This window comes from Camponotus vicinus, unplaced genomic scaffold, assembly GCF_025532165.1.
Source record: "Camponotus vicinus isolate PSW18456_S1 unplaced genomic scaffold, iyCamVici1.0 SCAF_1, whole genome shotgun sequence".
Lineage (NCBI taxonomy): Eukaryota > Metazoa > Arthropoda > Insecta > Hymenoptera > Formicidae > Camponotus > Camponotus vicinus.
In genome coordinates, this window is record NW_028141945.1 from 16,356,872 (window position 1) to 16,424,488 (window position 67,617).

General features: G+C 37.9%; 2 protein-coding genes across 2 annotated transcripts; one reads left to right on the forward strand and one right to left on the reverse strand.

Moving 5' to 3' along the window:
* Positions 1-43,809: 43,809 nt before the first annotated feature.
* On the forward strand, positions 43,810-49,322 carry LOC145977630 (uncharacterized). Its single transcript, XM_083109711.1, has 2 exons — positions 43,810-45,590; positions 45,671-49,322. The coding sequence occupies exons 1-2, from the start codon at positions 44,467-44,469 to the stop codon at positions 48,231-48,233; spliced, it is 3,687 nt and encodes a 1,228-aa protein (XP_082965837.1). The 5' UTR covers positions 43,810-44,466; the 3' UTR covers positions 48,234-49,322.
* Positions 49,323-51,127: 1,805 nt separating this feature from the next.
* On the reverse strand, positions 51,128-56,640 carry LOC145977631 (uncharacterized). Its single transcript, XM_083109712.1, has 2 exons — positions 54,860-56,640; positions 51,128-54,779 (listed from the first exon to the last, which is right to left on the reverse strand). Exons 1-2 carry the CDS (start codon positions 55,981-55,983, stop codon positions 52,217-52,219), a joined length of 3,687 nt encoding a protein of 1,228 aa, XP_082965838.1. The 5' UTR covers positions 55,984-56,640; the 3' UTR covers positions 51,128-52,216.
* Between the last annotated feature and the right edge of the window lie 10,977 nt (positions 56,641-67,617).

The following is a 67,617-nucleotide window of genomic DNA, read 5'->3' on the forward strand; positions in this document are numbered from 1 at the left end:
TGTAAAATATAAAAACTATTAATTATATCTTTACATTTTTAATCTTATTTATTTTTCAATTTTAGGAACAATTAATTTAATTAATTATAGATTGTATAAAAAAAATATATAAATATAATTTTTATTTCTTTTAACAATAGAAGTAATGATAGAAATTTTTGCATATATAAGTAGAATATATAAAAATAAATTTACATAAAAATAGAAGTATATTGATATAAAATTCTTACGGATTACAAAAGTGGGGTTAATCGCCACTTTTAATCACCGAATACTATTAAGAATTATCATGCAACTGACGTTCACTTTCGTAACGTAGAAATTATGCGCGAATTGAAAGTTGTTCCTGTATGATTAATGGACGATATATTATCGATCGTTGCTGGTCACGCACGAATTGGATCCGTGATGATATCGCGGAACGATCTTAAGCTTTCCGGCGAACGGAAGGATGAGCTCTCACGACGAAAAAAAAATGTAGGGGAAGGCGGTGGTTAAGCATTCCATTAACGGCGTATAATTTACATAAACCATAAACATCAGGATTGAACAATAAACGTAAATAATTACCTATATTCTTAAACTGTCATAATAAATTCCGCGCATCCTCGTTCTGCTCCTTGTTGATTTCGCTCTTCCATCGCGCCCATCGAATCCCATAGGGATTTCTTCTCGCTAACGTTACGCCCGTAACGTTATGCGTTCTTTCTCTTTTTTTTCTCTCTTTTCTCACGCTTCGTTAAATAATATTTTTACGACATTTGATCGTGCACTGATTACGGAACATCTTGCACCACTACTTTTTTACTCGAGTGTCTCTGCATGAATGATAATATTAGCACGCTGCAAAATCATCGGATTGTTATTAATTTGTTGCCGAAATATTGTACGTATATTTTATCATGCGATTTGATTGTTTTACTGCATCTTTTCAATTGGAATAATAAATTACATTTAAATCGGTGAGAAATTTAGAAAGTATCAAAATATATTAAACTTTACAAGTATCATTAGAAAAATAATTATTGTTTGCAAAAATTGCAAGAAATGATAATTTATGATTTTTATTTCTATTGCTCCTATTCTAAATTGAATTTTTTATTAGTAACTTTATTAGTAAGAATCAAATAATTTATTGATATTAGATGTTCTTAATTTCATATAATGCAGATACTATACATTTTTATACTGATTTTTATTTTGCATATAAAAAAATTAGTTTTTAACTAATATTAAAATAGATTAGATGGAATAGATAGTAGAATTAATAAAATAATTAAAGTAAAAAAAGAGATTATAAAAGAAAGAGATTCATATTTTTCAAAAGAAAAATTCTTCTTTATCTGATAATCTCCTTACATCTCGTCCACGATTTGTACGATATGTCTACTGTAGAAGATCTAGGAGGAATTTGAGAAAGAAGCTGGAAATGCTGCGCAACAAGATCTCGTGCGAGATTCATTTAGATCAAAAACTCAGAGTTGACCTGCGACTGACAAAACTTGAGATTTATTATGATGTCAACGACCTGTTAGAGAGCATGTATACAGCCGACAATACAAAAGCAACAGTGATATTCAGACGAAGAACATAATGATTTAATTAAATAATAATAAGTATTAAATAATATTAAGCACTTCTAATATTATAATAATATGCGAAAAATTATATATAACAAATAACTTTTTTCCACTGTAATTGTCTGAATATAAAATCACGGAAATTATGCAACTTTCTATCGAAGCAGTGGTCAGCACGTGCCTCGCTTCCAAATTGTTTTGGAAACTAATTCCTACGCGGAACAAGGAGCACCATCACCATGGTTGATACCGTCGTAACCAGAACCTTCTCGGAAATGAGATTAGTTCAGATGTTCGTTACATCCTACACCTCGTTACCGCGATGCTCGTAGAACTCGTCCGGGGATTACGTCCTGACATGGGGGAGATTTCCGATTATTTTTTCCATCGGAAAGAGTTGCATCGTAGAGTAGCAGCGGAATTTAGATTACGAATACATTATCGTAACTTTGCTCCAGTGAGATTCGTACTTGATTGCAACGGCAAATAATTTAAAAATTATTGCAAAATATCAGAGATGTGCGCGATCTATTATTATTGTCTCACATTTATTGTTTGTTATTATTTTTAATGTGTATTTTTATATTTATATTATATGATTACACACTTTTAATATTTATTGCATCATTCTTGCATATTCTACTTTTGGATGCACATCCAATAATTAGTTATTATTATTATAATTTAAATAAATGCAGTATCTAATACAAAAACTAATTTTTCTTTTAATTTAAAAAAAATAGTAATTGATGAGAGAGAAACTAGTAAAGATGCATCAATTTTATATTTTATCCTTTATAAAAAATGCAAATACTTAATTAAATCTTAAGTCTACTTTTAAAGTCTAATTTATTTTTCTAATTTGTAATAAAATTCAATTAAATTCAATTTATAATTTTATATGTTATAGAAAATTTAAAAAAATCTTCAGTAGAGAAAAACATGTAAAGAATTAAAATGTTACGTATATAAAATACAGAAAGATTACATATATATAATATAGAAATATGCGACACAAAATTATAAATAATTATTTATTTTGAATCCCGTCGTAAATTATATAAATCGTTTAAACTAGATTTCTCATTGAATATTTTTGCAGAAAATTGAATTTAAGACTCGAAAACATTATTCGCTATAATAAAATAAAACATAAATTAAAGCCCTGTGTATAAAAATATATTCAATGACATTTGAACAATATATCTTGACAAATATACGCGATAAATAAAGATATGAATTGCGACGAAATATCATCCTAGTTAGCGGATATTACGCCTATAAGGTGTAAATACAAAACGAATGCCATCTCTAGATACGATTCGCGATGTTCGCGTTTGCATTCTTTGCATTCTGTGCGCTTATAGAAGGTGAACGCCTTCCCGTTGTTGTAACGCGCCACGCGGGGTATCGCGTCGCTTAATTATTGTTACAATTAACAGTAGGGCGTACTTTTTTTGCTCGCGAATGGCGCACTATACGCATGATAAATCGGATGCGCGACACGCAGGCTCGTTATCGCTCTTCTCTCGACGCGGCATTTCGTTTCCTCGGAACTGGTTTGTAACCGGTACAGCGGACTGTAAACGACTTGGTCGCGTCCTATGGTCGATGTAAACCAACTGCTAAACTAGTTCCGGCTGCAGGAGCCGAAGGGTCCACGATGTAATCAAACTCTTGAATCGGGAATTCTGCATAAACCACGAGATCGGATCTCGGCTGAATACTGTTAGACCGCCAGGATAAAAGGGCGCGGGACGGAGGGAGACGGCAGGGCGTGCAGACGACAGACACGAACAATCCGATAATTACTAGTGTCCGAAAGTTTGCTGCTGTATAATTACGCGGCATGCCGCTGTGAAAAATCCCCGATGTAATGTCGCGTCTTACTCAGCTCGGCGTCACACGATGAGACCTCATGTGGCGCAAAGTTGGTATTGCAGGTTGCAAGATCTCTCTCCGCCGAACTATCTGCAAATGAGATGTTTTTCTGAAGTCTATATAGTTTCCGCGAACACGATTATATTTCTCATGGGATTTTATTGATGCGCAATTTGTATAAAAAATCAATTTATTAAAATGTAGGAGCCTGTAATTATAATCTATGAAGCTGTTTCCTGAAAATATTAACCCCTGTTAGCCCTGAGTGGGTTATTCTTATTAAATTTAAATTCTTAATGAGAATTATTGCTCGATTATTTCTTAACTACCGGACCTTTCATCAATAATTTTTTTACATTCGATGAAATATTTTGTCATGTTTGCTCTATACAAAATTAATTGTACGATATATAGTAAAAAAGAGAAATTTTCTTCTACCTTTGAGAATAGAATAAATGTATATTGTTCTATTTTATTCTACCAATATATTTTATATCGTACATTTTATCGATTCACCTAGATTCGGCGACTAAAATGTCTATCTCTCCCGTCGCTTAAATAAAGTTTTAACACGTTTATCGATGCTTCGCAGCGTCGCCGAACAGCAAATTCATGTTCATGTTGCATCTTTTTTCCAAAAATAGATTCAGGCCTGAAGACCGGCGATAAAGTTCGCAGCATCACTTGCGCGACTTATGTACGCTCGATCGTGCTCGGCCATTAACCGATTAATCAATTAAGCGGCCGATTAATTATCGGAGGGTCGGTGCGGAGGGACAGGACATAAGACACCGATAATTAAATCGTCGCAATCGTACGTTCGAAAAACGAGAGAAAGCAGCAGCGCCCACAAGTGATTTTGTCGTAACGACGTGGGATACTCAGGACCGGCTCCTGTGCCTGGCTAATTAAGTCTTAGTTGTATTCGCGTGCTTTTTTGCTCGTTGACGATCGTTCCGAGAGGTAGCCGGCTCTCTTAAGGCATCATCTTCAAAGTTGATTTGAATGGAACGATACCGGAGCGCAAGTTTGACGCAAGTTCAACGAGATATTATTAAAAAATCGAAACTCATTTCGCGTCCTTGTTATGTATCCTGTTTTTTAATTTTATATCATTTCTCTGATTCTTTTTTACTAACCTCAATATAATGATTCTATGATGTATATCTCTTTTAGAGCTTGCTCGAAGAAGACTCGATACTAATATTGGCAATATCGATGAAAAAAGTCCTATAACGATATATGAAGAGATGCAAGCGCAAAAGAAACTGCATTGCTAATAAATGCAATAATTGAGTCGTTCGTAAGCAAATTGACTTATTAGCAAAATGTTCTCTCTAATATTTTCTAATGAAATAAAGTAATAAATGCAATTTCTTGCGCTTATTTTTTCTCGTGCAATGTTTGCACGCAGTTAAACTCGAAATGAATAAAGTTATTCGCGGGCGATTGTTTTATTATTGCTTTCACGTGTTAAATTAGTTTCATATATTTTTTCTTTATTTCTTTTAAGTCTAATGATATTGGATATGGTTAACTTTTATTTTTTTATATCACTATATACATAAATGTCGCTTTGATACGCTAATATATTATAACAATATTTATTTATTGTTTAATTAAAATTGTTATCAGAATATAATCATAACAATCAAATGTATTATTGAAAAATAATTAATCAAATAATGATCAATATTAATTGTAAGAAATCGATATTTATATACAGAAAAATTGAGAATTAGATACAATATGTGGATTTTATTTCTGCAATTTGTTAGAAAAAGTTTATTATTGCAGTTTTATTTTCTATCCAATCACGACTTTTTTTCTATCAATAAATGATGATTGTTACTTATTTTTTTCTATACACGAGAAGAAAAGAGAACCACTGTCTTAGTCGAGTAAGACGATGAAGGGATCGGCCCTGTCGACGCAATCTGGCGTCTCGTGTGCGCCAGTGTCGGCTATCGCGATAAGTGATAGCGCGCGAAAGAGCGTCGAAAAATCCACGTGTGTATACACGGAATCTTGCATGGGCGGGCGTGGGAACCGCAAATAAGGGCCTTATCGTCCCAGCCTAAGAATGATAGCGATTTTTTGCTGCCGGCAGCTCCCGAAGGGAATCGCGCGAATCATCTAGTCGGACGATCTGCGGATCGTCGTGATGGAATTTCGTGTTCCCCCCGCTCTCCTCTCCTCCCTTCTCCTCTTCGATTGTAAAAACGATCGAATATAAAAAACCGCGGTGAGCTTTCGTAACCGGCGGCGAGAGATCGATCGTAAATGGACAACGCGACGTCGTTGTTACCGTTTCTTTTTTTCCGCCGATACCGTCGTTATTTGCTGATTTCGGTGCGCGATACTTCGAACAGAGAGGAGTTCATGCGTGAAGAGCGTTGTCCTGTTCCTTTCACCGCGTGTGTTTCCTATATCCCTCCCATGGGAAAGTACACAAATTCGAAAGTGTAATACAACTGGATGTTATTCGCGCGCGATACGTGCTTCCCATCAATACCACGTTTCCGTGGGATATACCCGCTATTTCATCTTCAGCTTCAAAATGGCCTCTTTTCAAATACAGAAATAAAATGTCACCAATAATAATTTTTTTTATATACTATAAAAAAACGATTAGGAGTTTAGAAAATTATTGATAATTAATTCTTATTATTGACAAATTTATCTTATAAATAAATTTTTTTTATACCTATGTCTTAATTATTCGATTACTGCGTCAATTTTAATTATCACATCTTTATCAAACTTTAATTTCTCCAAAATTAATCCTGAATCTTTTCAGATTCTTAATAGCAGCAATTATATTTAATTTCTGCGTATTCTAAATTCATTAATACTGAGCTCGTGTACGATAATCTAGCGTGCGCATCAAGAACTAGCATCGTTCGCTCGATGCATTCGGCGCATCCGGACTTGGCCACTCGGCGAAACGCTCTCTAATTTACAAAAAAGCGCGAAAACGGCTCCACCATCTGGCGTCTGCCATTCGGAGCTCGCGTCCCTGAGATCCGCAAGCGCTCTCGTTCGTCTCCTCGGGATCGTGGACCGAGAGAAGACGTACACTGGCTCGCTCGGGGCCGCGGGGTCTGTGATGAATTTCTCGCGAAATGCCTGACATTAAGCTACGACCAAGTTCAGCGCCCAGGGCGCGTGCCGTGTGGCACGTATATTTGTAATTCTAATGGAGAGAACGCGCTCGTGTGGCGGGCCCTGCTCTCGATTCTCTCCTCTTTCTTTTTCCTTCCCCTTTTTTTTCCTCAGCACGTAATAGTCGAGCAGGAATTCGGGGCCCAGGGCTGCGGTCCTCCTGGAAAAGATGGGCTCTGCGAGAGAGACGCGGTGCGGCTTCAAGATCGTCCATGACGTCCACACCCACCCTTTAGCCCGGGATCCGCTTTTAAAGCGAGGAGCCGAAGCTGCTCATCAGCCAGATCTATGTCGGCGAATCAATTCACGCCGCATCGCGCAAGGCAACATTATACAAATCATGTCACGCGTACCATAAATATTACGACGGATTACGCACATTAATAACAAATAATTTTAGTAGCATTCAGGCATGCACTATGATTAGGACGCGAAATACCAGAGCAACTACTGTTCTTCAAAATCCTTTCAAAAAGAATTACTTGTAAAATCTCAATTTTTATTTTCTTTAAACAATTTTGTGTAAAATAACTTGTCCTTTAATTTTGAATTATCGTTTTTCACAGTAACAAGAACATTACTCGTTAGATTTCTAAAGACGTCAGCTAAGTGCAAAGTTATCGTTTCACGTACCACGACGTTTCGCCAGCGTAAACGATGCTGCGGAATCGCCTACCACGTGTAATTGAGCATGTAATTAAAAAGGGCTTGATAATGGTGGCACGGCAAGAGTGGCACAAAGCGTTCGAACGCGCTATTAAGTCTTGTAATTGAATCGACCAATAGGCGGGAAACGGTTTCCACTCTCGCGCCTTCACACTTATCTATAATCTTATAACGGCGAAAGACAGTCTCAGTTTTCGGAGCGGCTTCAATTTCAACGCGAAAGATCGCTCTTTAAGCGGCTGATAAATAAAAGATTATTGTACCTTATTCAGCATGAGTGGCAGAGCCTCTCGGGGTCCCCTTGGATAAGTGGGACAGCTTTACGCAAGTTTTTATATCCTCGGCATTGTCACTTGGACCTCTTATACCATCTCGTGCGGAGCTCTACCTGCCAACCTCGCCGTTCCATGGATCTTCCTTTGGGCCTGCCATTGATATACGTCGATCGTAAAAGCACGCTGCCGTCTGATAATGCGCGAAGAGAACCACGCGGAGGTAGAGAAGGGCGAGAAAAGGGCGAGAGAGAAGAGAAGGAGAGAGTGAGAAAGAGAAAGACACAACGACCGGTGTAGGGTCGCGTCGATGATGGTTGCGGCGACGACATAAATAAGGGTCGTTGGTACGTGCCCAGGTATAACTGTTCCCCAAGTGAGTACACACCTCGCTTACCGTTGTCTTGTCTTCCTCCACGTCGTCCGGTGAGAACCGCCAGAGGCGTCTTCCTCGACGCGCCCGAAGATGATGGCGACGCGTTCATAAATGTGTGCGAGATGTGAGAGTTAAATTCTCTTTTGCGAGAGATGCATCTCGCTTCCGATTTTACAGGCGTGAAAAGGATTTCGTCGTGCGCTCTGACATTATAATCTATGCAAATCAGATTGTCCGGAAGGAGCAAACGTTGTATTGATTTAGCATGTCAGAGCGTGACTTCGAATGTTAACGTAAATCAGCTGATCAGTCAACTTATAAATTATAATTGTAAAATGTTTATAAAAATTATGATGATTTATCAGAGGAGGAGAGTCTATTCTAAGGTAAAAAATATAGTGAGATGGCAAATTTGAAAAACGCTATATAAAAGTGATCGAAAAAAATATTATATAACAAAATAAAAAATATTATATAAAAAAATATTATATGTATAAAAATATACGTTACACATATACGCAACAAATATACAATGTAATACATAAATAAGAAGCTAAAAATAACAAGACATTTATAAATACCTATAAACACGCGTGCGATTAACGCATAATTTCCCTCAGCGATCGCTAGAATTTATCGAGACACCTCGCACAATTTGTGGAGCGCGACAATTTACTGAATTCCCGGTGACAGAAGCATTCGGTAGGCTCGGCGTGGAATTAAAAGATTATTAATTGGATGTGTGCGTACCGAGAGCTCAGTGGGAACTTACGGGGAACCAAACGATCGCCGTGAGCGGCAGCGGGACGGGATAACGAACGTCAAGTCGGATTACCGTATCCCATGGATTTCCGTCCGAGTGCCGCCTGCCTGTTATTTCGCCGACAATCTCCAGAATCTTATGAATTTTATTTTTTCTCCCTATATACGAGAAAGTCTCTCCCACGAGCGCAAGCTCTCGAAGCCGCGAACCATCAAAGCCGCGGGTGGCAACAGTCGCGTTTCTCTCTCTCGTTTTCTCTGTCTCTCTCGTATAAATTACACCTTAATGAGAGGCAACGTGTCGAGCGATCGTAAAGGCCCAAGTCGGATGGCACGTTACGATCGCGGGGGAAACCCCTCGGTGGGTTATTCGTGAAATTCCACGGTGCGAGCGTTGCCAAAAGCGCCGTTTCTCGATCCGTTAGTCGAATTAGCACTTGTTGCCTCGAATTATGATTTGACAGCTTCAACGGCCTTCACAAGTGCCGACGCGATCGTCTGTTCGATGATTTTACGAGCGTCCTATTATTACATACTTATAATCATGTGTTTTATGGAGCGATCGAAAAAAAAAGTAAGAAACGGCCTTCCGTGTGTTTTTTGACCTGGTACTCGTGAGAATCAGAATAGTTTTTTTTTCTTAATGTTTCCTCTGAAAATTTTATGGATTTAATGTTTAAATGGACACACAGTTGCCATCTTTCAATCGCGTATGAAACTTGGTCTGCCATCTCATGTAGAGTTTACATTTGTCGATGAAGTACCGTTCAAGTTATAAATAAATTTTCAATTTTTGTCTAGCTAATTCAGTCCCTAATTTAGTCCCATGATGATTATTCTCAGAATTTTTTTCTAATAGCAGCAAAAATTTCAAAAAATATGACAGCACATACATAATTAATTATTAATGATTAAATTAATAGCATTTAAATGGCACGCATAATTGATATTGGTTTAGATATATTATACCAACTACAATTATGTTAAAATTAAAATAACTGATGAGATATTATTCAAAGAAAAATTATTTGACAATGATATAAAAGATAAATTAGAAGTTATAAATGATAAGAATTATCGGAGATTTTATTTTTAAATATAAAAGTAAAATATCAGGTTCAGACATAAAAAGTTACATTATTTATTAAATTAAATATAAGGATATCAACGATTATTTAATATTGCTCTATCGGTTAATATTGCTTTATCTTCAGTTTAGGTACACCCGTTAGATGGCGGCAAAATATGTACGTTTACTTTCAGACGAGCCATCTTTGCTCGGTATAATATCTCTTTAGTATTCTTCAACTTATCGTATTCTGAAAATATAGTTTTTCTGAATATCTATTGTACTAACATAAGATACAATAAGTGATTTAAATATTTAATTTGTTTTAATATGTTTCTTTAACTATTTGCTATTGTAATAAATTTGCAGTTATAATAAATAACAATCTTCCATCATCATTATTATAACAATGAGATCCGAAAACAAAAGTTTAAAAAAATTTCTTTAGCTTAGTTAACTATAATAGATAAATATAATATATAAATATAATAATAAATATATTATAAATATGATATACTCACAAAATGAATTATTATAATAACAGAGAAGCTGTAAAAATGTTTAAAATAAATTTCGAGAAAATAAAATTTTTATTAAAATTATGGTAAATGTCTATATTCATTACATCTAACGGAATACTTTTTTTCACATACATTGTAGAAAATTCTAATAATACATACACATATAATAAATATTTACAAGTTTATCGTAACAAATATTCACACAAAAATATTTTTATTTTGCGATTATTTATTTAATTATTCAATTATTTCTCCACATTTATATTTTCTCGCATATGACACACATTTCAAAATTTTTAATAAATATTTAATTTAATTAAAATACAAGTAAATGTAAATTATTTTTCATCACATGTAATTTTTTAAAAATTTAAAGAAAATAAATTTTATATGAAAGATAATTTTAGCATGTTCTCTTTGCTATAACATTTTTATAAAAGAATTACCATTCTATTGCATAAATTTTTTACATTGAAATGCGCTCTGCCCACCAGATAAAATGCTGTATCTGTCTATTATGCTTTTTTGTGCGTACTCAACTTTATACTACGTGCAATGCAATTTTTTTCTTCATTATAAAAGATTGCAAAGTTAAGAGTTTAAGTTTTATTGCTTCTAGTAAAAAAAACGTAAGTACGCTACTTTACTCTTATTTTGTGCTTTAATGCTGGAAGATAACTCAATGATTATATATGTATAATATTAATATATTTCTATTCTCTTTAACTTTATATTCTAAAGATAAAAGTAAATTAATATATAAATCCTTACATTTATCATTACATTCTTCATTATTTCTCATACATCACGCTAAACATTCTTCCAAATAAAATTCTAGAACGATAGCAAGTTGTTTCTATTATACATAACTTATAGCAACTTCCTCATAGAATCTATTCCGTTCATGCAGGAAGTTGCTCTAAGTTATGCAGATCAGAAAATGATCGGTTTTACCACTGTAAATTGAAAGGGCCGGAAGCGATCAAGTGTACATTAAGATGGAAGCTAAAATACCACTCTATAACGAAGAAATAACGAGATGGCCGTCAAACGTGACTTGCTCAAAATGAAATTGATTTATCAATATAGCAAGTAAACCTCCAAAGCGCATCATCGTAATATAATAACAGTATAATTATAATTAAATGCTGCTATGTGTTAAATATTCAAAAGTATATTATATCTTGCATATAACTTGAAGTTGTATATAATTATGCTAATAATTGAATCATTGAATAATGATTAGTTAATGATTTATATATGATAATTGTTATAGAAATGCAAACAATTAGTGAATAATTTATACATGATAATTGTTATAGAAATGCAAACAAGACATAACGGAATGCAAAGAGATGTGTGAAAATTTCTCATATTGAATAAACATTCTAAAAATAAGAAACTCTATGAAGAGAAATTCAGCAAAAAATTCGCGCTAATATTTCACCATTATGATAAATGTTTGTAATAGAATTAAATGTACGCACAGGCGGGAAAACATACATGAATAAACAAAGTGATACTTATATAATTTACCAGTTTTTATCTCTCGTATATTTCTAAATATATAATAACTAAAATTAAACACAATGAAAACGTTTACTAAAATGTTTATATGATTTTTAAAATATCATGGCTTGTACCAAACTCTCGTTGCAGTTCTAATATATTTTTATAACTAAATTTATTACACATATATAAGTACATGTTATTTATTTTGTCTCTATATGAATACTATATTATTTTTTCTAAAAATTATATTGGAAACTGTAGGGTTTCACATAACAGAATGTCAGTTTATATTACAATTTAATCAGTTTTACATTATAATTTATAATTTCTTTTTAAAATTTTTTAATTAATAATTGGAATTTTTCTAGATAAAAATAAACAAGAGAACTAAAGAATAATCTTATCTCACTTCATACTTACATATAAATTTTTAAAGACATGACTTCTTTATATTATAATTACAACAGATGTGAATTCACATTGAACAAGTAAAATATTATGACAATATTACAGAATATGTTATTGATTGTTTATCGAACAACCAAAGTCGATTCACGACATGTTCTTTCATCGATAAGCATTTAACGTATTTCGAACGCGTTTGTAAAAGTTACTTTTCCGTTTATTAGTAAGTCTCGAGAAATTTGGTGTCTATCGATTTCTATGTTGCTGGCATACGAACGAATTGATTTACATATATTCTTGGAGCATTTCCAATGAGTGGGACACGACCGAGATTAACTGTTTTTTTTGCACACTTAATAGTTACAGTGATTTTAATAATTTACTTGGATCCACACAAATAAATCTAATTGCATGATACTTATCTTAGTCACGAATTATTGCATTATTGTTATATTGTACTAGTATAATCGTATATTTTTATTCTTAGCGCAGTCTTACATAAAGAAGATTGAAGATAAATAATTACATAGCTTGTTTCTATAAAAAAACAGAAATATTGAATAAAAAATGCGAAGTACATTCGTTACTTTCCAAATCGAGAGAGAAACGTATCTCTTCTCCGCACGTCGTCCTTAAAAATTAATAGACCGCTGTGGAAATGCAATGTATAAACGACACCGTAGTATTTTCGAAAATATACGGAGCTGCATTGTTGGTTTACGGCTTTCGAAGTATATAAAATGATGCATCATTAAGATCGGAAGCAGTATTGTTAAGATGCGTGTCGCGATTTGCACCGATCCTGGGAATCGCGCGACTTCGTGACACACGATGCTCGGATAATTCGGATGAAACGAATACGGACATAATGGCGATAATGCCGGTATAACGATGGTATACATCGCTATCGATACCTCCATGATTTAATGAACGTCGGTGATACGGCGATAACGAGTGTTTTACGATAATATTATACAGTTCGTACCGTCGCGGTTCCACGCCGCGCCATTGTTTGGATCACCGGAGCTGGACTTCCTTACCTGACCATTGCGATGGGCATTACTCTTGTCTAAACAATGGGAGCCGTTCGGTTAAATATCAATTGATTCGTAGTTGGCGCCAAAAATATATCCGGCTGTATACAACAGTCGTAACTCGGAGCATGAATCATTTGATTTCGAAAATGTATTTTAATTAACGAGTTTGGAAGTTTAATTTCAGAAAAGATAATTGTGTGTCTCTATAATTTTGAAAATATGCAAACTGCATCAAGATTGAAATATATCGCACTCTTTCTCATTTTTTAATAAACGCATGTCATCATCAATTCTATCACGAATTATTAGATCGATAATATTTTAGTCTTAATATTTATTTATATTTGTTTAAAAGTTAAAAAGCTATGTACATGCAATAATTTTAAACAATTTTATTATTGAATTTCGATATTCAATTAATTTTAATGTTCTTGATTTAAGAATCCAGTATGCACTGAAATTATGTCTTAGATTGCTATAATAATAAGCTTTATTGTTCTGAAGAAATACAATATTATTTTCTTATCTTAGCGAATGTATTTCCCGGGCAAGTAAAACGATTATCTTTAGAACTTTGCGAAGAAAAGTTCTCATTAGCTAAGTTGCGATATCACGGTAGAGAGAGAGTCAAAAGTATAGTTTTAACAAGAAGCATATGAGTTTATTCTCACTGATGAGAATGCTAACTCTTTTTTCTTCTCACATTAGATTTTCTATATAATAGAAATAGCAATGACGATATAATTATTATATTGTATTCTCATTATCCTGATAATTATGACAACGCGTAATTAACAGAGTGATAATTTTAAATTGCTTTGAACGCGCTTAAAAATGCAGTGCAAGGATACGATAAGAAAATTATTATTATTATGTCGTTCGCCTTCGAAAATAATTCGCATGGTCGAATTCATTTTGGTCGTGATTTCGGCCCGAAATAAAAATACCACAAAACTCAGGAGAACAGGTGCAATTTTTCGTTTGGCGTTCAAGGCAAGCCAGTTGCCACCTGTTTCAATACGATCCCTACTCGAAGCCCTTGAAAAATACACTCGCACTCCTGGCTTTCGCTCTATAAGATGAACCATTTTCCCATCAACTAGGTCAGTTTCAGCCGAGTAATCTTAAAAATGGAAAATGTTATTACAGTTACTCCGGAAATGGAAAATATTATTGTTAAATTAGCCCAAAAATGAAAAAGATTATTTTTGAATCGTAAAAATATAAATTCTGGTTTGCATGGATCATTACGGAAATTGAAACCGTATGATTTAACATTTCCCGAATAGTTTCTTTGCTTAATTTCATGTATCAGAGAAGTGTGATATAACATTTCCGTTGCGAGGGCAGGATACATCTTCAACGTGATATAATTATTTTGCCAGAGCAAAGTGATATTGATTGACGGATTAAATTGTGCTAGAACGGAATATGCGAAATATATCTAAAACGATATTGAAGCTTGAGCCCTCCAATTCTATTTAATTCCCCTTCAAGCAAGTATAACCCAAGATATTTCATATCTGATTATTTTGCGAGAGGAACTTCGTCGAATGTCGATTAGCGAGGTAATATTTCTCTGCGGTAACAATCTATTTGACTTGACAATCTATAATCCTCCCCCTCAAGCTCTCATTTTGCGAACTTCATCACATTTAAATCTCCGCATAATATTTATTTTCGAAACCCACAATTTGAAGAAAAGATTATTTTAATATAAAGATTACTTATATATGTTAAGGATTAGATTTGAGAAAAAATACGTTATTTTTTTCGCATGCAATATTTAATTGCAAAGCCCAATCAAGGCGTTATTCACGTTGCTCTTGGATCACCGAGAGATATTCGAATGTAATACCATGTAAAGCGGATAATTTCCTGCGGTGTGTTGAAGATCGATACGATAATCGGCCTTCACGCGACCACGAAATCTTCGAACTCGCTTGCGTTTGATTTACAGCTTCCTCCCGCATGGATCGTGTACCAGCAGCAGCGGTGGCAGGAGCAGCCGCAGCAGCAGTAGCGTCGAGCAATTCAGCGCGCGGTGAATTGTGCTGAGCTCGTGCTGGCAAGACGACATACGAGTGATTTGCATGCGAGTTCACGGCCCGTGGGAGGAACGGTCATAATTTGGCAGGTAAGCCGCCCGGACGCTCGGTCGGCGTGTCGCTTGTGACGTTTGGTCAACGACAATTAACAGAGGGCCCGCCAAATACACCCGGAGGAATTCCGTCGAACCGATAATGGTAGCCGATATCGGTCGTGAGATTTTCGCGGGAGGGAATGATCGGATATCGACGGTCAGGAATTATCGCGTACATCGTACGTATAAAGCGCCCCTGTAAAGACTCGCTCGGCGCTCAAGTGCAGTCCTTCAATTTTATTTATTTCAATTTGATTAAATCTCGGTAATATTGATTTAATAAATATAATCGCATTTCCAGTAAAAGCGCCTCTCAAATAAAAGATTTAAAATTCAATCCGAGTTTTAATTACGACGACATTACTATAACATGGAAAGTTGACGAGTTAATTAAAAGGTTCCTGAACAAATACAAGTACCTGATTACATTTTCGAGAAGTGTCCGTTAAATTTCAATTTAATTTTGCAAATGGATAAAGCTCGTTTGTGAGATTTAAAGCGCAATACGCTTTACTACGCAACGACCAAGTATTCGCGACAAAGCGTATAGTTTGAGTATGCTAGAGTTTGCGGCAAAATTTGATAAAATACTACTGAACCGATACATCGGGTTTGGTTTTCGCATCGAATTCGTCGATGGCGAAAACCAAAATTAATTAACGCTCTTAATTAATTCAATACTAATGCACAACAGAAACGTTATAATATATTTTCATAATTTATTACTCGTCAAATATGCTCAGCGCTAAATATCTCAATTTATGCAGGCATCATTGTTACTCGTTCACCTTTTGCATTAAATAATATTACATTCCGATACCTTCGAAAGTTAACAAGTTGAAAATTGCACATTCTATATGCGAATTATTCCTCCTTCTATGCTCTTATTAACTAACGAATTCCAAGGCGATATCCTCTGACAATTTCATCAATGAGAGCGCGTCAAAGAATTGCTGATACGTTCCTTGCAAAGTTGGGAAACTGGAGTCAAATGAGATTCGCGAGAAATCGGAGATTTGAACGCGATCTCTTAACGACTCTTACGATTTCGACGATGTCGTTGAATGGCGGCGAACACGACGCGCGTTACACGCGAGAGAGGATTTCTCTCCGTTTTGCGCGACTTTGGGAAACTGGATCTCGAGTTCGACACCGTCGCGTTCAATGTACCTTGCGCGTCGAGGAAGCGTCGACGTTGTTCCTAGCATCCAGACAGCGCGCGCGTCCCTTTAGATATAAATTCAGGTGAAACTCGTCTCTTTCACACCCCGGTATCAATGATGGGGAACATCTAGACCGAGTATTCCCGTTATACTCTTCATTCTGTTCTTACCTATCGTATCGCGCTGCGTTTCTCTGAAGGAGTCTATCAGCTTACCGCAACCTGGAACGAGACCGACAATAACAACGACGAGGAAGACGGCAACTATGGCTGCAGCTACGACGACGACGACGAAGTTCCATTTAATTAAGTTTGCATTGTACTGAAGTGCACGCTGCGGCGAAAGATCCTTATCGAAGCTCGCGAGATATGACGACGGCTGGCGCGCTTATCGGGAGCGATCTGCTCGAGCAAATGAACGTCCATTCGCGCTCGAATATTCCTTCCTAACAAGATCGAGAAATCTATCGACAGCGTTACCTCTTCCTTCTGATAGCTAGAGACGTGTGTTACGGTCAAGTTCTATTTCAGCTTCGGATAGAAGCTGATCTCGATCACTTTGAGTCACAATAATTAGAAGTTCGAGAGACCACTCAACGTTCTGTCCGAGAGAGATTGTTCTGGACCATCGCGCGGAACAAAATCAAAAATGTATAAGAGACGAAATGTTCTCAATATTATTCAATCATCTGTTCACATTATCATACGTATTATTATTCATATATAATGGAAATTTTACCTTAATATTGGTTTTTATTTAAAATTAAAAATAAAAAAGAGAATTGGAAATATCTCGTAAAAATTTGGAAATATCAAAATTTTATAAATTCTTATTGAGAAAATAAAATGAAGAAATGACATTTGTTTTAAAATATCTACATCGATGCAATAGAAATCGAGATAATGCTAATTAAAAAGATTACCTCAAATATATAATGAATAATTCAACTGTAACAGATTTTCGTCTCTCTGAATAAAATGTCGATCGTACATTGATGAAATTATCAATGAAGAATTAATTATCATAAATTTGAGAAAATTTAGAAAATAATTCTGTCGCATTGACAATGCATGAAATTTCGTTGATTATATACGTGCCAGTACTTCCCTATTCTATATTTTCATATGAAATCAGCTGTAAGCGAATTTCTGCCATTCTGTTTGACACAGTAATCGATCGTACTTATATATATATTACTATTTTAAATCATTGGAAGCTGAAAAATAATATGTGAATGTGTGTGTATTTTATTTGATTTGGCATTTCCCGTTTTCATCTATTGTCCAAACCATCGTGCAATCGACAGCTATAAAAATATTGGTCATAATACAAAGATAATATATATAAAATAGCCTATCACACATATCTTATACTCATAAATTCACGATTTCAAAACATATTTCACAAAATATTTAGATATGTCATAATTAACACTCTGACACAGATTGGTAGCTTTAATACGAAACTCCATAAATGTTATAGATTCCCTTAAAAGTTCCTCATCCTGCGTACCTCTGTGGGTCGAAACTTCTTTAATATTTTAATGACGGTAAGCTAAGTCCGGATCAAAGCCGGTTTACAAACGTGCTTATGATTTAAGAACTGCTTATCTCACAGAATGTACTTAGAAAATAATAATCTCCGCAATTCATAGGTTTATTATCTACATCGTTTATCGTGATAATCGCTAACAACTGTCCTATTATAATTTTTACTTGCTTTTCTCCCTCCCTCATTTGCAGTTTATAACTTTCTTCTAGCATTAAAGTTTTATGTGTATTATTCATTGAAGCTAATGTAATATCCGGTTATTGATCTGTCACATTACGCTATTATTAAACTGAGGTAGAATATTTTACATTTATTAAAAATATTCTTCATTTTATGAAAATATCGAAAATTAAAGCACGTGTCATTTTTATAATAATTAATTACTTAACTAAATGCATAAGTACGATTAATTTTTGAATTTTCTTACTATTATTTTTTTTCTGCATTTTGATCGCAAATTATATATTTGACGAGAAAGAAATCATAGTTAAATCTCCAGTGATTTCTTCTGATCGTTTTGCTCGAACAATTTCTAAAATAATTATCCTATCGGCGAAGCTTCTATTCTAATAAGTCATATTAGTTCATATGCAACGAATCTAGAAGTTGGCGTATAACATTTAATGGCAATGCAGCAGCAACGATCATACGAGAAAATGTTTCGGGAGCCCTTCTCCTTCTGGGAAATCCGTGGAATGTTTAATAGTCGCGCGAATTCACGGCATCTCAGGTTATATCGCTAATGAATTATCCGGTTACAGCTCGGGTCGCGGCTCTCTGAGGAAATCGATGTAACATATTATACTAGATGCTCTTCCATGTGAACCTCATCGCGTACATAAACACGAAGTACTGAAGTTTCATCAAGGTGAATTGCGCATCTTCCAGTCATTTTCCGAAGCAATATCTGCTACGCACAAAACGATCCAACATCCTGATGAAGTAATTACAAGGTAAACGACGCGTCGTTTCTGTATCGACATGTATCGTTCCGACAACAAAAAATCTCTCAAGTTTGTCTCAATCTATCAATCGTTAGAGATCTTGTAGATTCTTGTCTCCCGTGGATCTTGCTTGATCGATATCGAGGACAATTTGAACTTTTAATTTACGACATTAAATCCGGATGATAAACGTGTTCACTGCGTGACTTTGCTGGAATTTCGTACCACATCGTATTATCGGAACGTCGAGCGGTACAGAGGTAGCACCGTACTCAGGACAACACGACATCGATCGAGGTTGCGGGAACCGCGAGACGGAAGAAGAACCAGTTCCGGATAAACGGCGAGAAGCTGCGCCGCCCGATCTCGGCGGAGTTAAGTAATTTGTCGTTGCCGATGGGTTAATGTTATCCATCACTAAGCGAGAATTTACGATGTAATAAGGGCGCGTAGTGACTCCCGCGATCTATCTCAAATGTCTCTAGTCGCACCAACGTCTCATGTCGCTCCATCTGTCCTATCTTCCCTCTTCTCCTCATCTATTCCGTTTCCCCTTATCGCGATTATCACCGAGTCATCTCGTGACCCGAATTGCTCGCGACGCGCCGTACTTTTTGCGGGGCTATCGACTCGCGATTAATTAATATGATCGGGTCAACGGGTGAGGAGACCGTGCGAACGGATGGTTATCGCCGAAAGATATTCCTCTGCTATCGCGCGATCTTCTCTCCGGGGTCCGACGATTCCGGGAACAGTTCGATCGAGAATCCTGTAACCTGGCTGGATCCCCTGGTCCTGTGAATATTCGTTATTGCATGATCTCTCAGAATATCCTGATACTATCGCGTCTTCTCTCTCTCCCTTTCGACTAGAGATTTTTATTCAAATTTTCCCAAGAAAAAGTCGACCATCGCGATAGTTTTGTCTGTCGATTTATAGAGAAGCTTTCTCTGTTTATTTTTAACAGCGGCAAATAAAATATTTCCTTTAAAAACGTTATTCGGCGGATCCACGCGGATCAATTCTCACGAGGAAAAGTGAAACTGCATATTTTACGATGCAGCGTGGGAGCCACCCGAAGTTCCGTCAAATCGATCACAAAGTTCGGAAACCACACGATCGTACTCGGTCGCCATCGAGCCAACGAACGTTGGGGTAAAAGGAACTCGAGAGAAGAAAGAAGAACATTGGCAACGCAACCGGTCGACTGACATTTATGGTCGCTGGAGGACGATCCTTGAAATCATTGCCGGATGGTTACTGTTATTGCCACCGTAATCACCGATGACTTTAGGAAGTGTCGGACTCCGATCATGAAGAGATCAACTGGACCATCTCTGCGAGAATGTCCTCCTCTGATGGTCACAAGTCCTAATTGAAATAAACGCGATCTTATCCCTCTAGTTAATCCGACATTAACATCAACATTGATCCCGGTCATCGATTTTACGTTCCATATTATTTGCAATTATTTGGAATGGTTTCTTTGCAAAGTGAGAGACGATAAGATACGCTTGTAATATTTCGCTTTGTTTCGTTTCACCTAATCTCTCATTTACAGTTAAGACGGTACTTCACCCACTTGAATTTTTGTTGGTTTTAACTTTGAAGTGGTAAAACAATAATATGCCAATACTAGACATGTGCTACTTTGCAAGATAGCGCGAGTTAGTCATCTGGAACACACGCGATAACATGATTACTATGCAGATGCGTCGAGAGTTCGTGCGTGAAAATAACGGCGCCTATCTCGAGTAGATGAAGCACATTTCCACAATTTGATAAACAGTTAAATGATAACATTTATTGTTCTCTTGAAATTATCTTGAAACAAGTACACGTTATACTTATCTTGAAACATGTACACGTTATACTCGAAACCAGTTCTTCTCCTCTTTCTAATAAGTCTTAGCTTATCCTTTAGTTTAAATTGGAAATTTTAAGTATGTAAAAACTGCGTATTATCTACTCGTTTCTCTTTTACATATTGCTTTAATTTATATGATACAATTATCCGACTTTTTTGCAATAATTAGTTAATGCGTAAGCCATCTATTTGAATAATTACAAGCGTCTTTCAATATATGATGAATTAGAGGGATTTTTTCTGTAATTAAATAGTAAACATCGATCGATAAATTAACTATTGCGGAAAAAATTATTTACGCTCCCTTTCTCTCCCTTGCTCGTTTACGTGAATATCGCACGATTATTAATATCTCCATTAATCCTCATCTCGTATTCTCTCAAAGATTAAAATAGTTCCCGTAATACCGATATAACTTTCCAATGAAGAACGGAAGATTATAGAGCGCAGTTATTACGTGACTCAATTAATACATACATTAATGAATCTTTATCGATCCTCATCAAGTATTCGATAATATCAAAATATTTTAATAATAGGTTATTTCGATCACGCTATTACTTGGTAACATTATTCTAAAGATTTTTCTCTCTCTATTTTTTCAGACACACGCATATTATGTGTGATAAGAGAGTTTTATGAAATTTCCCCCATCTAGCTTATTATTTTATTGGAATTGCATATATTTAATACGATGGCAATCAAATTTAAAAAAATTTATATTTTCAATTAAAAAAATAACAGTTTTTGCGTTCTTGAATTATGATCATATTTTTCTCGAATAACTGTAAAAAAAGTTATCGGGCTACTACAAATATTTAAATGAAGAAAAATACCATTCAACAAAATTACTTTGTTGCAAAAATGCAACAACATTTATCTTTCTCTTTTCTTCTTCTCCCATCACTTTATTTAAAAATGACAAATGCTAAGTAATTTATATCCAGAATATGCGAATGAAGTGGCGCAGTATTAAACGAGTCTAGAATTTGCATATATTACAGATGACGAAGAAGTATGTTCGTGACCGGGGGAGCGGTGCGAACGAAAGGATTAAACTTTCTCAGTGAATTATCAGCAAACCCAAGGAAAAGTTGCAAGCTATGTATAACCCTGGCAATGAACGCTAAATATTTTTTTCCACGGTATGTTTATGGCCTCGTTAGAAATTTAAGTTAAACATAACTTTTTAGGCCATGTCACAGCTTGTGAAGCATGTTTTGAAGCATTGCACGCACGTTTTCTTCCTTCTTTTTCTTTTCTTTTTTTTTTAAAGCAGAAACTTTGTATATTAACGCTATTTGCGAGTACGCAAAATAACCGTGCGCCGCTGTTACGGTCCTCGCGGTTAAAGATGATTATGCAAAAGAAGTGCTGCGTGCGTTCTAATATTTCCACGCAGTGGAAGTTTTACTTATTCAAATTTATTCATTGCCTTTTTTACATTACTCGTACATAATTAATACGAAAAGTGCCTCGAAATAACCGTCGAAAATCGAGTTCTTTCAATCATTCCGTACATGAAAAATTGACAAAAGTTCACAGGATATTGATTCAAGAAAATGTATATTTCTGGAAATATATTTAAAGGTACGAATGTGTGTTAAATCTTACTTCATTGATGCATGGACTCATCGAAAACTTGAACAGATTGTCATTCATACGAGGCATGCCGTAATTATGCTTATAAAATAATGGGGACCGTTAAACTAAGCTCTGATAATGTTGACAAATATTACAATTATATTTCTAATAATAGCTTTGTAAAATAATGAGAATAGTTATTGCATAATTAGAATAACATAATATACATAATATTCTATTCGTATACTATCACTGTTATTAGAGCTGCGTAAAGTATGCATTGTAACTATAATTAGCATTTATCGCGCTATAAATATAAATAAATAAATAAATAAATATATATATATATATATATATATATATATACATTTTTATATAATTTTTAATCTAGAGAAAAAGAGAGAAAAGCTTCGATTCGAGTCATCAAAGAACATGTTTTATCTAAGGAATTTTCTATTTACGCTCGTAAAGATGTATTATCTTAATTGTTGATTACAAACCGTGACAATCTAAGAAATCGCGTTACTCTGAGTGCCTTGGTTTCATATTACATCAATCAGAATGAATTGTCGCTCTAGTAATAATTCAATTTCAAATAGATGATGCGAGCAAGGAAGGTCGGTGAACGTTCGATCAGATGTCGATCGTCATGACTGTATGTTTGTCACTCTGTCAAATTCTGATTGATTCTATTTATTCACTTTGATCACGTGCCAAAGCGACAATATTTCCATTTGCCGATTGCGAGTTATCGATAATGTTTGTAAAAAGAATTTTCACGCAGAAACGTGGAAACAACTATCTGACAGGACTGACAGAAGCGATTTCTCGCATCGGTATCAGCTGATAGGGTGATCGTAAACAAATCATAATCTTCCTAGCCATTTATGATCGAGCTCGCAAAGTTTATATTCCTATAAAAGATTTTAGGATGCGTTCGAGTTCACGGCAAACACACAGTTTCATCTCTATAAGATTAACCTTTCTTTGCTAAGGTATAGCGTTCATACAATGTCCATCTTCTTTTTTACGGCATACGCATCTCGGCCAAGTTACATATGCTCATAAAAATTTTTAAAATTAAACAGTGTATAAGAAAAAAATTTATAAAAAGAATCAGAGGTTGGTCAATGGAAGATAGAGGCGATTGTGGACTTTACAGGCTTATAGCCCTACTACAAAGTCAAATGCAACTATTAAAAATTATCGCCTGGTTGATTATTTTCGCGATGGAACGCCTTGCTACGATTATTGCGCGCCGCGATATTATCTTGGCGAATAACGCTGTAAAGTGAGACGCATTAAACGAGGGCCTCCTCGATGTAAAGTCGCGCATACCGATGGGCCACACTTATTTACGCGTCGCTCGCGTAAGGGCTCGCGCACGTGCGTGTACGCGTTAAAGAAATGTCAAGCGGAGAGAGAAGTCGGCGTGATACGTGCTCGTGCGGCTGTGCAGATATCGCTGTTCTTTGTCCATGCGGTGGTTTCCACGACAAAGGGTCGTGCATGCGTCGAGAAGCCTTTTATAGCGGTTCTGACGCACATTCCTATGCCCCCTACGCCGGACCAAGCGTGTTGCTTTCTTCCGCTCGGCGAGAGCGGGATCCAGTTACCTCGTAGGTGGAACCCGCAACAGTTTCGCATTTCCTAGTTGGCGTCGACGAATAGGTCGACCGTGATATTCATTTCGCTCGAAAGGGAAATACATCGAGACGTTCCTAGTTGATAATTCTCTTCTCGGTCACGTGTATCAAACTGTCAACTGTCATTTGAATCAAACTATATATTTCTCAATTTTTAATAAAAAAATTAATGAATTTTTATAAATAAAAAATTAAAATTAAAATTAAAATGAAAGCCTCTTATTCAAATTTGTCGAATTCGTTTCTTATCTAAATTATTAGTGAATTCTAGCCACGCTAACTTTGCGTACGGAATCCTCTAAAGCTGAGATCTTAAGGCTTAAGAGATGGGACGTTTCCGTCTCTCTTACATACATCTTCTACGAAGGAGCTCCAATTCATTATATCACTCGCATAGCTTAGCACGCGAGCCACCTCTCGCACCGACCTTCTTCGACGTTTTCTTCGTCTTTCGCCACCATCTCTTCCTGTTTGTTCCGCTTCGACGTCAGTTCTTCTTCCTCTCTTGATCCTTGGTGTTTTATACGCCATAGCTTTCCCTCGAGTTTTGGGCGAGAAAGCACCGTTTGCGTTAAACTAACGCAAATTATTCAAAAGTTTCGAGGCACGAGTGCGCGTCAGATTTCATGTCTGTTTCTTTCGTCGGCCCCGCAAGTTTCTCTCTTTCTACCTCTCAATCCCTTGCGCGAATAATTTCCGCAATCCTCAAAGAGAATGCGCGCGAGACAAGGATAGGGCGAAACAGAGCGTTGAAGTAATAGGGCAGGGTGGATCTGTAACAAACGAGATATGCATACAACTTCGTGAATCTAGAGCAATTTCCCGCTGTCTGCCGTGGAATGTTGGCGTTAATCGCGAATTGGACTTGTTTGCCGATTCGCGGTAAATTCACACTACAAAGCCAACAACGTTTCAATCGGGAAACTATTACCGTTGGGTCACACAGTACTAGAGATAATCCGTATTAGCTGTGTACTCGATCTGGCAAATCAAGTTTTGTTCCACGAGAAAATCAGACATCCCTATTTCTAGGATTAAGAAATAATTTAATCCGAAAAAATATTTATAGATTCTTTTCTTAAAGATAAAAAGATATAAATAAAAATTCAATAGAGGATGAGAGAGAAAGCATAAAACATTCATCGAACGTACATAAATATCCCATATTTTCTCTTATCCTCTTAGTATTGAAATTTTATTTACATCTTAAAAAAAGATCTATATGTATTCGGTTGTTAAAATTATTTTTTAATCCTAAAAATAGAAATATTTGAGGTATTTTTTCGTGGAACAAAATTTGATTTGCTAGATCGAGTTCGCAGCTAATGCGGATTATTTCTAGCATTATGTCGAGAAATTTTAACGCTGATATTTATGTTATTTCGATAAATATTCTATACGAAAACAACCGATTTTGCGTTCTACACAAATATACTTGCGACTTCGTGCGTAAAATCACATATCGTTCGCGAAAGTGCGTTACACAACGCGTTTTTTCGACTCCGAAAAACAGTCGCAATGATATAAATGCTCCGAGATTTCGGTATCGCTCGCGTTGGACACGCGAGCATTTAATAATGTGCATTAAAAAATAATTGCGCATTCCGCAGAAAGGAGGCTTTTAAGTCGCGGCATACATTACGAGCCTGTCGGGCCAGAGTCGGATCCACAAAGGACTCCGCGAGGAATTTTTCACGAAAGTTAAATCCCCCTAAAATTACTTATTCGTGTCTCGCTTGCTTCTTCAAAATAAGTATATAATTCCAAATGTCAAACGTGTCATATGAGTCTTGAATCGTTGCTCGAAATGTAAAATTGGAAATTCAAATAAATTGGAAGAGCGTAGATTCGAAGTAGGTGTTTATGATACTTAATAATTATACGATCGTCGAATTTTCTCATTCGGATTCTCGTAGAATAAAATGAGAATATTCCCGCCCGACGGTTTTAGAATCGTCTCACCTTTCGTGAATGCGAGTTCTCATCGGGATGAAGCAACGATCTCGATGTAACGAGCGAGTCGAAAGACAACATCCCCGTGAGAATGCGAATGAACGTAACAGCGCAATATCATGCGCGAGGGTTTACCGCGCGCATTATTGCACCGACGCGGTAACGTACCTTATCCGCAATCTAAATCTTCACGACACGGTTATGGTTTTGCGGTAATTATAATAGGTAATAATATCACGTCTTTGACAACCGGCGCTCTTTGCACCGCTACGGATATCTATTTGTATTTTCAAGGATCTGAAGAGCGATGACACCACACATTTCAATCTCTCAAAAAATAAACAAAATTTATAAAATTAAAATTTATTATTAATTTATTAATGTTTCCTGTATTCAAGTTCAAAGAGAAAAAATAATAAAAAATTAGAATCGAATTAAAAGAGCCAACAAACATGCTGCAAAATATTATAACGCATTTCTCAATACTTTAAATTATTGATATCAAATTGAATTAATTTAATTATTAATTTTTTATGATCGCTTGAATCGGTCCAGTGTAATTAAACCTGTTTCATCTCGCCCGTTCTCTCCTATAATTAAGAAAGATACGTCTTCTGTATCTTAATGCTAAGAGATATCGCTATTGACAGTCGACAGTTTCGCCGCGAAAGACAGCGGCGATCTTACAAGACGCCGTCTCTCTGCTCGTTCCATTTTTTTCATTATATCTTTCACCGCTGGTGAACTCTTTGCCCTCGGTCTCTTGGGCGCGGCGGCATTCTTTCGGCGCTGTATCGGGAAAATTAATATCCCGCTCGCAAGCGCGACTCTTTTAAACGCCGACAGGCGAAGAGAGGACCGCGTTCCCGAACGAGCGTCGTTAGGAGGCACCTATATCGCGCGGTTAATTCAAGACTCCATCTTCGGAAAAGAGGGATATCTCGAGCCCGAGCCCGAGTAACGATATCTCGCGAACGCGCTTGAAAAATGAGCGCGCCCGTAATGATGGCGGCTAAGTATCTCGTCGACGACTATCTGTCATAATCTGTTGGCTCGCGTTTATGCAACGCGAGACTTCGTCTCGGCATCTCGGCATCTCTGTACTTCGCAGCGCGAAGTTGCCGGATCGCGACGGTGTTTTTCACTTCGGAGGCAGCGACGGAAAATGGATAGCGCCGCGGACTCTGTAAATTGCGCGCGCGCGCGCACGACTTAATTATACGATGTAATGAGCGACGCCGCGGCGATTTATCCCGCGGGCGGTGCCGGCGTAGTTTTAATCAACGTGTTTCTTAAGCGCAATCACGCCTATTCTCCTGTGTCAATGTTTAACGCGCGCGCGAGCGCTTTTAGTGGCCGAATCATGGACATATAAAGGCGTGTATGCATGTAAAGATATGTCCCTGTTCTTGATAGAAAAGTGGAATTAAAAGTTACTTTGTGGCAAAAGAAGAGAATGAAAACTGTCGAAAGGTCTACTACTATAATGTCCGCTTTTTTTAAATATTTTGTGCGAGGGAAATTTATAGCGCATCTAAGCTAAAAAATAATTTTCTGAAACGTGGAGTTATCATTTAAAAGCATAGTAATTTAATATACATACGGTTGTAACACGTTGTAACAGTGATACAGACGATGCTGCGGGATAAATATTTAATGAATATACACAAGCTGGGAATGCCAGAGAACATCGCGTGTTGTTCTTTTTAATTTCCCCGGGATATCTTCCGAGCTGAATAAGTAATACGGGTGAACATGAACCAGCTGGCTTTAAAATGCACAGAGACCAAAGAGAATATCATCTGATATCTTTCCTCGACTCTCATCCGCGGTGTTTTTTCTAAGAGAATCTTCTGTGAAACAAATGATATTCGCCAAGGTGCATAATATGTCTCTTTCATTAAAACGTCTAATGTACAAATCTCTGAAACGTAAGAAAATAGAAGCGCAAAAGTACTCTTGCCGCTGAATATTTAATGATAAAATAAATGAGACAAAAATGTGTGATAATTTTAATAAACGTCAAATGCTAAAATTATACGAATATTTTTACTGACAAGTTCGTCCTTTACACTATCAGTTTTCTAATCCTAAATTTTTGTATCCCGATCAATTTTCTAAATTCCTACGTAATCGATTTGAACAAAAATATCGAGATGTATCTGTTCAGAATCCCTATGTGGAGCAAACATTGCCTCTTTATTTCTCTTATTTTGGCATGTCGTAAACACAGCGAGAGGAAATACAAAGATGATGCGGAAACCGCAATATTTCCGACCATATTATAGAGAATATTGAAAAACGCTTTCGAATCAATCACGCAAATTCCTGCTCGCACACCCAAGTGTGTATCCTTCGTCTGAATAGAACGTTGTTTTCTATCACGACTATCATGTCTGCTCCAATAATACCGGGAATATTTTTCACAACCAACCAGTTTTCGTGGATCATCGTTATGTTTCCTCTTCTATATCGAAGATTTATATTCCTATCAGTTAGATGAAAATATGTATAAATCGTTGTTACTAAAGAGTTCATATATCAGGCAAATATCAGTAACTGTCATGTATCTATCCCTTGTTAATATATAAAATAAAAAGTAAAAGCTTAAAAGGAATTTTGATTTAAAATACAATATATATATATATATATATATATATATATATATAATATAATAGTCACAAAATTATATAAAATTAATAACGTCACAGTGTCATCAAAATTTGGCTGCAATTTTAGAGGCCTTGATTTTCCTCTACAAGAAGAATACTATATTAGAGGTATTTCTTATCGACAAGTATCTTCTACTTCAGACTCTATTAATCTCTTTTTCTTTTTGTTACTGACATATTTATTAATCACTATCGTTGGAGTTTGCTGATTCTTCTGCAGCTCTAATAAGAGTTTTATTGTTTTAATTAATTCATTTCTGCTGTATATTAGCAATGCACATTTCTTTATGATTGCGCATAATTAAATTTTTCATTATGTCAATGCTATATCTTTCTAGATTAGAGGGATGAAGAAATTTTCATCATTAAAAATATAATTGTTTAGAAGGATATTGCGATGCCAAATTACGAACGTCAACAAACGCCATCATGTCATACTCGCCTGACGAGCATCAATATTTGATAGATGTATCATCAAACTAGACGCGACATATTTGTAAATCACACTCAAATATTTGTCTTTAATTCCAAACATGTTGCAATAAATTATGGACGGATGATTATTTATTTCGTGACGAATGACAACTGCTTTCAATAACAATAACTTGGACACATCCAGCATAATCATTTATCGCATCCAGATAAAATGTCGAATGCAAAAAGTAGCATTATTGTCTAGTGCGAGTTTCTAAACTATGCCTTTGGATTCATGACGAGAGAGAGAGAGAGAGAGATTTATCCGACTGTTCATGTCAGCAGAGCGCGCAAAATAACCGAGTAGAGGAAGATAATGGTCGACAATCGTAACGCATAATTTGCCGCAACAGTCGAGTCACAAATGAAACTCTAATGATGGAATCATTTTTTTTGCTAAGCAGGAGTTTCACTTTGTCGACACGCTGTTTGTCGTTCCAGTTAATTCGTCACGAAATGTTGACTCACGCCAATGAAAGATGTCGACTGTTTTCTATCCACGGAACATTATAATTAACTTATTTAATTAACGTCTTAACGTGTATTAAAACGCTGTAATACACTTCTCTCGTGAATTTTGCAAAATACGAATTAAAGAATCAAATTAACCCGATTACATTAAAAGTCATGACGATTTGTTCGAGCTCGAGGTAATCGAAATGTGACTTTCGGAGAACATTGTAATTAACCTTCTGAATTAACCATACAACTTGTTAAAATTGCATTTTTGATCTGTCGACTTTCCTCTCCCTCCCTTCCCCGAAAATCTTCTTAGTCAACATTCCGTATAACTTCTGGTCTACGTTTAAAATTGCCTCTCTAGTAATTATACTTGAGTAGGTATGCGGATAGAAACGCGAGAATGAGAGGGTCTCGGGGATCGACGAAGGGGAACGACGTTGCCGTAAACGTTAAATGCGCGCCGTTGCGGTGCGACGATGTCGTCGTATATCTTGCCACAGGCTTATAATTTCGTTCTAGGAGAAATTAGGCACCGCGACGCGTGCACCGCAACGAGGCAGACACGGCATTCGGCGTAAATTGAATTTGCATAACATATCCACCGATCACGGCTACGACGATGTCGCAGTCGCGGTCGTAAGTCTTGCACTACCTTGTACCCGCGCAAACTGCACATCCGTTTCGACTGATGTTCAAAATGGGTCATCAAACATCCTGGTACATCGGAGTCGTTAATTCCTCGTCTTGAATGCACGTGTCTAGCGCTACGTCGAAGTTAAACTCGCTTCCATGTTATTTAATGTTCCAGTTCGAAGGGAATAATGTTGACTAAGAGACGTCATCGGAGTGCCAACTACGCTACGTTCCAAATTTGTACGATTTATTCGGCGATTTAGTATGATTGATTTAATTTTTAATTTCCTCCACCGATAATTGCATAATAATCGCGTGTAATTTTGAAATACCTCTGACTATGTAAAATCGTGAATATGACTATAATCTCGATCAAACGATATTCAATATCACCGAACAAAGGCATCACGGAAATTCAGTGACGTGAAGAATGGTAGGAATGTTATTGCAGAATTTTGAATATTGCTCTACATGTCTTCACAAAGTTTCATATGAGCTCTTACGGCGCTAACAGTGATTCATATCACAATATGAAAATTGCATCGTCCGCTGCAAATCGTCATGAAAAACTGAGTAACGTGTGAAGCTTGTAAGTCGAAATGAAAAATTATTACTTAAGAAACCCGCCAAATGTATATATTTTTTTTAATTCGTGTATACATAATTTTCATATACAAACTCAAAACTAAAAAAATAAGAAAAGTATTGCCTGACAATATATATTATATTATATAATATTATATATGCACACATAAAAAATTAAATAAAATACATAACTTGAAAAACTCGAATTTCTTTTTCTTTTGCACTTAAATTTCTGACTTGAAAGATAAATAAATAACTATACCTCTTTCTTCCAACATCCGCAATATCGTAACAGTCGCGAAACACAAGCAATAAATAGTAAATAAAAAAAATGATATCTTGCCAAGACAAACTTTGGCGTTACACGTGTCGGCGAAGTTCCGCGACACAAAATATCGATTGCGAACTTATCAAGGAGGGCTATGACGGTCGTAAAAGGATATGACGCAGCCTGGCCCGAATGTCGAGCACCAAGTCGCCTTCAGTGCCACCTCAAAAGTTTCAAGATTTTCGTTCAGCGTATTTTCTCGATCTTGATAAAATCGAAATATGCAGTTATTCTGAACTTCATTGAGCGCGGAATAAGACTTACTGCTTATGACATTCCCACCTATGATGAAACTATAAAGTCTCCGATTATTTCGCAAACAATTTCTCCGTTTGCTTCCTATTTTTCTATCGATTTAATGTCGACTCAAATTTTATCGGACCGCTGCATAAAGAGTACGATTCTAATCAATAATGTATCAAGATCGGATTTTCTCGCGCGAGGGATCAATGCGACTTGTGAAATCGCGAGAAGTAACGCGACCTAGTTCGTTATTATAGTTCATTATGACTGCAATTTGTTGGACTGTCTACTTGCCGATCTGGTTCTCTCGGGCGCGCAATGTCAGAGACGATTGGCCATTACTTCTGAAACGGCCGGCGGGTATAAATGTAACGGTTAGCGTGCACGTAACGTAATGGGACATCGTGTACAAGCGACGAAGATCGAACGTGTGCCGCAGTGTGTATATGCAGTTATAGAAATGTATCGGCCTTCGCCCAAGTGAGGAGGAAAGAGGGAAAGAAAGGCTCTCATCGGTAACCTCTTGTTGGCAACGGCAATCAGCCCTGGAGCGTCTATTAGAACCAATTATCCATAGCGTTGTAACGCCAAGGAAACATCACTGCCGCGCCCATTTTCGCCTCGCTGTACGTCAATGTCGTGTGCGAGATGTGGGTAACATCGACATGAGACGATCCTGAGTGCCTTGTCTTCGCGATCTCGAAATTAATTGTATCGAGTATTGTGTCAAACTCTGGAGAGAAAGCTTGACGGTATCTAGAGAGTATCTAATTGCAAGACTAGAGAGAGCGCTAACAATACCGATCATAATTTACAATCTCCACATCAGTTTCTCGCTTGATTTAACAAATCGTTTTGCAGCGAACGCCTTTCCCATTCGCATTTTAATAATGTCTTGATGATTATACTAATTAACATTTACGTTGATTTTTTATGGTTCATTAATGATAAGCTTCATCTATAAATTTTATTGCCGAGTCATGGACGTCATAATTATTCTGTTATTAAAACACGCATAATATCGTTTCGAAAGGTAGGTCGCTACCTGTGGTGGGGCAAATGCGTGCATAAATTCTCAATTTTCTGGGCACTACCGAGGCTTTTAAAATCGCTGTTTGAAACGCAAACATTTGCGATTAACTCGATGCATAACGTAACACACGAGATGACTAAAGGAAAAAAAATAACTTGATTTTCCTGTTTGATCGTAAAATAAAAACACACGAAATAGTACTACTACTAAATAGTGTACACCTCGTGAGTCTACTCCTAATATCATTAATCTCGTTTATTCATTTCGTTGCGTCCAACGTGTAGAAGTTAACGAGAGGTATTTCTAATTGCAAGTCTGATCCCTGATCTCTGATTATTTCATGGATGCCCGGTTCATGCAGATATAATATTATCGCTCCTAATAAAGTTTATGAGATCGATGTTATTAACAGAGATGTTATTATGCATCTTTGAATTTTGCTAAAAAAAATTTTCCATATAACGTGAGGTCATAAAAGCAATTGCATATTACTTTTATATATGTATGTTTTTTTTTTCTCGTTAGTAGTTAAAACATTCTCGAAAGTGTCATGCATACATGTACCACAGGTATATTTATACATTAAAGGTACATTTTAAAATCCGCAAAAAATAATTCAAAACATTGGAGGATTCATGTTATCATTAATTAAATGTTGTTTTGGATAAAAATTTTTAATCAAATATAAAAAAATATTTTGGAAAACGATTGCAAAAAAATTAAAGTAATATAGTTGTACTGTAATCCTCTGATACAGATTTTTGTTGCACACATCACTCGGTAATCCACAAAATGCATCGGTGAAATAAATGCAGTACGTCCTTTTTAACCGCATTTGCATTTTATATCACGTTCAATTTTATTATTGCGCGGATATTGATCAATGCTCTTCACAAAATTAACTTTGGTCGCGGTAGCGTAAGAGAACATTGTTTCCTGCACAATTAATTAATTCGCGTTCAATAAAAGCATATGTAAAGCACTTCAGGAACAAAACCAATATTATACTTAATTTATTTGATGTGTATATATATATATATATATATATATATATATATATATATAATCAGAACATATATTTATACGTACGTATATAATCGGAAATTACTTTATTTTATAAATTATTAATAAATTATCAAGATCAAATAAAAAATGTTTTTCAAATATACAGCACGATTTTAGATTCATCCAATTAAAATTGTACTTTATAAATATAAAATCAATTTACATAAAACGAGAAACACATTTATTTATTAATTTTTTTAATTATAATTAAAGTTTTTAATAAAATGACTGTTTGATAATATATTACATGTAGGAACATATTATATTAATTTTAAAATAAGAATATAAATAGTAAATTTTTTAAAATGAATTTTATATAGCGGAATGAAATTAAATTAATTATTATAAAAGCAATATAATATTTTGCTACGTTACTGACGTTTTTATGAAATGACGTTTTATGAAATTAATATTTCATAGTAAATTAAAACAGCACGGATAGATTAAAGATTACATAGGGCTGGAATGGTGAATTTACGTGACCGCATGTTTCAATCACTTCCAGCTGATTAATGAATCAATATTAATTAGGTAAATATAAATAGTAGTGCGCAAAACATGCACAAATATCCTACATGCGATAGAAACATGTGCACGCATGTTAAACAATTTTGCTCGTCACAATATATTAATATTTGACTAAAAACGATTTTTAAGCTGCGACAATTGCAATTAGGCAACATTATAGTTTTCAAGTTATCGATAATCATAATTACACAGACAAATGCTTGTGGGAGCGATTAAAAATTCGAAAGACCTTGCGACTCTTTTTCGGCAATCACAGAATAATCTAAAGAACGGTTTTCAGTTCGTGAAGGGAAAGTAATACGAAGAATTTCCTTGTGAAAAGTGTGACGTGAGGAAGGTAGGAGAAAATAGAAGAGAAAGAAAGAGAGAAAGACAGGAGATACCAAAGGTCTGCCACACAGTTCTCATTATCTCGGACCATTTTAATCTTCACCGGTGGCGGCAAGAGTTATAAACAGAGCCGGTGAGCGGGCGAAGAAATGAAATGAAAGAATAAATTATTTGCCAGAGCTGTTTGCGCTACGAAGCTTTAATTTTACTCTTCGACGCGACCAATCATAATTAGTGTCGTATAACGAGCGAAAATTGCCCCATTATAACGCCACTAAAACTACCGGCTCTTCTTTATACGCCAACGTCCTCGTTCAATAGCATCGAACAGAGCTTGCTTTAATCGCGGAAAATTATGTTTAATAACGATAAAATATTTAGTAATGCTTATAATTAGTTGAATCCGGTTATAAATGATTGATTATTACTTTTAGAATTAATCGGTATTTTTTTTCGGAGCAGAATTAATTCGAACATCGAGCATTAATCAATGATAGAGGCGACTTTTACACGAATGGACAATCGTATGACACGGGCATGAGAAAGGAAAGCAAAGGACCTTTCTGTTTGTACATGCTATTCCACTCAATACACTTCTAAATAAATTACAGAGAGAAAACATGCAGCCTATTAACGAAACAACCTGTCTACACGCTTGGCGAACATTCTCCGTGTAATCGAGTATTAATAAATATGCCGCACGTTGTTAAAGTATGAATATGGTTTATTACTAAAAGATGGAATTATTATATGGATTTATTACTAAGATTTGTATTTATACACATATCTCAATTTTAATTAATTAAGGTTTCATTTTACCTCTCGTCGCTTCTATCTTTTTGCGTTGTTAAGACAGAGAAAACCAAACGTTTCTAATATATAACAACGTTAATTAAGCGAAAGATGAAATGTGTAAGGGATATATTACATTTAATACATATGAACATTTTATTTAAACGAATTATTTCATTTATAATATATAGAGGAGGAGTGAATTTCACGTTCCAGAATTATTAGCAATATAATAATGCTTATAATCGCGATTATAAGGCCGTTCAAGTCCGTTCTTTTTCATTTTATGCAACCAGCGATCCTCGAAATTCACACAAATTATATAATGTATCGGTAAAAAATATATTTGAATTGCAAAGTAACCCTTACTTTTATCGGAGCAATATGTAGATTCGAGAGAGATTAGCTTAGCTACCCCTTAATTCTAACATAATGTACTCATGTTATCTCTTATTCGAATCCGTGCTACAATTTTTTTTAAAGTATAACGTGAGCGAATTGCGCATATTATTAACGACATCGAGGAAATTTCGAACTATTAAACGACAGCTCATTTTCGAGTGATGTGAAATTTTGATTTACGCTCTTGGGTCGACCGTATTTCATTTCAGAGTGATTTTATATTCGCCCTACAGGTTCGCGATGAAAAAAATCAATTTACCTAGAAACGAGAAAGTTGGAAATGAGCTTAAACGTCCGCTGGAAAGATGGAAAAGAGTAAAGGAAGATGAACGTCATCCTTTTTTCTCTTTTTTCTTTACGTTCAACCCTTAGATTGATCGCTACGGAAGTATGTGTTTATTTCCGTCGAAACTTTAATCTGCTCTCATTTTGCGAAAATGTACGCTCGCGCTTAAATTACCGAATGGCGCGCGATTTTTCAGAAAGTCCCTTTGTCTAATTGAATGTTCCAAGTGAATAAATCGATTGCCTTCTCTTTTATAGCCATCAAAGGAAGTGCGCTACTTTACCGCCAATTTTGCACCAGCGAAACGAGGCAAATCAATGCTACGGAAATAGTTAAAGAAATACCAAAGTTGGATCGACATGTAGCACGAAACTATTCTTATATAAAGATATTTCGATTCCCGATTCTATATCAAACATGATATTTATGTATTTGACGTATCACCGATACGAGAAATACTGACATTCCTTGCAAGTGAAAAATTGTACAAGAGAGCTATTACAAAAAATATTTAAAATATTTTTAATATTTTAAAAGATTTATAATATTTTTTGTGCACATTATTTTGCATATATGAATGCTAGAAATTGTTTTTTTAATATCTAATATTTCTTCATTGAATTTCTGGTGCAAGTGTCACAATGTTATGTAAAATGTTTATAATTTATACATCAATGTTGAGCGAATTATATGCAAATGTCGTGTAATGTACTTATATTGTCTCACAACTTTTTAGTTATAAAATTAGAATAAAAGCGTGATGATTACAAAAGACGGCGCTAGAATAGAAATAAAAGGACCGATTCCGTTATTCGAGCGACCACCCGCGAACCATGACGGCGCTTTGGTACGGCAACATTAATGACGAACGTGCGACCGAGGGTCTCCTCCGAGACTGAGATGTGTGACGAACCCGACGAATCGTCGTGCACGCGATTCGAAGCCGCGGTTTAGTTCAGGAAACTCACCCATTGGAACAGTCCTGCGTAATGGCACGTTTGTATGCCAAGCTGTCGACGATATGCCACGAGAGATTGAACAGAGATTCATCCGTCCACATTTAACGCGCACACTCGCAAAAAACATGAAATATCAATTCCACGAGAAATCTTGTTAGTTTCTCCTGTTTTTAAAAATAACTATCTAACTATCCAACTATCTAATTATTGAACTATCTAACTATCTATCTATTCAATTATCTAACTATCCAACTACCTAACTATCTAACAATTTAACTATCCAACTAACCTCGTATTCAATTAATATCTTGATCTAACATTAACATAATCATTCAATATGCTTTAGTCGATCGAAGAAGTGAGGATAAAAATGAAAGAAAAAAAAAGCCTTGACATATATAATTCTTAGAAACTGAAATATATAATTCCTAGATGCAATCAAACTTTTTACTTAAATTCGCGAAATTTGAAAGAATTGATGACTCAATCATAGACTGCTCTCGCTGAATCAATAGACGACAATCAATAGCGACATCAATAGCGTACATACAAAGGTAGCAAGAGAATTATCTACGGAGTGATGATTATTCACGCTCGTAAAACACCACGCAAGGCTTTCCTAGAAGCCATTTGTACGACGAACCCGGTTTCACACCCTGCAAACGACCGTATGTAAGCAAGACGCTATGATCTTAACGATGAACAGAGTGACAGCGAGACGATGAAATCCGCGACGGTGGGTCCGAGAAGCCGCCGCGAATAACATCCTTCGTTGCGTTATTGCACGTGATGTGTTGCGTGGTGCGCCAGGTCATCAATGGCGGTGCTGCAAGCTTGATTAGGGACAAAACACAGCGTCACGGCAGCCGCCACGGTACCATTATGATCCGTTACACACTCGCGTGTGCACAAACGGTCGCTCCTATGCATGCTCCGTTGTTAATTGTACGAGGGAAAAGCACGGCGTGTGTGTAAGTGACCATATTTTTCATACTTTTCTTGCTTTCCCCGTGATATGCAAATGAACCTTATTGTACCCTCACGTTCTCGACGTTTTACGATTGAGAACGTAGGCGCAAGAGGGGTCCCAGGGCTTAAGATTCTTTTTGCATAAAACACTTTATTCATCTCACGTCACGTTACGAGAAGTGCCTACTAATTTTGCACTTTGATAGATACAGATATCGAGGTTGTGATGAAACAACAATTAGGAGGAACTAGCTATATTGTATCTAATGCTCCAACATAATTGCATCAGGTATTCGCCAGCGTCATAAATAATCTGGCAGTGGCTACGTGTAATTTCGATCAAGAATTAATTACCGGTCGATCATGTGGACATAGCTTAAGCACTCGATCGCGTGTACGTGATAATAGTGGCGTGACTACACGCGTGTCAGATTTAGGGAGACCGAAGTACGTGATTCGGAAAGAGATTGGAATGTCTGGAATATAAGTGTAATAAATATGTTATATCGAAATCGTGTTCTCTCGATATCTATTATCTATTATCTTGAATCTTTAAAATGTTACTTTAAAACAAACTTCGATAGATTGAATTCTATTACCTGTTAATTGATGTTAATTAATAGGTTTAAAACTGTTTAATTTTGTTTTAGTAATTGGAAGAAAATATTGACAAAGTAATACACTCCTCACATAGATTAGCCGATCAAAATTTATCAATGATAAGCAAATATTTTCACGTTCTATCAATTCCATGCGCATCGCATGCAGTGGAGTATACAGGGTGGGCCATTTTAATCTATGCACCCAAATTTCTTTGTACCTAAGACAGATACGGAAAAATGATTCAAACAAAAGTTTTATGGTTTCGAGGGGGCCATAAGATGGTATCATTGGTTTGACCTTGAAGAGTTATTTGAAGGTCACATGAAGGTCACCATTAATTTCTTAAATGGAACCTACTATTTGTCATTGCACATTCTTGTAGCTTATCTCGAGAGCTTTCCAAAACACTATAATTAAGTACTTTTTTGTTAAGTACTTTTTGAGTTATGAGGCTTGAAATAATTTCTTAATTTTACATAAACCGTAAAATATCTTGTAAAATATTCATTTTTCGATTATCTTACCTTAATACTTTTATGTACAAAATAATGAGAGGAATCAATTGGTGTAAAGAAAACACATAGTTGTTTTTAAGAAAAAATATGTAATTTGCAATTAACAATTTCATATTTTTTCTTAAAAACAACTATGTGTTTTCTTTACACCAATTGATTCCTCTCATTATTTTGTACATAAAAGTATTAAGGTAAGATAATCGAAAAATGAATATTTTACAAGATATTTTACGGTTTATGTAAAATTAAGAAATTATTTCAAGCCTCATAACTCAAAAAGTACTTAACAAAAAAGTACTTAATTATAGTGTTTTGGAAAGCTCTCGAGATAAGCTACAAGAATGTGCAATGACAAATAGTAGGTTCCATTTAAGAAATTAAAGGTGACCTTCATGTGACCTTCAAATAACTCTTCAAGGTCAAACCAATGATACCATCTTATGGCCCCCTCGAAACCATAAAACTTTTGTCTGAATCATTTTTCCGTATCTGTCTTAGGTACAAAGAAATTTGGGTGCATAAATTAAAATGGCCCACCCTGTATATTAAAGCTGACTGGCGGTACACGCGTTAATTAAAAGCAGGCGTTGTCTCGAAATTTTGAACGCGGCCCAGATGTTGGAGCCCGATAGGAACGGGATTAATAATAACTTGGGCGAAGTCTCGAAATTCTTCGTAACGCGAATACAATATCAGACTATTTTGGACGCGGCATCGTTACGTCGATAATTATCAAACTGAGTGAAAGTTTCCCCGGCAAGTTTTAATCAAATAATCGATCTGTTTCCTTTTCTCATATGTCGTATAATATCACGCGAGAAATATGAAATGATATAAAATAAATATAATATAATATAATTTTGAATTGTCCGCAGGCGTCTTTAATTTCTCCTTCGCATTAATTGTATAAGAATTTATGTTTAATGCGCGTTGCATGCTTTCGAAAGTGAGCCTAATAGATTTTTATTTGTCACAGTCGCATAGCCCGAGTGTATCTTCGATAAATAAAGCAAGGCTCTCACGATTCCCATGGGACTCACTCGTTAATTTGCTTTAATGCACCATAGTATTATATGATCCCGCGGGACCTATTATCAATTAAATTACCAAACGTACCACAATTCACAAGCAGCCGACAATTAGCTAATGCACGATTATTTTTCTCATGGTTTGTCAAAATTCCTATGTCACAAATTAAAAGAAATCAAAAAGCGATTTTTATTTTTTAATTTTATAATATTTTTAAATTTGAAAATTTAATTACACTTATTAACAGATTAAAGACTGTCGCGTATAAACGAAGGTGACTAGGATATTTAAAAAACAAGCAGGCTATTAGCATGGGAACAAATCGTGTCAAGTAGACACTTCGCAAATTGTAAGAGTGTGTCCACGAATATGACCAACTATAGGGTAGATCGCGAGAGATACTTACGTCTTGAGAGGAACTCGTGAAACGTGTCACAAAATCCGAGCTTTCGATGTATCGCGCCAGCTTTCTTCATCTCTTTTTCGCCCTCCCCCTGCTTCTCGGTGTCTGCGGGAAATGAAACTTCATCTGTGAGACAACACTGTGGGTGGGGGTTAGCGAGCCGCTAATGGTCCGAGATGTGTGATGCTGTGGTACACTCGACATTGCACGCCGGCCGTTTTTCTTTTCCACTCGGCTCGTTTTCTTTTTACAGTGCACGGCGCGTCGCACATGAGAGATGAATTTTTCCGACCATGGCAGTGTCCCGGGATACCGCGATAGAATACGGTAAGTGCATGCATTCGGCCGAGAGCCCGCCGCGTCCTTCCGCTCTAACACACTACGATCAATTTCGCGGTTTTACAAAGATGAGTGTATACGAGATATATAAAATGAACGTCTTCGAAACCGATTTATCCTTGATCGAAATATCGTACAATTCAGAAAGAATAAAACGTGTCACTTAAAATTATAAATATTACACATTTATATTATTTATTATAATTTATATTAATATACTCCAGAGAGAAAGGATTTTATTTTGCAGAATCTTAAGGATTAAACTTGTGTTTAATTTAATTTATTTAATTTTATTTTATTGTTTAATTTTTCTGCAGAATAAATTTTGTACAAGATTTTAACTGAAATGTGTATAGCTTTTTCTCCTTTCTGCTTTTCTCCCTCACTCTCCTTCATTAAGAGAAGTGATTGCATCTGACCAAATATTAATTTTTGTCCGCTACAAGACTGAAAGAATTTATTTCTCTGGCTTAGATTTATTTCATCAGCGTTTTCTCTCCGCAAACGGTGCATTTAGGGCAGAAATGTAGCGTTTCGATTAAATAGGTTTAATTATCATTGGTGAAGACAATGATTTTAATACAATAATATCCTGGAAAGTTGAAAGCTAGTATACAATTTCAACTGTTGCCAGAATAAACGAAAGCACGTTTAACGACATGAGACGATATATATTAGGATCTTCGATTACGAAGTACGTTGCCAAGTTCCCATGGATCGACAAACGGATAGAACGTAACTTAGTTTTCTAATAATGAATGCCGCGGGAGTTCGACTATAATTACGATTTTATATCGTGCACTTGTCTCGAGTCAAGAAACTCACTTTGCAAAGTTAAACGTTAGTAGATTTACTTGCCTCTTTTAGCGTAACTTTAGAATTGAGAAACTGAAATGTAATCCAACGATCATAGCAGCGATATTTATTAACGACAGATTTGACGTGAAAAGATTTTCGAAAAATAATGTCGAGCAATTTTTCGAGTCTCCTTTTTCTAAATCAATATTTCGTCATTTATGCAATTAATTTTAATTTGAAGGAGAATCTGGGAAAAGAATTTACACTTGTTACCTCGCATTTTCCTCGGTTCTGACTTTAAGATCCGACATGACTAATGTAGATATCCGGCTTTTAAGATATCCTCTGGTTCTATCAGCGGCGATAGTGATCTTTAGTACTCTGAAGTGGTCGGGTAACTCATGTTAAGAGAAATAAAGCTAAAAGTATCCAAAGAGAACGAATGAACGTGCATCTGACATTAATAATTTTCAGAATGTCTCAGTGATATTTCGATCGGCATTTTTGCAGCGCAAAACGCATTTTTATCTCCTTTCTTCGCTAACGATCTGGCTGATCGGTGGCGAAAGAAGAAAGTGGCTTTCAGTGATGATAGGCGAAACAAAAGTGGCCCTTAGTTTAAGGAGACCCGCAACACGAATAACAGTCGCCTCTTCGCGAACATAATTAATCGCTGTCCCCGACACCCGTCGTGGTCCTCATAAATTACATCTCTTTCTCTCTCTCCCTTCCTTTTACCATACTTTCTTTTCAGCTTATAGTTTAGAGTTTACGTCGTAAACTTTTCATCGCACGTACAAAAGTAGTTGGCACTAGGAGAATTCTAACGCAGGGATCTCAGGGGGGTGAGGGGCGAGGGGATCTCAGCGGCGCGGGGGAATGACGTCACGCAGGATGGAGGGGGGATGACGTCACGCGGGACGGAGGGAATTTCGATGGCGCGGGGGCTGCGGGGCGGGGGACGCACGTATAAACAAAAATGGCGGTATTCCTATGAAGAAGATTTTGGGTCTCTCTCTATTCCTCCCTCTCTCTCGCTCTCTCTCTTTATCCCTTTATATTTCTATCCCTCTCTCTCTCTCCCTCTCCATCCCTCTATCCCTCTATCTATCTCTTTATCCCTTTTATCTCTCTTTCTCTCTGTATTATCGCAAGTATACAATATTAGTCATAAACTTATATTTTGAGATATTTCGGGGTCCGACGTTTTCGAGCAATCTGTGAATCATAGCGAGATAACAACACATTTTTGAGATATTATACAATATTACCAGTTAACAAACAATATAAATAGAAGTATTCTTTGAAGGATTGGGTGGATGGAAATGTGTGCGAAGAAAAATTACGTCATGATTTTGTTACAATTAAAAATATATATATAATTTATTTAAATGTGTGTTTAATAAAAAGTATACAATATAAAAAAATAATAATAATAATATATAAAATAGACCGTCGGGTTATGTTGGGGAAGCCGTTTCTGAAAACAGAAGAAAACATACGCATTTCATTAGTTTAAATTATTTTAATAATTTATTTTAAAATACTTTTGATATATAATAAATTAAGATACTTACAATGTTATCCATCATCTATTTTAATTTGTGCAAATAGGGCACATGTTGCAGGCCAATATTTGATTCAAAGATCTTCTGCACTCTTTGCATGACATATTTTCCAAATGAACATAAGCTATGGTTCTATGTTCTCGAACAGCACTAGTTTCTTCATACTGATCCGGTGCTTCTAGAAAGCATTCGATACAAAATTTTAATCCATTTTCCATGTAGTAATATGAAATGCAACATATCTTTGTTGCTTGATTGTATGTCATTATTTCAGATATGCTTAAATCTCGCTGTTTCTTTTGTAACCGTTCATCAAGAATATCGACACTATTGTCACTATCATAATCACTGTCCTTCGCCAAGGGTTCTATATCAGATCCATCATCTTCCATCTCTCTCCTCTCTCTCTCCTCTCTCTCTATCTCCATCCGCTCCGCCACAACTGGATCCATCCAATAATCGTAATCATCATCCGTATCGTCGTCGATGATAATTACGTTTTCTTCAGCCATTGCACAAGACTAACGAAACACAGAAGAGCAATGAAAGAAATGATACTCTAGTGCAGCAGACCACCGAAACACAGAAGAGCAACGAAAGAAATGATACTCTAGTGCAGCAGAGTCCTCTTCATTATATTTTTTTAACATACGCAATATAAATAGAAGTATTCTTTGAAGGATTGGGCGGATGGAAATACGTAGATAACAACACATTTTTGAGATATTTCGGGGTCCGACGTTTTCGAGCAATCTGTGAATCATAGCGAGATAACAACACATTTTCAACCCTAGGTTCAGTTACAAAATTTTTTTTCTTTTGTGCCTTCAACAATCTCTGAAAGTTTGTTGGTTGAATATAAGAAGGATCGAAGCGCATCAGATCATAGTACGTGATTTGAAAGCGCATCGACACGACGGTATAGCAAAAGTATAGTCAAAAATTATAGTGTTCTGTCAGAAAGTAATGTTCTGTCAGTGTTGTGTGATAATATAAAAATGGAAGACGAAGATCACGCGTTGTCATCTGACAGTGATTGCATTAGTGACTGCAGTGAGAACTCCACGGAATTCAGAGAGAAAATAGTGTCTGTTGCGGAAATTAATGCTTTAAACGCACGTAGTACAAAATTTTGTATCATATACTTTTATTATTCCACGGGTGGTGCTTTAGCTGTATGTCCTTCGTGTATGATTGCATTGCAAGGCGTGGATAGCCAAATGATGTATGCTGTTCGAAAGCATAAAATTGAGACACTTGATGCGATGGATGGCCGATTCTGTTCAAGTTGTAGCGAGCCGTTGTATATAAGATTTCCGTGCAATATGTGCCCAATTTGCACTCTGTGAAGAAATGGAAAACGTCGAGCAGACTGAATGCGACCTGGTGGAGCGGTCCCGCCAAATTGCCACCTTGGGCGAATATTTTGCATGGCTACAACGATGCAACGAGTACATCGAGTCGCTGGAAGAGCAAAGTCGGATCAAACGACCGCGATTATCGATCGGGAATCGACAATCGCTGATTGCTCGAATCGCGCGACTCGAAGGTGCAAAGACTCGATTGCAGAGACAGTTTATGCCCAGTGGTGGTAATTACAGTGGCGACAATAACGCGGGTGCCGGATGTAGCGCGCATCAAAATGAACTTGTGTGGCGCGAGATTGATACCGCGTTCGATAACCGTATTCTAACCGGTGCTGTGATTAACGCAAACCATATCGAACCTCGTCAATTTCTCGAGGACGCCAAAGACATCGTGCTCGAGCAAGTGCAAGACGTTATAAGAAGATACAACAGTGTAAAATTGAACACTATATTCAACGGTGAATTTGTGTCGGGTGATAAGCGTGCGAATAAAAGTATCAATACGAGAAACTGTGAACTCTTTCGCACGTCTGATTTACACGAGTGGTACGAGCGCAGCGTTATCGAGCCCACTCTAGCATTGCTAGAAGAATTTCAGGAACGCGATAGTGGCTGGGCATTGTCGCGAATACAGAATTTAACTGTAAATATAAATAAGTATAATCCTATGCGCGCGGGATGTTATATTAAATTGCCGCGAGAAATTATGGTGAAGAGAGCTGTAATTAATGTACAATCTAGAGACAATGCGTGTTTCGCGTGGGCAGTGGTGGCCGCTCTATACCCCGCTGAAAGAGACACAAATCGGGAATCTTCATATCCCCACTATACGACGGTGTTAAATGTACAAAATATTGAGTTTCCGATGACGTTGAACCAACTAAAAAAGTTTGAACATATAAACAATATCTCCATCAACGTGTACAGCATCGAGAAAGAAAACAGCATTGTCCCGATACGTCTTTCGGAGCAGAAACGGGATAAACACGTCAACCTGTTGTATGTGGAAGACGGTAACAGCGTCGGACATTTCGCATGGATCAAGAACTTATCCCGGCTCGTGAGCTCGCAACTGAGCAAACACAACGGCCGAAGATATATCTGTGATCGGTATGTATAATTTGAATAATTTATGTAATTATAAAATATAATGCATTGCATAAATCTTTAATTTAAATATTCTTTTACAGATGCTTGCACTATTTCGGATCGGAGGACAAGTTGCAGTCACATACGGTAGACTGCGGAAAAATAAACGACTGCGCTATCCGATTGCCGAGCGATAAGGACAAGTGGCTCGAGTTCAACAACTACACGAGGAAAGAGCGGCTTCCATTTGTGATCTATGCCGATTTGGAATGTGCGTTGACAAAGACTGACGAAGAAAAAAATTATCAGCATCATAAGGTATTTAGTATAGCGTATTATATGCATTGTTCGTTCGACGACTCGTTATCCGCGTACCATTCTCGCCGCAGTATTGATTGTATCGCGTGGTTCGCCGAAGAACTTAAAAATTTAGCGTTACGTGTAAAGACTATTTTAATGACTACAAATGTCTCCATGGTAAATTTAACATCGGACGAGTGGGAAAAATTTCACAGCGCAACGCATTGCCATATTTGCGAAAAACCGTTTACGCAAGAAGACGATACACGCGTACGCGATCATTGTCATTTGACCGGACGATATAGGGGTCCCGCGCACTCAAATTGCAATCTAAATTACAAAGAATCATTATATATTCCGATAGTCTTCCACAATTTATCAGGTTACGACGCGCATTTCATTATCGAGGATATAGCCACAGCGTTCGAAGGGGAAATCGAATTACTTCCAATAACCAAGGAAAAATATATATCGTTTACAAAAACTGTTAAAGTTGCACAAGACAATTGGAAAAATTATATAAAATTAAGTTTTATCGATTCGTACAAATTTCTTACGGCAAGTCTCGACAAATTGGCATCTTATCTAGACAAAGACAAATTCAAAATTTTAAAATCAGAATTTCAAAATTTATCTGCAGAAAATTTCAGTTTATTAACACGGAAAGGCGTCTTTCCGTACGAATACGTCGACTCTGTAGATAGGTTGCAAGATACGTGTTTACCACCGCGCGAATCGTTTTACAGTTCTTTGACCGGTGAAACTATATCCGAGAGCGATTACGCGCACGCCGAGAACATCTGGACGCGATTCTCCATTCGAACGCTAGACGAGTATAGCGATTTGTACCTGAAAATCGACGTCTTGTTATTAGCCGATATTTTTGAAAACTTTCGCGATAGTTGCATCAAAAGTTACGGACTCGACCCCGCGTATTATTATACTCTTCCCGGATACACGTGGGATGCCATGTTAAAGCATACAAAGATTACATTCGAATTGCTTACCGACATCGACATGGTCATGTTTATCGAACGCGGTATACGCGGTGGTCTGAGTCAGTGTTCCAACAGATACGCGCGCGCTAATAACAAGTACATGCAACAATCGTACGATCCATCGAAACCATCGTCGTACTTGATGTATTTCGATGTAAATAATTTGTACGGATGGGCAATGTGTCAACCGTTGCCCTACGCCGATTTTCGATGGGTCGACGACGTGTCGAATTTTGACGTAGCATCGATCGCGTTAGATTCGCCTACGGGTTATATCCTCGAAGTCGATCTCGAGTATCCGCAACATCTTCACGATACGCACATTGACCTACCGTTTTGCCCGACACGCGACAAGCCGCCCGGCAAGCGGCAAGACAAACTCCTCGCAACGCTATACGATAAGAAGCGTTACGTGATACACTACCGTAACCTACAGCAATGTACGCGACACGACCTTCGCGTTACAAAAATACATCGCATATTACAATTTACACAATCTCCGTGGCTTCGCAGTTATATCGAATTAAATACACAGTTTAGAACACTCGCGAAAAATGATTTTGAAAAAAATTTATATAAACTGATGAATAACGCGGTATTTGGTAAGACGATGGAAAATGTGCGTAATCGTGTCGATGTAAAATTATTAACAAAGTGGGACGGACGATACGGAGCAGAAGCAATGATAGCGAAACCAAATTTTCATAGTAGAAGCGTCTTTTCGGAAAATTTGGTTGCCATAGAATTACGCAAACTTGAAGTGAAATTTTATAAACCAATCTATGTCGGCATGTGCATACTCGACATTTCTAAAACGTGCTTGTACGAATTTCATCATGAGTACATGTCACCGCTATATCGTGATAAATGCCGGGTAATGTACACCGACACAGACAGTCTTATATACCACATTGAGTGCGAAGATGTCTATGAAAATATGAAACATGATATCGCTAGTTTCGATACGAGCGATTATCCAATTGATAACGCGTACGGTATACCGCTCGTGAATAAAAAAGTACCGGGTTTAATGAAAGATGAAAATAACGGCGCGATAATGACCGAATTCGTCGGGCTTAGAGCAAAAATGTATGCGATGAGAGTGGACGGGAAAAAGGATACGAAGAAGGTTAAAGGTGTCAAAAGTAACGTTGTTGCGAGAACGATAACATTCGACGATTACACGCGGTGTCTGAATGACGAAATAGAAATGACACGACAGCAATCTTGCATAAGATCGAAATTGCACAAAGTGTATACCGTCCGCGAGACGAAAATTGCTCTGAGTCCGTACGATGACAAGCGGTATATCGTACCTGATTCGACCGACACATTACCATGGGGACATTATAGGATACCCTTATAATATAATATATATAATGTAATGTAATATAGTATGTGATATAATGTCAGATATTATTTTTGTATATGTATCTCATATGTATATGTATTTCATATATTGTATTATATACGATTATTGGAAAGGATGTATTAATAAAGATTTTTGTATTTTTATATATTTCATGTATATTTTTTATATGTTGTACATATTTTTTCTTAAATTTAAAAATAAATACAATTTGTATGAATTAAATCACATTGTCCTTATGTATCCAAGAATTGTGCGAATTGTCAAATCCCAACCATTTCACGTAAACCTCGTTACCCCTCCTACGCAGTATTTTCTCCACGAGATACACGTCCGGATAATTCGCGCGATGCAACTCGTACTCGTAGAACGCTCCAGCAATAGATTTTTTGCGATAATCCTCCAGTAGATAGCTTACGGGATTAGTATGTTGTACTTTTGCAATTTTAAACACTTCGGTTGTCCAATTTGGCGTGTAACCTTTCTCGAAAACTGTCTTGTACTTGCTAACGCGTACCGAGTCACCTACTTTGAATTTCGCCGGACCCGCGATATTTACATGGTTGTACACAGTAGCCAAGAGTCTTTCAGCGATCGCGGGAGTAACGTCGACGGGTCGCATACCGATTGTTCGATGCTTGCGCGCGTTGTAATCCGATACGAGTCGCGGCAACGCGCTGATCCACTTGTAAGATCCGTTCAGCGTAAACATCTTCCACATGTCGTTTTTCAGCGTGCGATTGAATCGCTCAACGATCGATGCCTTCAATACCGAATATGTAGAATAGTGATTGATGTCATGTTTCCGCATGAGCCGTTGCACGTCAGCGTTATAAAATTCCTTCCCCATATCAGTCTGTAAGTTTTTCGGACATCTTTTGCTATCTCGAATTATCTCGGCGATAGCGTCAGCTGTCTCGCTTCCACCTTTACTCTTGAGTGGTATGGCCCACGCGTGCTTGCTCAACGCATCTATGACTGTGAGTATGTAGTGGTAACCTCTGTTGAAACGAGAGTACGGACGCATCTCGACAATGTCAGCTTGCCACAGGTCATCGTATCCCCGCACTATGACGTGTCTTCGGGGAAAATTTTTTCTCGCTGGCGCGTGCAATTCGTTCACCAACTGCCGTTTCTCTAAACTATGTTGTTTCTTCACTTCCTCGGTTATTCCCGATCGCCGATCCATCGTTGTTTCGATTCGTCGATCAAACGATGTGTGCCTCGAGTATCACCGTGCGTTTTATCATTCGTTGCTAGACGTTCCTGGCCCGTTCGATAGCCGTTCAAAGCTGTTCGATAGCCGTTCATAGCCGTTCGATAGCCATTCATAGCTGTTCGATAGCCGTTCCCAACCCGTTCGATAAACCTTTGTAGATGCTCATAGCTGTTCGATAACCGTTCTAGCTGTTCGATAGCCGTTCCCAACCCGTTCGATAAACCTTTGTAGATGTTTAATAATTGTACAATAGCCGTTCCTAAACCGTTCACTACAGCCGCTCATTACAGGTTGATAGCCGTTTCTGAATTAGTGTTAATCGCACGCCGAAGCTCGTTTATCGCAGTCTGCAAAGCTCGCACATCCTTCTCGAACGCAGTCAGCTTCTCGTCTGATTCTTTCTGCTGATTCTTCAACGTTTTAACGCATTGTTCCACGTACAGTTTGTTGACTGCATCGGTATCAGCCTCAGGTTGCGCTACACGGCGAATCTTGCGCGACCTCGCGTCATAGTACGTAGCGACGCGACACAGAGCGTTTTGACGCAAGTAACTTGTCACCGATTTACCCCAATGATCGCTAGTTCTAATTGCTTCATTTCTCTGTTCGAATAATCCAAATTTGTTGATGGGCATTTTTTTCTCGATGCGAGTGACGTCGATCGACTGATTAGTTTCGTCGAGACACCGTTTAATTTATAATAAGGCCGACTTCGCGAAGTTCCTCTATAATCGACAGGATCGTCTACGATTGCTCGACGCTTCGCGCCGAGCTGGCCACAACGCTCACGACAACGAGATCCTGTCGATTATAGAGGAACTTCGCGAAGTCGGCCTTATTATAAATTAAACGGTGTCTCGACGAAACTAATCAGTCGATCGACGTCACTCGCATCGAGAAAAAAATGCCCATCAACAAATTTGGATTATTCGAACAGAGAAATGAAGCAATTAGAACTAGCGATCATTGGGGTAAATCGGTGACAAGTTACTTGCGTCAAAACGCTCTGTGTCGCGTCGCTACGTACTATGACGCGAGGTCGCGCAAGATTCGCCGTGTAGCGCAACCTGAGGCTGATACCGATGCAGTCAACAAACTGTACGTGGAACAATGCGTTAAAACGTTGAAGAATCAGCAGAAAGAATCAGACGAGAAGCTGACTGCGTTCGAGAAGGATGTGCGAGCTTTGCAGACTGCGATAAACGAGCTTCGGCGTGCGATTAACACTAATTCAGAAACGGCTATCAACCTGTAATGAGCGGCTGTAGTGAACGGTTTAGGAACGGCTATTGTACAATTATTAAACATCTACAAAGGTTTATCGAACGGGTTGGGAACGGCTATCGAACAGCTAGAACGGTTATCGAACAGCTATGAGCATCTACAAAGGTTTATCGAACGGGTTGGGAACGGCTATCGAACAGCTATGAATGGCTATCGAACGGCTATGAACGGCTATCGAACAGCTTTGAACGGCTATCGAACGGGCCAGGAACGTCTAGCAACGAATGATAAAACGCACGGTGATACTCGAGGCACACATCGTTTGATCGACGAATCGAAACAACGATGGATCGGCGATCGGGAATAACCGAGGAAGTGAAGAAACAACATAGTTTAGAGAAACGGCAGTTGGTGAACGAATTGCACGCGCCAGCGAGAAAAAATTTTCCCCGAAGACACGTCATAGTGCGGGGATACGATGACCTGTGGCAAGCTGACATTGTCGAGATGCGTCCGTACTCTCGTTTCAACAGAGGTTACCACTACATACTCACAGTCATAGATGCGTTGAGCAAGCACGCGTGGGCCATACCACTCAAGAGTAAAGGTGGAAGCGAGACAGCTGACGCTATCGCCGAGATAATTCGAGATAGCAAAAGATGTCCGAAAAACTTACAGACTGATATGGGGAAGGAATTTTATAACGCTGACGTGCAACGGCTCATGCGGAAACATGACATCAATCACTATTCTACATATTCGGTATTGAAGGCATCGATCGTTGAGCGATTCAATCGCACGCTGAAAAACGACATGTGGAAGATGTTTACGCTGAACGGATCTTACAAGTGGATCAGCGCGTTGCCGCGACTCGTATCGGATTACAACGCGCGCAAGCATCGAACAATCGGTATGCGACCCGTCGACGTTACTCCCGCGATCGCTGAAAGACTCTTGGCTACTGTGTACAACCATGTAAATATCGCGGGTCCGGCGAAATTCAAAGTAGGTGACTCGGTACGCGTTAGCAAGTACAAGACAGTTTTCGAGAAAGGTTACACGCCAAATTGGACAACCGAAGTGTTTAAAATTGCAAAAGTACAACATACTAATCCCGTAAGCTATCTACTGGAGGATTATCGCAAAAAATCTATTGCTGGAGCGTTCTACGAGTACGAGTTGCATCGCGCGAATTATCCGGACGTGTATCTCGTGGAGAAAATACTGCGTAGGAGGGGTAACGAGGTTTACGTGAAATGGTTGGGATTTGACAATTCGCACAATTCTTGGATACATAAGGACAATGTGATTTAATTCATACAAATTGTATTTATTTTTAAATTTAAGAAAAAATATGTACAACATATAAAAAATATACATGAAATATATAAAAATACAAAAATCTTTATTAATACATCCTTTCCAATAATCGTATATAATACAATATATGAAATACATATACATATGAGATACATATACAAAAATAATATCTGACATTATATCACATACTATATTACATTACATTATATATATTATATTATAAGGGTATCCTATAATGTCCCCATGGTAATGTGTCGGTCGAATCAGGTACGATATACCGCTTGTCATCGTACGGACTCAGAGCAATTTTCGTCTCGCGGACGGTATACACTTTGTGCAATTTCGATCTTATGCAAGATTGCTGTCGTGTCATTTCTATTTCGTCATTCAGACACCGCGTGTAATCGTCGAATGTTATCGTTCTCGCAACAACGTTACTTTTGACACCTTTAACCTTCTTCGTATCCTTTTTCCCGTCCACTCTCATCGCATACATTTTTGCTCTAAGCCCGACGAATTCGGTCATTATCGCGCCGTTATTTTCATCTTTCATTAAACCCGGTACTTTTTTATTCACGAGCGGTATACCGTACGCGTTATCAATTGGATAATCGCTCGTATCGAAACTAGCGATATCATGTTTCATATTTTCATAGACATCTTCGCACTCAATGTGGTATATAAGACTGTCTGTGTCGGTGTACATTACCCGGCATTTATCACGATATAGCGGTGACATGTACTCATGATGAAATTCGTACAAGCACGTTTTAGAAATGTCGAGTATGCACATGCCGACATAGATTGGTTTATAAAATTTCACTTCAAGTTTGCGTAATTCTATGGCAACCAAATTTTCCGAAAAGACGCTTCTACTATGAAAATTTGGTTTCGCTATCATTGCTTCTGCTCCGTATCGTCCGTCCCACTTTGTTAATAATTTTACATCGACACGATTACGCACATTTTCCATCGTCTTACCAAATACCGCGTTATTCATCAGTTTATATAAATTTTTTTCAAAATCATTTTTCGCGAGTGTTCTAAACTGTGTATTTAATTCGATATAACTGCGAAGCCACGGAGATTGTGTAAATTGTAATATGCGATGTATTTTTGTAACGCGAAGGTCGTGTCGCGTACATTGCTGTAGGTTACGGTAGTGTATCACGTAACGCTTCTTATCGTATAGCGTTGCGAGGAGTTTGTCTTGCCGCTTGCCGGGCGGCTTGTCGCGTGTCGGGCAAAACGGTAGGTCAATGTGCGTATCGTGAAGATGTTGCGGATACTCGAGATCGACTTCGAGGATATAACCCGTAGGCGAATCTAACGCGATCGATGCTACGTCAAAATTCGACACGTCGTCGACCCATCGAAAATCGGCGTAGGGCAACGGTTGACACATTGCCCATCCGTACAAATTATTTACATCGAAATACATCAAGTACGACGATGGTTTCGATGGATCGTACGATTGTTGCATGTACTTGTTATTAGCGCGCGCGTATCTGTTGGAACACTGACTCAGACCACCGCGTATACCGCGTTCGATAAACATGACCATGTCGATGTCGGTAAGCAATTCGAATGTAATCTTTGTATGCTTTAACATGGCATCCCACGTGTATCCGGGAAGAGTATAATAATACGCGGGGTCGAGTCCGTAACTTTTGATGCAACTATCGCGAAAGTTTTCAAAAATATCGGCTAATAACAAGACGTCGATTTTCAGGTACAAATCGCTATACTCGTCTAGCGTTCGAATGGAGAATCGCGTCCAGATGTTCTCGGCGTGCGCGTAATCGCTCTCGGATATAGTTTCACCGGTCAAAGAACTGTAAAACGATTCGCGCGGTGGTAAACACGTATCTTGCAACCTATCTACAGAGTCGACGTATTCGTACGGAAAGACGCCTTTCCGTGTTAATAAACTGAAATTTTCTGCAGATAAATTTTGAAATTCTGATTTTAAAATTTTGAATTTGTCTTTGTCTAGATAAGATGCCAATTTGTCGAGACTTGCCGTAAGAAATTTGTACGAATCGATAAAACTTAATTTTATATAATTTTTCCAATTGTCTTGTGCAACTTTAACAGTTTTTGTAAACGATATATATTTTTCCTTGGTTATTGGAAGTAATTCGATTTCCCCTTCGAACGCTGTGGCTATATCCTCGATAATGAAATGCGCGTCGTAACCTGATAAATTGTGGAAGACTATCGGAATATATAATGATTCTTTGTAATTTAGATTGCAATTTGAGTGCGCGGGACCCCTATATCGTCCGGTCAAATGACAATGATCGCGTACGCGTGTATCGTCTTCTTGCGTAAACGGTTTTTCGCAAATATGGCAATGCGTTGCGCTGTGAAATTTTTCCCACTCGTCCGATGTTAAATTTACCATGGAGACATTTGTAGTCATTAAAATAGTCTTTACACGTAACGCTAAATTTTTAAGTTCTTCGGCGAACCACGCGATACAATCAATACTGCGGCGAGAATGGTACGCGGATAACGAGTCGTCGAACGAACAATGCATATAATACGCTATACTAAATACCTTATGATGCTGATAATTTTTTTCTTCGTCAGTCTTTGTCAACGCACATTCCAAATCGGCATAGATCACAAATGGAAGCCGCTCTTTCCTCGTGTAGTTGTTGAACTCGAGCCACTTGTCCTTATCGCTCGGCAATCGGATAGCGCAGTCGTTTATTTTTCCGCAGTCTACCGTATGTGACTGCAACTTGTCCTCCGATCCGAAATAGTGCAAGCATCTGTAAAAGAATATTTAAATTAAAGATTTATGCAATGCATTATATTTTATAATTACATAAATTATTCAAATTATACATACCGATCACAGATATATCTTCGGCCGTTGTGTTTGCTCAGTTGCGAGCTCACGAGCCGGGATAAGTTCTTGATCCATGCGAAATGTCCGACGCTGTTACCGTCTTCCACATACAACAGGTTGACGTGTTTATCCCGTTTCTGCTCCGAAAGACGTATCGGGACAATGCTGTTTTCTTTCTCGATGCTGTACACGTTGATGGAGATATTGTTTATATGTTCAAACTTTTTTAGTTGGTTCAACGTCATCGGAAACTCAATATTTTGTACATTTAACACCGTCGTATAGTGGGGATATGAAGATTCCCGATTTGTGTCTCTTTCAGCGGGGTATAGAGCGGCCACCACTGCCCACGCGAAACACGCATTGTCTCTAGATTGTACATTAATTACAGCTCTCTTCACCATAATTTCTCGCGGCAATTTAATATAACATCCCGCGCGCATAGGATTATACTTATTTATATTTACAGTTAAATTCTGTATTCGCGACAATGCCCAGCCACTATCGCGTTCCTGAAATTCTTCTAGCAATGCTAGAGTGGGCTCGATAACGCTGCGCTCGTACCACTCGTGTAAATCAGACGTGCGAAAGAGTTCACAGTTTCTCGTATTGATACTTTTATTCGCACGCTTATCACCCGACACAAATTCACCGTTGAATATAGTGTTCAATTTTACACTGTTGTATCTTCTTATAACGTCTTGCACTTGCTCGAGCACGATGTCTTTGGCGTCCTCGAGAAATTGACGAGGTTCGATATGGTTTGCGTTAATCACAGCACCGGTTAGAATACGGTTATCGAACGCGGTATCAATCTCGCGCCACACAAGTTCATTTTGATGCGCGCTACATCCGGCACCCGCGTTATTGTCGCCACTGTAATTACCACCACTGGGCATAAACTGTCTCTGCAATCGAGTCTTTGCACCTTCGAGTCGCGCGATTCGAGCAATCAGCGATTGTCGATTCCCGATCGATAATCGCGGTCGTTTGATCCGACTTTGCTCTTCCAGCGACTCGATGTACTCGTTGCATCGTTGTAGCCATGCAAAATATTCGCCCAAGGTGGCAATTTGGCGGGACCGCTCCACCAGGTCGCATTCAGTCTGCTCGACGTTTTCCATTTCTTCACAGAGTGCAAATTGGGCACATATTGCACGGAAATCTTATATACAACGGCTCGCTACAACTTGAACAGAATCGGCCATCCATCGCATCAAGTGTCTCAATTTTATGCTTTCGAACAGCATACATCATTTGGCTATCCACGCCTTGCAATGCAATCATACACGAAGGACATACAGCTAAAGCACCACCCGTGGAATAATAAAAGTATATGATACAAAATTTTGTACTACGTGCGTTTAAAGCATTAATTTCCGCAACAGACACTATTTTCTCTCTGAATTCCGTGGAGTTCTCACTGCAGTCACTAATGCAATCACTGTCAGATGACAACGCGTGATCTTCGTCTTCCATTTTTATATTATCACACAACACTGACAGAACATTACTTTCTGACAGAACACTATAATTTTTGACTATACTTTTGCTATACCGTCGTGTCGATGCGCTTTCAAATCACGTACTATGATCTGATGCGCTTCGATCCTTCTTATATTCAACCAACAAACTTTCAGAGATTGTTGAAGGCACAAAAGAAAAAAAATTTTGTAACTGAACCTAGGGTTGAAAATGTGTTGTTATCTCGCTATGATTCACAGATTGCTCGAAAACGTCGGACCCCGAAATATCTCAAAAATGTGTTGTTATCTACGTATTTCCATCCGCCCAATCCTTCAAAGAATACTTCTATTTATATTGCGTATGTTAAAAAAATATAATGAAGAGGACTCTGCTGCACTAGAGTATCATTTCTTTCGTTGCTCTTCTGTGTTTCGGTGGTCTGCTGCACTAGAGTATCATTTCTTTCATTGCTCTTCTGTGTTTCGTTAGTCTTGTGCAATGGCTGAAGAAAACGTAATTATCATCGACGACGATACGGATGATGATTACGATTATTGGATGGATCCAGTTGTGGCGGAGCGGATGGAGATAGAGAGAGAGGAGAGAGAGAGGAGAGAGATGGAAGATGATGGATCTGATATAGAACCCTTGGCGAAGGACAGTGATTATGATAGTGACAATAGTGTCGATATTCTTGATGAACGGTTACAAAAGAAACAGCGAGATTTAAGCATATCTGAAATAATGACATACAATCAAGCAACAAAGATATGTTGCATTTCATATTACTACATGGAAAATGGATTAAAATTTTGTATCGAATGCTTTCTAGAAGCACCGGATCAGTATGAAGAAACTAGTGCTGTTCGAGAACATAGAACCATAGCTTATGTTCATTTGGAAAATATGTCATGCAAAGAGTGCAGAAGATCTTTGAATCAAATATTGGCCTGCAACATGTGCCCTATTTGCACAAATTAAAATAGATGATGGATAACATTGTAAGTATCTTAATTTATTATATATCAAAAGTATTTTAAAATAAATTATTAAAATAATTTAAACTAATGAAATGCGTATGTTTTCTTCTGTTTTCAGAAACGGCTTCCCCAACATAACCCGACGGTCTATTTTATATATTATTATTATTATTTTTTTATATTGTATACTTTTTATTAAACACACATTTAAATAAATTATATATATATTTTTAATTGTAACAAAATCATGACGTAATTTTTCTTCGCACACATTTCCATCCACCCAATCCTTCAAAGAATACTTCTATTTATATTGTTTGTTAACTGGTAATATTGTATAATATCTCAAAAATGTGTTGTTATCTCGCTATGATTCACAGATTGCTCGAAAACGTCGGACCCCGAAATATCTCAAAATATAAGTTTATGACTAATATTGTATACTTGCGATAATACAGAGAGAAAGAGAGATAAAAGGGATAAAGAGATAGATAGAGGGATAGAGGGATGGAGAGGGAGAGAGAGAGAGGGATAGAAATATAAAGGGATAAAGAGAGAGAGCGAGAGAGAGGGAGGAATAGAGAGAGACCCAAAATCTTCTTCATAGGAATACCGCCATTTTTGTTTATACGTGCGTCCCCCGCCCCGCAGCCCCCGCGCCATCGAAATTCCCTCCGTCCCGCGTGACGTCATCCCCCCTCCATCCTGCGTGACGTCATTCCCCCGCGCCGCTGAGATCCCCTCGCCCCTCACCCCCCTGAGATCCCTGCGTTAGAATTCTCCTAGTGCCAACTACTTACAAACGTCACAGGAGATTTTCGGCGCATTAATGAAGTGCTTTCACGTCATCCAGCTCGCATTCGTCAAATGCTGCAGCGAAATCGATAACATCGCCATCCAAACGACAAACATTCGCGTGATAAATCATTGGTAAGTTCGGCTGTTTGTTCATTCGTTCGCGTGTAAAACGCATCGAACGTGCGCAAGAAATCGCCACCAGTCAAACATTCATTTTTCACACTCGCAGCTGAATTTCCTTGCGAAAGATCGGCAATCGCAACGAGAAATTTGCTGTGAAACAGTTGTTATCGTTATTAATTTATCACCGATGTCGTCGATATCTTTATTATACTCTCATCTGTGATTATATGACCTACCGGAAAAATTGCATCATTTGGTTTTATTTCTTCCAACTTTCTTCTTATTTCTTTTAATTTTAATTTTCTTTTGGATTAATGCCAAAATTCCGAGATTGATTCGTGATATGTCGCATATTGCTTGCTGACATGAAGACCGGAATATCCGTCAGAAGAATATCGATTGCGTGTTTTATTTTAGCCAAAGGCGAATTTCTGCGATCTGATTTTTATTGTTTCTCATCGGAACGTTATTTCGTGAAAACGGATGGAACAGGAATACAAAATCACGAATGGAAAACGAGTCTCGCGGCGGTTCTCTTTTCTTTCACTTGATGCAACTTTTCGAGTGAGTCAGGAACAACTTGGAGTGTCTTTCATAATCACATAATCATAAAGAGAGAATGAGAAAGAAAAAGAGAGAGAGAATTTTATTTACCTTGCAACAGTAGCTTGCTACCATAATTCAAGCGCAATTTCGCAAGAAAATTAAAAAGATAATACTCGAAGGTGCGATTTATAGCGATTTCTTTCGAAAAGATTAATCAGGCAAATAATGCATAATAAAATATTGCCGTTTCTCAATATTTATCCATTTTTTAATTCACCGAGAGTTTCGTGTTTCTCATGCGCTCTACTTTTTTTCTCAATACGCTCGCCAAAGTTAGGAACGAGAAATCATCGTCGTCCCGTATGTTCTCGGTCCAGTAGAAACGAGATCGTACGGTCGCATATTTTCGTCCCGAGAAATTTAATATCGCGGAATTCTCGCCAGAGAAAATGCCATGATCAGAGAGAGACGGAGGGAAAAATATTCGGTACACCCGATACCGATTATACTACGCCGCGGAATTAAGTGCGACTCGTGCATACATCTGTTTCGATGAACTGCAAATATCGCGATACTACGTTGACTCGATTCAATGATATTCGTTATATTTTTTCCCCTCTCGCAAAAATTTCAGCCGTCGAATTTTCACGTTTGAAGAAGAAAACGGTTGAATGACGATGCTTAATACGATCTTCGCGTCGATATGACCAGGAGTTGCATCGTTATCCCTGACCCCATCGTACGTGTTCTCCACGTCCTTCCCTCCGCAAAGGTTGCGCTTGGCGGCTAACGACGATTATTTAGCCGCTGGTAATTTACGAAACGACAACCTTGGGAGGTCGTAACGGCCTGCGGGAGGTGCTGCAGCAGTCTCCGGTTTGTTTGTTTTAGAGCCCGTCATAGGGAACGTCATAAGAATCGCCAGGCCGGCTTAATGGCTCATCCGCCAATTTATCGTCCAAGTTCGGATGCGCGTCTTTATGGATCGTAAAGATCCAAAGTTTCGACGTCATTTAAGATCCAATTACTCCGGTAATAATGCCGAATCACGGTTACAATGTTGCGCGCGGGCTTCATCAGGCGCAGGTACTACGTAACGTCGCCTTAATTCGTACTCGCCTCTCATCAAGATGCTTCGAAGTGATCGTCCGTCAAGTCTGCGGAATTGGATCACGCGAGCAAATCGACATGAAAGAGAAATTTCTCGGGAATCAACAATCGTACGAAGAATCATTACGAAATCCGACAATGTTGAGTCAGGAGTGGCTTAATTAAACTGTTGACGCGAACACGGTCTAACGCAACAACCTCTTCAAGGGTGTCTAAGCGTCTAAGTGCAAGTTAAGACCGGCGACAAACAAATCGTCCGAACGGGATGAAAACGCCCGGGCCATACGAATACTTTTGCACGGCAATGCCGGCAGATTGAATGCAATTTATTACGCGCCATTACATAAAAGCCGCGGTCCGCTCGGCACGAGCCCTCATATTTTATGATAAATAACAGGTTGACCCCTCGACACGCGGAATATATGGTGAATTAATGGTGACCGTTCGGGCAAAAGTACGCACGTACGTCTGGTGGATTCAAAATTATTAGCGGCGACCGCCGGTCGAATAACTCAATGCACGGAATGTTTCCCTTTTTTTTTCTCTCTCGCTTAAACCAGAGGTTCTCTGAATATATCCGTTCGTTAAAACGCGCGTGTTTTGGTCCAGTTTGTCTTGCCATAGCATCTTTGTGCCTCCCGCACGATTTATGAATAGAATTATAAGCTCGAGAGCAACAGATGTTAATTAACCTTTTATTAAAGATGCGAAACTAATAAAATTATTTTTTGAATTTAAGCATCTTGTGCGTTGACTGAGGTATATCTCTAGAAAATTATAAAAAAATATTAGCATTTTGAAATAATTTCAGTATCAAGATTAAAATCATTTCCCGACTTTTCACAAGAAATGATTGTATATTTGATGTGAAAGGAACGGATGCATTTTATGTGCATTTAATATAATTGCAAGTGTGTATGGAGGTGGAAACTTTAAAAGCGCGAATATTCAGGGTCTACAAAGCTTTTAAAACGAAGCTCTGCAATGGTCTTAAAACTGCACTGAAATAATACCGACTCGGAAAAATTCACACGTGCTCCTGGTACCCGCGGAAATTCCATCTCCCGCACAAGAAGTGGAGATCGCGAAAATCCTTCCCCAACACTATAAGCGGCTCCGCGAATATAATTAAAACCACGCGATAATAAGGCGCGGTAATGTGTTTTCGGGAAAAGTTCATAGCAACGCGTAGAAAAATGCGAAATATAAAAGGCGTGTTTGCTGGAAAACAACGAGAAAACTCCAGCATAAAACAGAGGAGCCAGATATAACGCTGCGATAATTCCAATTTATTACGGCATGTTAAAACCAATTAATATAATTCAATGAAATAATGAATCTTTCAATCGATTCGCCCGATCAATTTTAACTTGTCCTCCGATATTCACGAATAACGTTTATCCGGGAACCAAAGTATTAATTTAACATAATGGATATGAATGTTAATGAACGAATGCCAAATTGCTGCGGGTAACATCGGCGCGTGTGAACCAACGAGGATCATAAGCGTAAACGCAATGAATAATTGCGGATGGGTTTCGCGAGTAACGAACGCGGGTGATGGATTGCAGTCCGGTGGCTGCGGGCGGGAAGACGCGAATTCGAGATTCGCCAGCGAGGAAGAAAGAGAGAGCCTCTCGCAAAAATGGCGTTCCACCTCCTCGGAGGAATTCGCGGCGATCGTTGCGTTGGGTATTTATCACGAGAACGAACGGAGATCGTGCGTGCATAGACGCGAATAACTGTACATAATGCGAGAGGCGCAGGAACGCAGAGATAACGCGAATGAATGATTGTCTGAATTCGCGTCGGGATAGGGCACGTGATAACGGATCGTAGGAAATGTACCGGGCTTAATCAATGACGTTATCGGCGCAGATAGACAAACGCTACATCCGTATAAAATATCGTCATCCGATCGGACGACCAGAGATCTGGCGACTCATTTGTTCGTTTCACGATCATCTCATCCAGACCTTCTATTCGTACTATTCGCGTTTCGCTCGTGTTTCTCTTAATTAGCGCGTCTTTCGTTTCATCGTCGCACATGCACGAGGTAATTCCGCGCCGGGGACATTCACCGCAATTGCTTGAAATCAGACGTATAATTGGACACTCTTGGCATGTCCTATCTTTCGTCAGCGAGGCAACTGACGCAAGACCAAATTGCTTTAAGGAACTTTAGGCACTTCGTTTCCCTTCAAACTTTTTCCTTCGGGTAAGTATAAAGTTGAAAAGGCAGGATTTAACTTTGGAATAATTTCTAGACTGATTCTCTGATGAAACTTTTAGGCTTAAATTATCTATATTGCTCTCTGTTTCGATTATCGATTTCGTATTATCAATTACGCGAATTGATAATTAAATTCGCTTTTTACAAGATAACTTTCGCGATATATGTACAAATATTTGTACGAAACAATTTCTCGCATCGATGTCTCAAAATCAGCAATTTACGACACAATTAGCAGGAAATGTAGCAATTAATGTTTTAGTCGTTCCCGGGTAAAGACGAGTCGTCGCTTCATTTAGACCTCGGTCACGTTCACGGAACGGATACTTGGACGATCTTCTATATGTACGGTGTTATGACTGATCATTAAGAGGCCAGTTTTCACTCCAAGTGTATCGCTCTGAATTTTAATCAAGCCGCGCGATCCTTAATATATCGCGATAAGCTGTAAAAATTCTCCCCTGATTGAATCTAGCGAGTACGTCTACGGCGCGTTCGAAAAATTCATTACTCGCCACCTGCTGCTCGAGAGGGGGATCATTCAATCGTTTGCGATTCGTCGTGTTCGCCACGAATATTTCAACAGTTGTAAACTAGTGACTTAATTACACGCACGTGTTAGAGACGGCAAGCAATTAAATCTTAATGTTCCCGCTCGATTGTAACCTGCGTTCCTGCGCGCACGACGTTAATTAGACATAATTATGCGAAAATTATTTAGCGATATTTATTTATAAATTTTTAGGTTCCAAAAGATTCATATCGAAGCTACAGTTTTTAAGGATTAAGGCACGCTTCGATTTCGAATTAAATTTCGTTGGATTGAAAGAAGAGAGAAAAGATGAAAAATATAGTACGATCAGAGATAAAATATTCATAATTATTTCCACAAGAATGAGAAGTACTTTTTCCATATTTAAAGAACCTCTGTATCTATAATACTAATTTTCCTGCTAAAATAACTACCGTTGTAAGACACTTGAATCGACGGATACAACGTTTGTAGATAAAGGAAATAATTATCGTTAATCGAGATTACCACTTCAATGACAGTACGTGTGCTGTTGCAAATTTAACTACACTCTAGGACAAAGGTAGAACCCTGTTGCGGGAAATAATGCTCGCGGACGTTTACGAATTTCCGCAAACAGCGTGCGAGATCGCAAATAGAGGAACGCACGATGCTCTCTCGCATATGTTTCGTGCATGGGGACGATTTTGTAGGTGCATACATGCATGATACATAGACATGTCAAAGTATCTCGAATGTACCAGCATCTTTGCCCGGCTGCGCGGCTTAAAGCCGCTTAAAGATTAAAATTGTGGACGCAAGTAAATGGCGAAAGCACCCGGCAACGATGGCATTACTCTCTTTATCCGTCATGACGAATCAGAAAAAATTTTTATTTGCTCCATGGCTCGTTTTTGTACCGTCATTCCGTACCAACGTCGATCGCTAATTAGATTAACGCTCAAGTATTCGCGTGGAATTAGTTGTAATCCTACTGATTATACGAACGTCAGTTGCGACTCTCTGTCTTATACGCTTATCATTAATTTTGCCTTAAAATTCTTTTTCATCAGTGACGTCGGCAGATTATTTTAGTCGCGGTTTTTGAATGTAACCCGCGATTCCATTATCGGATGTACGGTCATACACCGCATGAGCGCATGTTAAACGCGCAACTACGACGAATACGATTGCATATTTTGTACTTTCGCCAGTACTTGGAGAGCGGCGTGAAAATTAGATTTATATCGCGCGGACGGCATTATAAAACAGTCGTCGCGAAAAATTCGACGATCCCGCGTGACGAGAATATATACGAGCATATTTTTCTGCAGATATACGAGCGCGCAGGATGCGCGCGACGAGATTTTTAAACGACATACGTCGCGATCGCCATGTGATACCTCGATATCCCGGCTTCGTTAAAAACAGACAAGTTAATTACCGTTATCGAACTTACGTAAGCGTGACTTACCATCGCGAGTCGCCTCGGTCCGTTTCAATGGCCGGCGAAGCAAATTGCATCGCTATTTACTAGCAGAGTCAGCTGTGGCTTTAAATTCCCTCGTGGGGTATGCGGTTCTTTTTATTTGCCAATGTCAGCATACGTTGCAAAGAGTAACGTGCTCGTCCATCGCTGCGATTTGCCGGTCATAAAGATCTCTCCATTAAGATACGCATCTCGAACGATGCTGGAATCATTCCCTGAGTAATGTCAACGATGAAGCATTGATAACTTCTAGCGGCCTATTATCGCGTTAATTCCCGTTAAATAAAAAACGTTCCTTGATTTTGCGATTTTACAACTAATTTGGATGTAAAACAGAAACCTGCGAAGGCAAATCTGTTACATTGAAATTTACATAACTTGAGATTTTTCGTATTATTAAAGTGTAAAAAGAAAGTTACTCGCTGCACGTTATCGAAATCATCGAAGCTTCTTTCAACGCGAGATATGGAAGATCGTCTGGCACACATAACGGTGTATTTATTGCTACAGGTGAGTATATTCTCCGATATAAAGGATCCTTGGTTGCGTAAAATATTTTATAAGATTCCCAGCCAAATATCTCCTCCAATTTCATGCGTTGAACGAACATTATCCGCATCTGCAACGAGCATCGGGTGTTAATTTATCTAAAGGGAGTGGTCCGCAGACAAAAGATATTATTTACTTCTATCTTAATGATGTGGAAGCAAAACTTCCTCGCGCAGAATTAATGCAAAGATATGCGCAAACGCAATAGTCGTCGTCGCAAAGATGTGCGAAAGTCTCGCGAAAGTTTCTCCCCGCTGGTCAAAGAATAATCGTTAAACGAAACTTTCCGTTCGGATGCATCGTCGTTGTAGATTTTACTTCGCCTTTGGAAGTAATTATACAACCGCGTCTTGTTTTTCGCAGTGACAACTATCGATCGGATCATGACGTAGAATAGATTCCATTTCTTCCTCTTCTTACGATTACGCGAGTTCTGTTCTCGTAACGAGACTTGGAAAGGAATAACGCTTGATACCATTCGATTGACGTTGGCCCCAAAAGCGGAAGTTACGAGTTCGCAAATGAGATTAAAGAGTCAAAGCCCGTATGTCCCGGTTCGAATCGATGACGGAAAAGTAGTTTCAAAACGACGAAATGGAAGGTAATACTCTGTAGGATTTTTTTTTATTCAAATCGTAAAAGCAGTTTGTGACCCTTTATGCAAGTATCGTCCCTTCGCAAAGCAAGAATGGGGATCTATCTAGATTATCAAGTTCCTCGTTAATTTATTTTATACTTTTAAATATTAAATACCTCATGCGCTTCATGAATACTTATCAAAAGATGACGAAAGATGTGATGCGTATAATTTAATAAAGATGCAATATTTGGCGTTTTTTTACCTTCTTAACGTTTGGAAAATCGTTGATGCACAATCTAGCACACTCGATGCAGGTAGATATCTGAAACATTTTTCCATCCTTTTCTTATCCCGCCGCTAAATGAAGCCTCTAATTCAGTGATAAACTTTCTAGCTCACGCCAAATGTCATTTTTCAAACCTTACTGTATAATCAGACGCGAAAGGAAATCTTTATTTCGCGACCCACTTTAATCGCGGACGCGCGTGACGGTAACGAGTGGACGTCGGAATGCACTTGGTCGCGAGCGTAAAATGCGATTTGAAGAAACACACGTGCGCGCAATCGCGCCACACACGAAGTCGTTACGCGCGAAGCCGATAATAATCCGCGAGAGACGAGAAGAAATCAACGCGTGGGCTTCGCGCCTGAACAAAATCAAATATCCCGCGGGCGGAGGCGTACGTAATTTCATCTCGCGCGATAGCGCAATTAAAGGGAATTGTTGACAGGCCGCGCACCCAGGGAGAACGTTTAATTATACACGACGTAATAGGGGAGGGAGATTTGCTTTAACCGCTCGCAGGCGACTGTCAAAGCCGAAGTTGTTGTAATACCTGTCGCACGGTAGTCAGAAGCAATTAATATCACTTCCTAGACATCCCATGAACGAACGTTTCATTTCGTCGAGGCGGATTGTCGTAGCGTATCATTCCCTGTCATAATAGCTCCTCGTCTTCGTTGGTTCCATTAATGCCCTTGCGTAACGTTTGCAAATTTTTACTAGAATTTCTCTCTCTTCGAGCTTAGCTCTTTCTCTCTCTCTCTCTCTCTCTCTCTCTCTCTCTCTCTCTCTGATTCGCGAGACGGATAAATATATTTGCGCCGAATAAATATATTTGCGTTTACGTGTGTTTTCGCGCTTCGTTTATTGGCAGCGAACAGGGAGCAGCGTACTAACCGTTGAATATATCATTTCGCAGGCATACCGCCTGGTTTTCCATCGTGGCGCAGGGGGCAACAATGGTTGATCTGCGCGAATGGTATTTTTATAGTTTCGGGACTGCAGGACAGCGTAGACAGATGAGCACGATGCATGTATGTTTCGACACACAAAAGCCCGGTAGATTGATGCGCGATTGCTCTCGCATGCGAAACTCTCTTTCCAGACAGCAAAATAGCTTTCTCGTAAAAACTGTGCAATGTGCGCCGCATTGCGCGGAAATAAAATGAAAAAAAGGGGAAAAAGAGAGGAGAGAAGGAGCAAAAATACACCAGTGGTGGGCCGAAGCGAAAGGAGCAGCGATACAAATTGAAGATCGAGGAGAAGCGCTTTATTGCGACGCTGACCGTGCAACGATACGGCGCAAGTAAGTTCGCGTAAGTGCCGGGACTTACCATTGAGCTGTGGAAAACCCTTTGTAGGTTAATGCGGAATGGTATAGTGCACTCGAGAGCACGGAGGCGTCCCACGAACTCGTAAATTATACCGAGGCACCTTTAAAAGCCGAGATTATGAAGAATAAGTGTAGATAATAGCACAAAATAAACAATAAAATAATAATAAAATTTTTATTACAAAATAATAATAAAATCTGTATCTTCAACAACCTGCAAAAACTTCAGTTTCATATACATACATGTATTTCTTTTTTTATAAAATAAAAAATATATATATTGATGTATATTTCTTCATTGTTCTTGTTATTTATAGATAAATTAGATTACAAGTCTACGGTATTTTCATAATGCCAAGTTTTCATTATTACTTGCATCAGCTTAAGTAACTTTACAACGTGCTAAAGCGCGTTTCCATGAGCTGGAAAAAATACTTCTTTGAGAGCATCTTCTCGCTTTAGTGGCAAGAGATTTAGCGTTCAATTTACAGAAATGTACTTCGTCGTAGAAGAAAAGTGCCATTTGTTAGCGGCGGTTCTTCGTCTACCTAGTGATACCAGAAAACGCGGTAATCCGCGTAGAATATAGTCATTCAGAACGAAGGATGCTTCTTTGTCTCCGACAGAGTGGTTTCGGAAGATAAAGTCGCGGTATTCGTCTCGGCTTTGCAATTGGACATAAACTCATTACTTCTTGCAATGTATCCGCTTGTGCACTTAGTTTCATCACCGAGACTATAATCTCGCGCAAACTTG

Coding starts and splice junctions, on each gene's coding strand:
- LOC145977631 (XM_083109712.1), bottom strand. CDS start 55,983: ATGGAAAACGTCGAGCAGACTGAATGCGACCTGGTGGAGCGGTCCCGC. Junction 54,780..54,859: donor CGAAGATATATCTGTGATCG/GTATGTATAATT, acceptor ATTCTTTTACAG/ATGCTTGCACTATTTCGGAT.
- LOC145977630 (XM_083109711.1), top strand. CDS start 44,467: ATGGAAAACGTCGAGCAGACTGAATGCGACCTGGTGGAGCGGTCCCGC. Junction 45,591..45,670: donor CGAAGATATATCTGTGATCG/GTATGTATAATT, acceptor ATTCTTTTACAG/ATGCTTGCACTATTTCGGAT.